The following is a 72089-nucleotide window of genomic DNA, read 5'->3' as shown; positions in this document are numbered from 1 at the left end:
CGAAATCACTCAGGATCCCGAAAAAGGGAAAACCCTTCCTAACTCGTCAAGTTGGCTAAGGGACTCGACGAGTCCCTTCAGTCCTTTTTGTTTTCAAATCTTTTTAAGCCACCCCAAGGCTCTAGAATGCAGATCTAGCCTCCTAAGGCATGGTTTCCACGTAAAGTTGCAAACTTTACGTGCATGAAAGCTCTTAAGTGTCAACACCAAGCTAAGGGAGGGGTTTTTGCCAAGGAAAAAGGTCAATGCTGGATAAATTTAGTGACTTTATGCCTCTAAGGACTCAGAGGAGTCCCGGTCTAAAGTAGAAACTCCAGATCTTACCCCACACCTGAAATGCTTCCCACATATACTAAAAAAATGGCCAAAACCCATGAAGAAGAGGATCTAATGCTAGAACAATCAAGGTAACAGCTTGTTACCTTCAAATGAGAGCCCAAACATTATAGATGCTGGATCTATAATCTCCTCCCCGTTCCGATCTTTTCAACCTTCAAACTCTCTCAACAAAATGCACTAAAAACATTCTCTTAGCCTCTCTAGCACAAGGAGCAACAAAGAACGGCTTATGGTCTCTTCTCTGGGTAGTGAAGTGGTAAGGGAGGCCACAAGAGGCAGATTAAGCCCTTTACATAGGGTGCAAACCCTAAAAATGAGGCTTTTCCTTTACAGCGCCTACTCGTCGAGTCGGGCCTTCTGAATCGTCGAGTAGGGTTGAAATCCAGCGCCCTCCTAAATGAATCTACTCGACGAGTTGGCCTCCCCCAACTTGCCAAGTCCAAGCACAAACCCTAAAAAACTTAGACAATTTATTGATACCTGGAACAGATGTTACAAATCTCTCTCACTTGAATTAGACTTTGTCAACGAAGTCTATTAGCACAAATAAGTACGGGTAGTGTTCCTGCATCTCCTATTTCGGCTCCCATGTCCATTCAGAGCCCCTTCGGTGCTGCCATTTCACCTTACTAGCTTCACTTCGTTGTTCCGAAGAACCTTGGTCTTTCTATCCAGAATCGCAACAGACCTCTCAATGTAGTTCATGGCTTCAGGCTCTTATCTACCTAAATGTCGTCTAGAGAAACGACTGTGGCCTTGTCGGTGACACACTTCCGAAGCAATGAAACATGGAAGGTGTTTTGAATCTAGCTAAGCTCATCCAGCAGATCCAACCGATATGCCACCTTGCCCACCCGAGCCATAATCCTGAACGGTCCAATATATCGGGGGTCCAACTTGACCCTCTTCCGAAACCTGATGACTCCCTTCCATGGCGACACCTTTAGTAACACGAAGTCCCCCACCTGGAACTCAAGATCCGATCATCGTTGGTCGGCATAGATTTTCTGACGGCTCTGCATGACTCGCAGTCGGTCACACACCTGTTGAATCAGCTCAGTCATCTTTAGCACAACTTCAGTGCTCCCCATGGCTTAGTGCCTTACCTCACTCCAACAAACAGGGGTCCTGCACCTCCGCCCATACAGCATCTCGAACGGTGGTCAATCAATACTAGCATGATAAGTATTTTTATATGAAAACTCTGCTAGTGGGAGGTATGTATCCCAACTCCCTCCAAAATCCAACACGCATGCCCGTAGCATATCCTCAAGTGTCTGTATAGTCCTCTCACTATGGCCATCCGTCTGGGGGTGGTATGCCGTGCTGAAAGGCAATTTATTGCCCAACTCCTTATGAAACTTTCTCCAGAATCTAGAGGTGAATCGAACATCCCGATCGGAAACTATTGACACCGACACCCCCGTGCCTAATTACCACCTCTTGCACTTAAATTTCCGCCAATTTCTCAGCGGAGATACTCTTAAAGATCGGAATAAAGTGGGAAGTCTTCATCAACCTATCCACAATTACCTATATGACATCTACACCCCTTGTTGTCCTTGGTAACTTCATGATGAAGTATATAGTAATCTCTTCCCACTTCCACATGGGAATGGGTAGTGGCTGAACCTTTCCATGCGGCCGTTGATGCTCGGCCTTGACCTTCCTGCAGGTCAAGCATTGCTCCACGAACCACGTGATCTCCTTCTTCATGTATAGCCACCGATAACTTAGTCTCAATTCTTTATACATTTATGTAGCCCCTAGATGTATAGAGCACATGGACTTATACGCCTCCTCCAAAATCTTCTGTCTTGCCCCTCCAGATGTTGGAACCCACACTCGGCCACATTGGGTCAATAAACTCCAACCATCTCTGATAAATAAGGGAATCTGACCCCATATCCGCTCTAACTTCCAATTTTCCCACTTCAAACCCTCTACTTGTGCCTCTTTGATCATATCCAACAGTGGAGAGATCATTGTCATCCTCAAACAAACATTCCCAATCAGGGAACCTGTCGTCTTGCGGCTCAAGGCATCGGCCACCACGTTGGCCTTCCCTGGATGGTACAAGATCTCACAATCATAATCCTTCAACACGTCCAACCACCTCCTCTGCTGCATGTTGAGGTTATTTTGATCCATCAAATACTTTAAACTATTATGATTAGTATAAATAGTGCACCGTACTCCATACAAGTAGTGCCTCCAAATCTTGAGGGCAAACACCACTACCCCCAATTCCATGTTGTGAGTGGGGTAATTCGCCTCATGAGGCTTCAACTGCCTCGAGGCATAAGCTATCACATGCCCCCTTTGCATCAGTACTGCGCCTAACCCTGAGATTGATCCATCACAATACACTACCAAATCATCTAACCCCTCAGGTAGTACTAGAATTGGAGCCTCGCATAACCTCCGACTTAGGGTCTCAAAAGCCAGCTACTGATCCGTGCCCAATCGAAATGCCACATTCTTCTTGGTCAAGCGCGTCAAAGGCACAACAATCTTGGAGAAATCCTGGATGAATCTCCGATAATAGCCTGCTAAACCCAAAAAGCTATGACTCTTAGATGTGTTCATCGGTACTTCCCACCGCATCACGGTTGATGATGTGTGCCAAAAACTTCCCTCCTGGTTGATGATGTGTCCCAAAAACTGCACCTCACGCAGCCAAAAATCACACTTTAAGAACTTGGCATAAATCCTTTCCATTCTTAGTGTCTCCAGTACCTCTCTCAAATGCTGCTCATGCTGCTCCTTGGTCTTAGAATAGACCAGGATGTCATCAATAAAAACGATCACCGATTGATCCAACATTGGTCTACACACTCTGTTCATTAGATCCATGAATGTTGTCGGGGTATTGGTGAGCCCGAATGGCCTGACCACAAACTCATAGTGCCCATACCGAATCCTGAAAGTTGTGTTTGGTATATCCTCATCCTGAATCCTCATCTTATGGTATCCCAACCGAAGATCAATCTTGGAAAAAAAGACGCACCCTACAACTGATCGAATAAATCGTCGATCATCGGTAGCGGATAATGGTTTTTCACCGTTAGTTTGTTCAACTCTCTATAATCAATACACATTTTGTGTGACCCGTCCTTATTTTTCACAAATAGGATCGGATTTCCCCACGGGGAACTGCTCGGACGGATAACCCTCGGTCTAGAAGCTCCTGAAGCTGCATAGATAACTCTTGCATCTTAGGTAGAGCTAGCTGGTATGGTGCCTTGGCTATCGGAGCGGCACCCGATACTAAATCAATGCGGAACTCCACTTGCCTCTGCGGGGGCACCCCCGGTAACTCCTCTAGAAAGACATCCTGAAACTCATGAACAACCAGCACACTGCTCACATCTGACATGGTCTCATCCCTCCTATCCGAGATATATGCTAGAAACCCCATACAACTCTGCTGCAAAAATCTCCTCGCCCTTGCAGCTGAATAGAGACCATGTGAGGCCCTCTCCCCATGGATAACCAGTTCTCCCCCACTTGGGCTCTGAACCCTCACCGATTGGCGCTCGCAAGCGATTATGGCCCCATTGGCCCCCAACCAGTCCATCCCAACAATCACCTTCAGTCCTCGCAATAGTATCGGGACTAGATCAACACGAAACCTCTCCCCAAGCACATTCATAACAAAGTCCTGATACACCCTCGCAACACTCATGGTGCGGTCCTCCACAATCTCCACCTCAAGTGGGGAATCCAAAGTTCTTGGTGCATCCTGAAACCTCTTGCTAAGCGCAAGAGACACAAACGATCAAGTAGCTCCTGAATCGAACAAAACATGAGCCGACATACCATTCACCAAAAAGGTCCCTATACACAAGCGTAGTATACACATAAGCAATGTAAATAACTATATAGCAGAGAAGGATAAACACGTACCAGCCACAACGTCTGGTGCTGCCCGAGCCTCCTCGGTGGTTAACTGAAATGCACGTCCCTTCACCATTGGAGCATCCGCCTGGGTAGGGCGGCCATCAGTAATCCTCATTGTGGTGGGCGCAGGCACCGACACTGCTCCTCCCCTGTGACATCCCCAAAATCACGGCCAGAAAAGACCTATTTTGTTTATGCTTTATAAAAATCAGAGTACTTCATTTTATAAAAAGGTTGCGGAATTTGTTCCCAGAAAAACACGATAAATACATTATTAAAACATTTTCGAAGAAACGTATTTTTATTCATCTTAAAACGTTTGGGATGTCATCGTTAATACAGAAACATAAGCATAAACAGAACTTACATTTATTTACACTAGTGATCTACATCTCTTTAAATCTCTCAGTGTAAAGTGACTTCATATCACACCTGTGATATACATAAACTGAGTGGGTCAGGTTGGGAAACCTGGTGAGTACATAGGGTTTTCAACCCACAATAATATAATTGTTATGTTTAATCATCAAACAATTAACCCCATTACCCATCCCCGTTATCTTCTTTACTCTTAAGGATTTAACCTAAGAGTCGTCTATCCTGCATTTGTTTATTCCGAAGTCCCTTACTTCCAGGGTTATAGGACTGGCACTAAATCCATAGCTGCCGATGTTAGTTCGTAAAGCACTAATTCCATAGCTGCTATATCCTACTCATCGGGTACTAAATCCATAGCTACCAGCGTTCAACAGGTACTAAGTCCATAGCTACCAATTCCTACAGGTACTAAATCCATAGCTACCAGCGTCTAACTAATAGGTACTAAGTCCATAGCTACCAATTTCTAACAGGTACTAAATCCATAGCTACCAACGTCTGACATGTACTAAGTCCATAGCTACCGGTGTTTGTCCCATAGGCACTAAGTCTATAGCTGCCAATGTATACTCACGTCATCTTCTATCTCTCATCATCTATCTACCCATCATCATACCCCACATATTCGTATATATAAAATACGTATACAGTTTAAATCCTTTAAAACATGTATAAAACGTTCATCCAACATAGACAGCAAGTATTCAGATAATATGCACACATAGCACGTAGTTTATATTAAATAATTCATATCTATGTGTAAGATGAAAGGGACTATGCACTCACCTGATTAGGTGGTGATTCCGAACTCAGACAGCACTTCGTTATCTCAAAACAATTTTCCTCGACAAAACCTAGTATCAATACCACTAGGGTTTAGTTTTTAACGTTAACCACGACTAATTAATAGTCTAGCTATTATTACTATTATATAAGCGCTAAATAACACTCAATATAACTCATAATAATAGCCCAAATAATTATTTTAAGGTCCTAATAATGTTACTATAATTAAATAAAAGCTATATTAAATATAGTATAGGCATAACTCACTTACAATGGGTTTTTATTAAAAACCGGGCTTCGTTGGAGCAGCGTTTCCGAGCCGAAAGCTTTTCTTCTCGGAGCCGTCGGGCGCTCCGGGGCTTTCTTCTCGTGATAGGGAGGTTCCGTAGACTTGGGAGGGGTTTAGGGAGGCTAGAGAGAAGTTAGAGAGAGAAAGAGAGGCTTATGGTGTGAAGAAAATATGAGGAGTTCACCCTTGAATTTATAGGAGTTTTATAGTAAAGTAGCCTCTAAGCTTCGTCCGTAACTTTTGCATACGAGCTCCGTCTTTGTCTGTCTTTTTACCGTTGAAATCCTATTAATGAGATCTTCAACTTTTGTTTAGACCTCGTTAGCTAATTCTCATTCTATCTCGGATTTACAAAACTGTATCGAATTCGCCGCGCTTGAAAAGTAGGGACTAAGCTTCGTCCATAACTTTCGCATACGAGCTCCATTTTTGTCTGTCTTTTTACCGTTGAGTTCCTATTAATGAGATCTTCAACTCTCATTTAGACCTCGTTGGCTAATTCTCATTCTATTTCGGATTTACAAAACTGTATCGAATTCGCCGCGCTCGAAAAGTAGCGACTAAGCTTCGTCTATATCTATCTCATACTATCTCCGTTTTCGACGTTATTTATATCCATGCGTAGGTAAAAATAATATCTACAACTTTCATTTTGGCTCCGTCGGCTAAATCTCGACCGATCATAAATTTAACAGTAGGAGGAGTTTAGACTGTTAAATGACCGCGAAGAATTCGTAACTCTTTCATACGAACTCCGTTTTCGTCCATCTTTTTACTGTTGAGTTCCTATTATTGAGATCTTTAACTCTCATTTAGGTCGCGTAAGCCAAAAACCGCTTGATCTAAAATTCGAGTTTCGGGTTGTACACTACTAAGCTGAAACTTTGAAAAATCATAACTTCCTCATACGAAGTCAGATTTGGGCGTTCTTTTTACGGATTTTCTCATTTTAACATACTCTACGACTTTGGTTTAGATAACTAAGGCTAAAAAGTCTTCTATCATAAATTCACTTTTTACGCTTCCCGGTGCCGTGCCGGTTTTGCCGTAAAACTTCGACGGGCCATAACTTCTTCGTTATAACTCAGATTTCGGCGTTCTTTATATGTACAGAAACCTTGTGACATATACTATAACTTGGTTAAAATTATTTATTCTAAATAATATTTTGCCGAAAAGTCGTTTTCGACCCATATTGCCTCTAAATTGACTTGCCCGGATCTACGGGCGTTACAATTATCTCCCCCTTAGGATGATTACGTCCCGGAATCATCAACGAAACAGGATTGTATAATGACTCCATACATTATCTCTTCACCCTAGGTAATAACTGTAACTTCTATGTTGCTTCGAACGAGTATCTAACTCTTGGACTCCTTGACTGCAGGCGGTGCTCGGTCTTGCACCTGCTCGTTAGACTTTCAATCATGACCTTCGTGTCACAACCTCATTCTTTATCAGAGACTCCTTCTTCTTCTTAATAAACTTAGGATAAGTTAATTTGATTACTACAATTGACCGATATGTCATATTCTAATGACCTATCATCGTATGTAGCAATGCTTAGACTCAGGTCTCTTAGAGTCAAATTCCGAAATGGAATATGCCTTCCTTCATCGTATAATGTGATATAATCATCTTTTAACATGTAGCATTTCTAGCTACCAATTTATTTAACAACGATCGTGATACTTCTATTGATCGCTTTGACTTCAATCGTTTGGTTTAAGTCGGACGCTACATCAAACTTGGTTCTCTGAACCACGTAACCTACTCATAGTATTCGGACTCAATGTGATATGACCACTAGAGTCGGGATAACAACAATCTTCTTAGTCATTACCGAAACAATGGTAACGACATACATGAATAAAACAAAATCAATTACTAGATTCTTGGTAACCTTGTGACTTTCCCTGATCCAAGTGTGAGTCATGTGCTTCCGGTAGTATAGGCCTCTACTACCATTCACACCTACTCATACTCGTCCCAAGTATCGTCTCGCAGTTTCCCAAGTCACCATGCAGCAAATCACACAACAATTTCACACACCAGATAACAAAACGAAGATTTCATTATTTCTCGAAACTATTACATAGGTGTTCAAGTTCACCCTAGACTATGCCTCTACTAGGCTACATCGTACGAAACTATGGCTACTGCATAATCCGATCTTCGGGTAAGAAGTCATCATTCTTGATTCCTTGCATGGTTCTCTGCCTCGTCAAGGATCATGTGAAATGCCCTCGGCCTTGGTGGCGCTTCTGGTCTTGCTGCTTTATTTTTCCTTGGGCAGTCTCTGGACATGTGCCCCTTGCCTCCACATCCGTAACATACTTTGTCATTATGCGTGCAGTCTTTGGAATAGTGACCAGTCCTCCCACACTTGTAACAAGTCACTTCTTCGTTGCACTTTCCACCATGCTTCTTCTTGCATCTATCACACCATCTTGCTTCACCTCCATCTGCTCCTCCAAGCTTTGAGAATTTGCTTTCCTTGTTCGGCCTCGAAGATCCTTCAAACTTCCGCTTCTCTCCTACCTTATCTTTTTCTAGACCTTTTTCTCTTATCTGGGCCTCTACGTTCTTAGCTGCCCTAATAGCTGCTTTCAAAGTAGTTGCCATTTTGACCATTGGGCCAAAGTCAATGGGCAGTCCGTTAGCAAACCTATCAATCTTGGAGAGTTCAGTAGGCACCAAGTAGGGGAATAGCTTCATCCTTTCGGTGAATGCGGTGGCATACTCGTCAATACTCATCTTCCCTTTCTTCAGGTTCTGAAACTCGTTGTTTAGGTCTATTAGATCTACCTCCGAGCAGTACTGCATTTTCAACTCCTCCAAAAACTCTTCCCATGACATCCTTAAGGCTTCTCCTCGTGGCATCGTATCTGCTAATAGCTTCCACCAGCTCAAGACTCCAGCTTTCAGCTGTCTTACTGCGAAGACAGTCTTCTGTTTCTCATTACAGTTGCAGCTCTCAAACACCATCTCCATCTCAGAGATCCAATCCATAATCTCAACCGGCTTCGGGCTTCCTGAGAGACTTGGGGGTTTCGCACCCAAGAAATTCTTGTATATCCGCCCATCCTTGTTGTTTCTCCCTTCAGGGCCATCCCTTTGCTCACCTTGAGTCCCTACTTGACTCACTTGGCAGCTGTAGTTCCCTTCCTCTGATTGCTCGGGAACTGGCTCTGTCGGTTCAACATGTACGGTAGGTTCGTCCCTATTCAACATTTGTCTCATTTCTTCCCTTTGTTCAGCCAACATAGCCCGAATCATGGATTGAACTCCAGCCATGGTGACTGGATCAGGCGCAACTTCTTCTACAACAGGTATTTGCTGAACCACTAGGGGTTGGTTCCTGTTCCCATTTGCGTTTACGTTTCCGCTACGGGTTCTTGCCATCTTGATCTATACACCGAATAAGGTGAATCTAGATCTTAATTTAGGATTGACGTCTTAAATCATCCTTATCACCCCGAAACGTTTATATGCTAGTTCTAATATCGTAGTTAAATGCTTAGAATCCTAAACATATAAGGCTTCCAGATCCGGTCGGCAACAGACCATAGATCCGAACAAATAACAACAAATCATGCACAAAGCATTTAGCACATAAAAGCAATTTAGGCATCATTCCTAAAATAAGCTAGTGCTCACACCTGACAATCATCGCTTAGCATTCTAAGTTTAAGTCTAGAAATAAATCCATATTCCTAGTTCGCTTAAACTAATGCTCTGATACCAACTGTGACATCCCCAAAATCACGGCCAGAAAAGACCTATTTTGTTTATGCTTTATAAAAATCAGAGTACTTCATTTTATAAAAAGGTTGCGGAATTTGTTCCCAGAAAAACACGATAAATACATTATTAAAACATTTTCGAAGAAACGTATTTTTATTCATCTTAAAACGTTTGGGATGTCATCGTTAATACAGAAACATAAGCATAAACAGAACTTACATTTATTTACACTAGTGATCTACATCTCTTTAAATCTCTCAGTGTAAAGTGACTTCATATCAACACCTGTGATATACATAAACTGAGTGGGTCAGGTTGGGAAACCTGGTGAGTACATAGGGTTTTCAACCCACAATAATATAATTGTTATGTTTAATCATCAAACAATTAACCCCATTACCCATCCCCGTTATCTTCTTTACTCTTAAGGATTTAACCTAAGAGTCGTCTATCCTGCATTTGTTTATTCCGAAGTCCCTTACTTCCAGGGTTATAGGACTGGCACTAAATCCATAGCTGCCGATGTTAGTTCGTAAAGCACTAATTCCATAGCTGCTATATCCTACTCATCGGGTACTAAATCCATAGCTACCAGCGTTCAACAGGTACTAAGTCCATAGCTACCAATTCCTACAGGTACTAAATCCATAGCTACCAACGTCTAACTAATAGGTACTAAGTCCATAGCTACCAATTTCTAACAGGTACTAAATCCATAGCTACCAACGTCTGACATGTACTAAGTCCATAGCTACCGGTGTTTGTCCCATAGGCACTAAGTCTATAGCTGCCAATGTATACTCACGTCATCTTCTATCTCTCATCATCTATCTACCCATCATCATACCCCACATATTCGTATATATAAAATACGTATACAGTTTAAATCCTTTAAAACATGTATAAAACGTTCATCCAACATAGACAGCAAGTATTCAGATAATATGCACACATAGCACGTAGTTTATATTAAATACTTCATATCTATGTGTAAGATGAAAGGGACTATGCACTCACCTGATTAGGTGGTGATTCCGAACTCAGACAACACTTCGTTATCTCAAAACAATTTTCCTCGACAAAACCTAGTATCAATACCACTAGGGTTTAGTTTTTAACGTTAACCACGACTAATTAATAGTCTAGCTATTATTACTATTATATAAGCGCTAAATAACACTCAATATAACTCATAATAATAGCCCAAATAATTATTTTAAGGTCCTAATAATGTTACTATAATTAAATAAAAGCTATATTAAATATAGTATAGGCATAACTCACTTACAATGGGTTTTTATTAAAAACCGGGCTTCGTTGGAGCAGCGTTTCCGAGCCGAAAGCTTTTCTTCTCGGAGCCATCGGGCGCTCCGGGGCTTTCTTCTCGTGATAGGGAGGTTCCGTAGACTTGGGAGGGGTTTAGGGAGGCTAGAGAGAAGTTAGAGAGAGAAATAGAGGCTTATGGTGTGAAGAAAATATGAGGAGTTCACCCTTGTATTTATAGGAGTTTTATAGTAAAGTAGCCTCTAAGCTTCGTCCGTAACTTTTGCATACGAGCTCCGTCTTTGTCTGTCTTTTTACCGTTGAAATCCTATTAATGAGATCTTCAACTTTTGTTTAGACCTCGTTAGCTAATTCTCATTCTATCTCGGATTTACAAAACTGTATCGAATTCGCCGCGCTTGAAAAGTAGGGACTAAGCTTCGTCCATAACTTTCGCATACGAGCTCCATTTTTGTCTGTCTTTTTACCGTTGAGTTCCTATTAATGAGATCTTCAACTCTCATTTAGACCTCGTTGGCTAATTCTCATTCTATTTCGGATTTACAAAACTGTATCGAATTCGTCGCGCTCGAAAAGTAGCGACTAAGCTTCGTCTATATCTATCTCATACTATCTCCGTTTTCGACGTTATTTATATCCATGCGTAGGTAAAAATAATATCTACAACTTTCATTTTGGCTCCGTCGGCTAATTCTCGACCGATCATAAATTTAACAGTAGGAGGCGTTTAGACTGTTAAATGACCGCGAAGAATTCGTAACTCTTTCATACGAACTCCGTTTTCGTCCATCTTTTTACTGTTGAGTTCCTATTATTGAGATCTTTAACTCTCATTTAGGTCGCGTAAGCCAAAAACCGCTCGAACTAAAATTCGAGTTTCGGGCTGTACACTACTAAGTTGAAACTTTGAAAAATCATAACTTCCTCATACGAAGTCAGATTTGGGCGTTCTTTTTACGGATTTTCTCATTTTAACATACTCTACGACTTTGGTTTAGATAACTAAGGCTAAAAAGTCTTCTATCATAAATTCACTTTTTACGCTTCCCGGTGCCGTGCCGGTTTTGCCGTAAAACTTCGACGGGCCATAACTTCTTCGTTATAACTCAGATTTCGGCGTTCTTTATATGTACGGAAACCTTGTGAAATATACTATAACTTGGTTAAAATTATTTATTCTAAATAATATTTTGCCGAAAAGTCGTTTTCGACCCATATTGCCTCTAAATTGACTTGCCCGGATCTACGGGCGTTACATCCCCCTCTCTGCAACCTCATACAATCGGTCTTTTATGGCCAGTCTGGTTACAGTGGAAATAAATCAAGCCCTTCTTAGGGAAATCCATGCTCACGTGGCCCGGCTAACCACACGTATAACACACCGGACCCATCCCCCGACAACCTCCACCATAAGATCTCCCACACTTGGCACACTGGTCACGGCCATGCGGGCCCCTACTGGACGAATCTCATGCCTTAGGCTATTTATCTTGACCTACTGTTGTATGTGCCTGCTCAGGCTTCCGCTTGGTGCGCAAGTCCAACTCCATCTCCCGCCCATAGGCCTTCTCCACCATCTCATTCAACGTTTTGCACCCTGTAAAGCTCACAAACTCCCGGATATCATCCCTCTGTATGGAATGATATATCGTCTTCCTCATGTCCTCATCGGTAACATATGGTGGGATCAACAATGTGATGGGTTTTAGCCATAAGAACTTTCCTATGTGCGCATGCAAAACCCTAATGCTTGGATCTAGGCTTTCTAATAAACATGCTTTGAATCCAAGACTTCTAATTACTAATTAGGTTAAATAACAACATTAAAACAGATCTAGAATCATACCTTTGAGTTCCTTGTTGATCTTGAGGTCTTGGAGCTTCTAGAGTCACAAATGTCACTCCTCTAATGGCTTACAAACACCAAAGCAAGGAGGATGATTTGGGAGAGAGGAGAGGGGAGGAATTTTGACCAGAGGTTCCTTACTTTAGGTTAAGTGTCGAATTCCATCAGCCATAGGGTCTATTTATACTTGTAGACTCCTTAAGGGTTACAACCTAAACCCTAATTGGATAATCTTCTCTTAAGGCTATCCAAATCCATTCCTAGATAACTCTAATGGACGATTTTAGCTATCCTAATCCTCTTAGAATTCGTCCATAGTATATCCAAATGGATTTACAGTCTAAAGCTTAACTATCAAACAATTGACAGTTTATACCCCTTTATTTAATTAATCTCTTTAAGTCACCAAATTAATTCTAATTAATTCTATGACTTATATTAATCAAATAACAATATATATTATTCATTATATTATTCCCATAATATATTAATAATATTTATTCTCTCTTAATAAATCATCCTATCAAGCTGCTATGGTGAAGGCAACCCAAAAGGACCATGCACAACCGGATATAGTTACAGCCTTAGACACTATTCCAACAGTCTCCCACTTGGATAAGTCTAGTAACTATACAAGTACAATTCGGTTTGCAATCGTAGCTCTCAAAGACGCTGTCAACTCTGATCTAATCAATCTTGTCCTTTAGATAAGGGAACGTACAGTCCTCTGTTAGATATCATGCTGACAATCCTATGGAATGGTTAGTCAAGCATTTAGGTTTTTCGATCTCTGATTTATTTGACATAGAACTTAATCGAACACATCAATTCAGTTCTGACCGGGCCCGGCACATAAGTCAAATCAAATCATCGAGCGGCCGAGATATCGCTTTTACCTTCTTAGATAAAAGTTACAGATAAACTTCGACTTATATGCATTTACTTATTCATTTACCAACTATACACAACAATACGTTTTATAACATCAAGTTACTGATGCGTTTTCGTATTATCAATGTACAATCAATTAACAAATAATAAACCATATATCTAGGTTTTAAGACTATATGATATTATCGTCTTGCGATCACCTTTTATATCTTATTCCATAAGGTGATTCCAGCAAGTGCGGGTTTATTCCAATGCTCAAAACTAGTTCATAAGCACTCATGAACGTTACAGCAATCCTTTGCTATGTCTAACACCATTTAGACATTCTACACACCAATTCATGACAATCTTCTTTCATATCTACTTCCAATATATGAATGATTGTGGACCATTTGAACAATTCTATTATTCCTAATAATTTCAATTATTCTGGAAGTCAAAACATGCAAAGTGAAACAATAGCTAAACAATTAACATAAGATAGTAACATTACTCATAAATAAAACTCCTTTATTTAATCATCAAATGTCAATTACATTTATCTATTACACGTTTCTAATACTATCTAATCTATGCTAATATCATCCTTCAGCCCAATACTCCTAGCATGCTGCAAGTGCTTAACCCTACTCAGTCCCTTCGTAAGCGGATCTGCTGGGTTATCTTCTGATGATATCCTCTTAACTACGAGTTGTCCTTCTTCCACACGATGTCTAATAAAGTGATACTTTCTGTCGATATGTCTTGATCTACCATGATCCCTCGGTTCCTTGGTTAAGGCAACCGCACCTTCGTTATCACAGAAAATCTCCATTGGCTCCTTTATGGCGGGTACGACTCCAAGATCACCGATGAAGTTCTTTAGCCATATTGCCTCCTTCGACGCTTCGCTCGCTGCAATGTACTCTGATTCGCACGTTGAATCAGCTACGGTTTCCTGCTTGGAACTTTTCCATGTCACTGCTCCTCCATTTAGGGTAAAGACCCAACCCGACTGTGAACGGTAGTTGTCCCTGTCGGTTTGAAAACTGGCGTCACTATACCCTCGCACCTTCAAGTCATCACTTCCTCCGAGGACTAAGAACCATTCCTTCGTCCTCCGAAGGTACTTAAGGATATTCTTCACCGCAATCCAATGTGCTTTGCCAGGATTCCCTTGATATCTGCTAACCATGCTCAAAGCGAAGGCTACATCAGGTCGAGTACAAGTCATAGCGTACATGATTGAGCCAACTGCGGAAGCGTATGGTACTCGGCTCATTTCTGCTATCTCAGCTTCGGTACTCGGACTTTGAGTCTTACTCAATTTGGCATTACTTTGTATCGGTAGTTCTCCCTTCTTTGAGTTTTCCATACTAAAACGTTTTAGTACCTTCTCTAAGTAAGTATTCTGACTAAGTCCAATTAGTCTCTTACTTCTTTCTCTTACTATCCTTATTCCCAAAATGTAAGAAGCCTCTCCGAGGTCCTTCATAGCGAAGCACTTCCCGAGCCAGGACTTTACCTCCTGCAGAGTCGGGATGTCGTTTCCTATGAGTAATATGTCATCGACATATAGAACGAGGAAGCTTACTATACTCCCACTGGCTTTGACATATACACAAGATTCGTCTTCGCTTCGTATAAATCCAAACTCTTTGACTTTCTCATCGAAACAAAGATTCCATCTGCGAGATGCTTGCTTAAGTCCATAAATGGACTTCTCAAGCTTACACACTCTATCCGGATGCTTCGGATCCACAAACCCCTCTGGTTGAGCCATGTAAACATCCTCAGCCAACTTTCCGTTAAGGAAAGCGGTCTTGACATCCATTTGCCAAATCTCATAATCATGAAATGCGGCAATTGCTAACATCACTCTAATAGATTTAATCTTCGCAACTGGTGAGAAGGTCTCATCATAGTCTACTCCGGGAGTTTGAGTAAAGCCCTTCGCGACCAATCGCGCTTTATATGTGTGTACGTTCCCATCCACGTCGGTCTTCTTCTTGAAGATCCATTTGCACCCAACGGTCTTACGTCCGGGCACGTAATCAACCAAATTCCAAACTTGGTTATCATACATGGATTGGATCTCGCTATCCATTGCCTCTTTCCACTTTAAAGACTCCGGGCCTGCCATGGCTTCCTTGTAGCTATTAGGTTCATCAAGATTTACTAGTGTACCATCACTAATATACGTGTCCCCTTCGGTAGTAATATGAAAGCCATAAAACTGGGGATGAACTCTAACTCTATCGGAACGTCTAAGAGGTAAGGATTCGTCAATTGGTTCAACCGGAGTTTCCTCCTCGGGTTGAGTGCCAGCGGTAGAGGTTCCTTCATCCATCGACTCTTGAATCTCTTCAAGTTCGATTTGCCTCCCACTGTCTCCTTGGCTTATGAGTTCTCGCTCTCGGAAAACTCCTCTCCTCGCAACGAAGACAACATTGTCCTTCGGTCTATAGAAGAGATATCCAAAGGATGTCTGCGGGTAGCCGATGAAAATACATCGCTCACTTCGAGGTTCAAGCTTGTCGTGAGTATCTCGTCTTACGAAAGCCTCGCAACCCCAAACCTTGATATGTGCCAACGAGGGAGCTTTCCCTGTCCACATCTCGTGAGGTGTTTTGGCAACCTTCTTAGTAGGGACTCGGTTAAGGATATGGGCGGCAGTCTCTAAGGCATACCCCCAAAAAGAGATTGGTAGTGAAGCACGACTCATCATAGAGCGAACCATATCCAATAAGGTTCGATTACGCCTTTCTGCCACACCATTCAACTGCGGTGTCCTAGGAGGCGTCAATTGCGAAACTATTCCACACTCCTTGAGATAATCGTGGAATTCAAGACTTAGGTACTCTCCTCCTCGATCGGATCGAAGCATCTTGATTTTCCTGCCCAATTGATTCTCCACTTCATTCTTGAACTCTTTGAACTTTTCAAAGGTGTCTGACTTTTGCTTGATTAAGTAGATATACCCATATCTACTATAGTCATCGGTAAAAGTCACATAGAAGCGGTTCCCATCCTTCGTGGTTGATCTAAACGGTCCACATACATCGGTATGTATTAAGTCCAATAGACCATCGCCCCTTTCACAAGTACTCGTGAAGGGCGACTTAGTCATCTTTCCAAGCAAACAAGACTCGCATGTGTCATCTTCCCTAAGGTCGAATGACTCCAACACTCCATCCTTTTGGAGTTGGGCTATGCGTTTTTTGTTGACATGTCCAAGACGACAATGCCACAAGGATGCTTTATCCATACTAGTGGAAGAATCAATATTCAAAACATCATTTCCAAAGTCATCAACAATCATAACAGTTTCATATATTCCATTACATGGTATAGCTTCAAAGTAAAAGACACCATTTAGATAAGCCAAAATAGAACCATTCTCATTATTAAAAGAAAATCTAAATCCTTGTCTAAATAAACCATGAAATGAAATGATGTTTCTTGCCATTTCTGGCGAATAGCAACAATTGTTCAAATCTAAAACTAAACTATTCCTAAGCACTAAGGAATACACTCCAATCTTGGTTACAGGCGACGATCTTCTGTTCCCCATGATTAGATTGATCCTTCCTTGCTCCACATCCCTACTTCTTCTTAGTCCCTGCAAATTAGAACAAATGTGATAACCACAACCGGTATCAAGAACCCAAGAAATAGCATGATTAGAATCGTTAGATTTGATTGTATATATACCTGCGAAAGATGGCTTGATCTTTCCTTCTTTGATTGCTTGCAGGTAATCCGGGCAGCTTCTCTTCCAATGTCCTATCTTGTGGCAGTGGTGGCACTCTGCCTCCTTCGGGTTAGAGCAGGGCTTGGCGGGATCAACTTTGGTCCCACTAGAAGAGGCACCATCTCGGGCTTTCACCTTGCGATAGTTCTTCGATGAAGCTTTCCTCTTCTTTCCCTTCCCTTGTCCAATAGCCAAGACAGGAGCAGCGGGCGGATTGGGAGTAGGTGCAACAGACTTGTCTTTGAAGTTGCTCTCAGCAACCCTCAAGAGACCTTGGAGCTTGCTTAGGGTGACCTCTTCTTTGTTCATGTGGTAGGTCATCCTAAATTGGTTGTACATCGGAGGTAAAGAGTGAAGCACCATGTCGATCGCCAAATCCTCACCGAAGTCAACATTTAACTTGCGAAGGCGGTCGACATACCTTTGCATCTTTTGCAAGTGCACGGTAAGAGATTCTCCATGACCCATCTTCGCGGAAATCATGTTAGTGAAAATCTCGTACCTCTCTTGTCTCGCGTTTTGGTGGTACCTCTCCAATAGGTCTTGGTGCATCTCGTACGGGTACATGTCCTCGTAGGACTTTTGGAATTCGGAGTTCATGGTGGCGATCATGATGCAATGTACCTTCGTTGCATCTCGCTCATGAGTTTCAAAGGCGGTGATTTCGGCTGGAGTTGCGATTTCGGTATTGATTTTCTCGAGCTTCTCATCAAGGACATACTCTTTGTCCTCATAGCGAGCAATGGTGCGAATGTATCTTATCCATTCGCTAAAGTTCGTTCCATCGAAGGTGACCTTTTGGCAAAGGCTCATCAACGTGAAAGAACTAGCAGCAGCGTTGTTTGCGTTCGACATCTATAATTAGAAAAGGACAAAGATAGATTAGAATAAGAATCCCTAATTGTCACCCAATAAGAAAATTAGGGCTAGGATCCAACAATAACATTTACATACTAGAAAAGGGATGCCGTAATCTAACATGCAAATAAATTGAAGGTAAGTGAATGACGATTCACTAATTCTCCATCACGAAACTTAAACTATTAGTCCTAAGTGTTTTTTGAGAATTCCTAGGTTCGGATGAGATTCATTGAAACTATTCAATGGCATGTTTAAATCTCGATATGCCCCTCTTGTTTGTGACTGGGATGCCGAGGATCACAAAGCGGGTGTGAATTACCATGCAAATTCACATGGCGCCTTCATTGTAACGATCACCTATTCGATGTGCCGGTAAACCACACACGCTCCATCGAACTATGATAAACAACGAATCACCCTTTGCCACCTTCGCTTAGAACCAATTAGTGTGCCGGTAAACCACACACGCTCCACCAACATCTTAGCAAGGTGCAAAGTGTAATTTCATGGGATTGCATCAATTCACTTTTCCTAAAGTAACTAGGATTGGGAAATTTTAAAATATGTGTAGTTACTTTGTATTTCTTATTATACTTTTAATGAGAGGATGAGGTTGCCCTATCCTACCCGTTCGGCTAACGACCCTCCACCAATCAAGCAAGCGGTGGGTGTGAGTGTACACCCATTAAGCGCCATTTTATAGGCCGCAACCTTATACCCACCTTATAGATCGGCTTCGTGAATGAGGCCTACTAACGGTAAGACTAGCATTTAGTTATGCATATATATATTATTCTAGTAATATCATATTAGTATAGGGTTGTATTTTAAAACTTTTAAAATCTAGGGCTTGAAATTTAAGTTGTCTAAATTAAAGCTTTTAATCACAAAAGTAAATTTCAAAACATGAGGGTAGGTTTTAAACATTTAAAACATGGAGGATCAAATAACAAATAATTCCAATTAACAATTAATATCCTAATTATCTATATTTGATTTATTCAAGATTTCTTTTTAAGATAATTACCAAAATAATCAAAATAATCAATTAATTATCATATAAGGAAATTAAATATTTAATTAGTTGATAATTACCTTTAACTAGATCAAGATAATAGTTATATTTATCAGAAATACGAATTAATATTGATCTAATTAGTTTATGGTAAGTTAAGATAAGATAAACACAGAGAAATCCCGAATCTGGCCATTCCTGACGCCTGGACTCGCCGAGTGCACAAAGGGACTCGCCGAGTCAGGCCTACTCGCCGAGTCCACTTTGAGACTCGCCGAGTCCATGACTCAGAAACCAAAAAAATCGAATTTTGCAGGTTTGTTTCAGTTAATCAAGCAACAATTTACAGAAAACCAAGCTAGGCTCTGATACCACTGATGGGTTTTAGCCATAAGAACTTTCCTATGTGCGCATGCAAAACCCTAATGCTTGGATCTAGGCTTTCTAATAAACATGCTTTGAATCCAAGACTTCTAATTACTAATTAGGTTAAATAACAACATTAAAACAGATCTAGAATCATACCTTTGAGTTCCTTGTTGATCTTGAGGTCTTGGAGCTTCTAGAGTCACAAATGTCACTCCTCTAATGGCTTACAAACACCAAAGCAAGGAGGATGATTTGGGAGAGAGGAGAGGGGAGGAATTTCGACCAGAGGTTCCTTACTTTAGGTTAAGTGTCGAATTCCATCAGCCATAGGGTCTATTTATACTTGTAGACTCCTTAAGGGTTACAACCTAAACCCTAATTGGATAATCTTCTCTTAAGGCTATCCAAATCCATTCCTAGATAACTCTAATGGACGATTTTAGCTATCCTAATCCTCTTAGAATTCGTCCATAGTATATCCAAATGGATTTACAGTCTAAAGCTTAACTATCAAACAATTGACAGTTTATACCCCTTTATTTAATTAATCTCTTTAAGTCACCAAATTAATTCTAATTAATTCTATGACTTATATTAATCAAATAACAATATATATTATTCATTATATTATTCCCATAATATATTAATAATATTTATTCTCTCTTAATAAATCATCCTATCAAGCTGCTATGGTGAAGGCAACCCAAAAGGACCATGCACAACCGGATATAGTTACAGCCTTAGACACTATTCCAACACAATGCTCGTTCCCAAAACTTAGCGGTGATCACTACCACAGTCTCGGTGGTCTGCTGGAGCTCCTGGAACTCCCTCACCAACCGCTACACCTTTATGGCTAGTACAAACTCCAAATCAATCCGGGAAAGAACTCATGTGATGGACGCTCTCTATATCCGCCACCCAACATCGGCTAACGATGGCATCCCTGACCCAGAAAAACTCCGGCACTCCGTACGCCTTGAACACCCAGAACGAGGGAGTTCGGGCCCCGACCTAGCCCGTTGCAATCTCGGATATGAATGACCTGAGCCTCTCCTCCATTATCTCCGTCATACCCTCCTTGACCGTCCCAAAGATCACTGGGGTAGCGTCAATGATTCGCTTCGTCACCTCGGCTGCATTGAGCTCGCGCAGCCTCTCATCAATGGGCTCAGTACCGCTGCCTGATCCGGATCTAGATCCCGATCCTGATCCTGAACCACCTACTCCAAATCGTGTCACCACCATGCTGAGCTGAAACGTCATAAATCATAATGATCAGGATATCCTTCTAGGGGATTCTCTCACACCGATCCTCCGTAGAGCTTTCAGATCTAACATTGGTTCAGGTACAGGTCCTGTGTTTTCAGTAGTACGGGTCCAATACTATCTTCCACACCTACATGTACCATCCCCAAGGCGCTACCTAACAACTCCAATTCATCCCAAACTAAATCATACCCTACAGACTACCGTATATCTCAAATCCCAGGCTATCCTAAGATTTGCTCTACCCACATCAATCCAACCAATCATAACAGGTTGCCTTTATGCATGCAAATTATACACAGAAAAGATCAAATAGGCTTTTGAATAATAGATTATACCCTATGACCACAACCATACAAGGAACAGGAAATAAGGCCAAATCAATCATTCTAAGGCTATAAGCTCTTAACTATATACAATTTTAAAGCATATACATAGCAAAATCCTTACGATTATCATATCTCAAATATTATTTTAACATGGCTAAGATATATTGGGTAACTACTTACTTGGCTTGGTCGATCACGCGCGTTGCACTCTCCTATTATCCATTCTTAAAATTTGAACTTTTATTTTATTCTTGAAAACAATTTTACCATTTCCCTAGTTTGAGTCCTGACACACCTGGGAGTATTCCTGAATCCCTCAAACCAAGGCTCTGATACCAACTTGTAACGACCCAAATTTTCAAAAGAAATTTTTTTCATTTTTAATTATCCATAGCACTTTCCATAGCCTTGAAATCCCAAATACAATTGTTTTCAAATTCATAATAACAACAACGTTAATACAATCATCACAGGGTCCCATAAAAACGCCTAAGAGAGAGAGTGCACGCCACGTCATCAAACCTTGCCCCTGCCCTTAGGGTTATATGTACCTGAAACGAATCTACAAACTGTAAGTTAATGCTTAGTGAGTCCCCCAGAGCATACCCCCACACAACCACATAATCACATAATCATATTAGCTATAGAAGCTACATAAACCACATAAGCCATGCATACTACATATAGGGATGCCATGGAAACCCTCCAAGGTCTTATACCCAGTGCCACAGGAACCCCTATGTGGTCTTAACTACCTGTCATGGGAATCCCCACATGGTCTTCACTAACAATCAAATACCGTACAACTAAACATGCAAATACACTAGGATGCAATGGAAAACCTCCAAGGTCTTGCACCAATTGCCATTGGAACCCCAACATGGTCTCAATCTACTACCATGAGAACCTCCTAGGGTCTTCCATGCAAATATTATACTATCATAACGCATAATCAATCGACAATCCACATATCATAAAATGGGTTGGCCTTGGTGCCTTAGATGCGTTGGTATGGTGAGAAGACTCACTTCTCGAATGCTGAACTAACAAGCTAAGATCGGACAATTCCCACACACTGCTTCATCTCAACTGCCTATAATCATCATCTGATCAACTTGTCACAATCCCAAGACATCGTAACATCCCCCAAAGTCAACCCTGGTCAAAGTCAAGGTCAACAGGCCATGTTGACCTCAACTCGTTGAGTGCATCCAACAACTTGTCGAGTTTCCTGAACAACTCGTCGACTCGCCGAGTCATTTGAGTAACTCGTCGAGTTCCTTAATGTCCAAGGGCCGCAAACTCTAACCTGAAATCTCTTGACCGAAATCCCTTGACTAAAATCACTCAGGATCCCAAAAATGGGAAAACCCTTCCCAACTCGTCGAGTTAGCTAAGGGACTCGACGAGTTCCTTCAGTCCTTTTTGTGTTCGAATTTTAAGCCACCTCAAGGCTCCAAAATGTAGATCTGGCCTCCTAAGGCATGGTTTCTACGTAAATTTGCAAACTTTACGTGCATGCAAGCCCTTAAGTGTAAACAGCAAGCTAAGGGAGGGGTTTTTGCCAAGGAAAAAAGCCAATGCTTGATAAGTTCAGTGACTTTATGCCACTAAGGACTCAGAGGAGTCCAGGTCTGAAGTTGCAACTCCAGATCTTACCCCACACCCGAAATACCCCCAAATATACTAAAAAAATGGCCAAAACCCAAGAAGAAGTGGATCTAATGCTAGAACAATCAAGGTAACAGCTTGCTACCTTCAAATGAGAGCCCAAACGTTGTAGATTCTGGATCTACAATCTCATCCCCGTTCCAAGCTTCTCAACCTTCAAACTCTTTAAACAAAATGCACCAAAAACCCTCTCTTAGCCTCTCTAGCACAAGGAACAACAAAGAACGGCTTAAGGTCTCTTCTCTGGGTAGTGAAGTGGTAAGGGAGGCCACAATATGCAGATTAAGCCCTTTATATAGGGTGCAAACCCTAAATATTAGGGTTTTCCTTTAGAGCGCCTACTGGTCGAGTCGGTCCTTCTGACTCGTCGAGTAGGGTCAAAATCTCGCGTCCTCCTAAATGACTCTACTCGACTAGTTGGGCTCCCCAACTCGCTGAGTCCAAGCATAAACCCTAAAAAAACTTAGACAATTTATTGATACCTGGAACAGATGTTACATTGTGATTTTCAATTTGAATTTTAATGGGTGAAAGGGGCACCAAGTATATAAGGGGTGTCTTGGAAGGAGATGAAGAAAATGAAGTAGACAATTTCTATAGTCATGTTGTTGAAAGATATAAGGTAGAGAAGGGCAAGTTGGCCAATAACTATTTAATATGTATGATTATTATGTGGCAGATGATGTTCTATAAAACGATGTGTTGAAAGGTTGTCTTCAGTTGGTGCCTTGAAGATTTGAAGAAGTGTCAATCCTCAAATTGAAGACACAAAAAGATGCCACTTATACTCGATCATACAAAGTCAAGATATAATGAGAAATCACCAAAATATAACATAAAATTAAATGAAGACTAAGTATAACATTTCTTCACATAAAGCATTTTATTAAATATTTTTATTTTAATTTCTTAGGGGTTCCAACTACAATCAATTTATTAATACTTTTGGATTTAAACGAAATGGTTATCGGTCAAAATGTCTATTTTGATTCCATGCTTTTATTAATTATTGAAATTTTATAAGGTTTTACAAAACAAATTTTGGACACTTTTGTAGTTGGGTTTCTGGGTTTCTGCACAAGGACTTAACTAATATTTCTTTATACCTCCAGGATATGTGCGATATGTGCGGCACAGATGCAAAACCCTAGGTAGGTAGATTAATCATTCTTGATTAGTTGACCCAAATAAGTTTTTTTATCTATTACTTGCTACAACCCAAATTGTTTTTTCAAATTACATTATCATAATAAAATGAAATGAAGTTGTTCTAACCTTTAAAAACAAAAGTATATTGCTATTTGTTGCTTTCAATCCATAAAAGCTTTTATATATATATATATATATATATATATATATAGAATTAGGTTCTTTGGAAAATAAATATTTACGGCATCAAGTTAGGAGCCAATTAGCAATTGACACTTGTCCAACTATAGAAGTTATTGAAATTACCAAACTCGTTATTATTATTGGGTTAAATTTACAAATTTAGTCCATGTTTCTTAAAATTATATGTTTAGTCCAACTATATTTGTTTAGATCTGACGACCAACCCATTTTCTTCCTTCCCGTTTCATTTTCTCTTTTCAGTTCACCATCCTCATCCATGAAGAAGAAACCCAGAAAAAAAATCTATACGATTAACAAATTTCATAAAATCAAAATACATTGAGGGAAAAGATTAGGTCCCACCACAACCTTTTACTAGAAACAACATCTAAATGTAAAGCTAGAAACCATTTCATCTTCACTGTGAATCACCATATCGAAGTTCCAAATTCAAATCACATATCTCAAATCCAACTCCCACCCATTACACTGAGTTCCATGTACATTTCTATATTCATCTTTCATTTTCATTTTCATCAATGATTTCTGAAAGAAGACACATACACACTAGAATTTCAAATTTTGATCTTCAAGAAAACACATGAAAATACACATACATCAGATGAAGAAAACTTATAAATCGTGAAAATGCTCATACATCAGATGAAGAAAACCTATAAATCGTGTTCATCTTTCAGAAATTCCAATGAATAAAAAACCTTGAAATCGATATTTGTACCAAACTAACAAAAACGAAGCCCTAATTGATGTTTTGTATTTATTATGATTTTTCAGAGTAAGGATTTTAGATCTAGCGTTTTGTGGTAAAACACAGGTGTAAGGAGATTAAAGGCAGTTGTGTGTGGTGGTGCAGGTGTGTGAACATAGAGATATGGGGAGAGATGGTTGAGTATTTGGCGGTGCTGCATAACACGGTGGAGGTTCCGATGACCGTGTCCGGTGATCCGGTGTTTGTCTTCAAAGATTTGAAATGAAGAGAGTGGGGAGAAATATCAATATGGAATGTTTTGGGTGGGGGTGAATCCATTCTGTTTTAATTATTTTTATGATTTTGGAATCAATAAAGGTTCATGGACGGTGGTTTTCATGGATGGTGGTTTTAATGCCTGATTCAAATTGTGCCCACCGTTAATTCATATCATTTTGATTTAATTTTTTTATTTGATTTGATTGGTTTTCATGGACGGTGGCTTTAATGCCTTTTCGTTCTATTAATGGTATGTTGAAAGAATCAAAATAAGTTTTGAATTAGAGATGATTTCCATTTATTAAATCAAGATTAAAATTTAACTATTCTAATTTTAAGTTTTCGTTAAGATTGATAAAATATTAAGGACTGGTAGATTTGGAGAAATATTATAAACCACTACGACTATTGTGTAATTGTAACACCCCATTTCTGGTATGATATTTATATTGTTAATTATTGTTATTTTACTTCAAGTGTACAGAGGAACTCGACGAGTCAGTAGCTGGACTCGTCGAGTAGGGTCGCGATTTCGAGCACGTTTAAGTTGGCGAGTTGGCGAGTCCGCCAGTCTGGATGAAACCCTAATTTCAAGGGTTTGCACCCTATATAAACAACTTTTGGGGGCCTCAAGTCAGCCCCCATCACCCCTCAGAGCTTCATTCTCGAAACCATAGATCCCTTTTTTCATTTTGTGTGATTTTGGTGTATTCTTTGAAGATTTTGAGAGATAAAGAAAGGTAGATCAAGAGGAGAAGAAGGAGATCCTAGATCTTTGAGGAATTTCAGAAGAAAGTAAGGTATATCTTGGCCCTTTTATGTTTCTATGCTTAAATCTCCTTTGTGAAGCCATTCTTAAACCATTTCTTAGCTTAGTAGTAGCATAGAGGACTCATGGAGTTGATTAACCTTCAGATCTAGCTAGATTTGATTTCCAAGAGCTTAGATCTAGCACCTTTATGGATCCATTTTGCATGAAAGCTCTAGATCTACTATTATACTGTGCTTTTAACCTTAAAAGCTCCATTTGATGTTATTTACACGTAAAGTTGGAAACTTTACGTGTAAATCGAGTCCCAAGAATCCAGATCTATTAATGGCATGGATTAGTTTCACGCAGAATCGAATGTATAGTATTTGCATGCATACGACTCGGCGATTTGTTCTTCTGACTCGGCGAGTCGAGTCGCGAGTCCCCTGTGTTTCCTTTTTCGAGTTATGCCGAGTGGAACTAGTGAGTGAGAAGTGAACTCGGTGAGCTAGAGGGTTAGACTCATTCGTGGAAGAACTCAGTGAGTCAATGCCCTGGCTCGGCGAGTTCAAGGCCATTTTCATATTTCAAGAACAGACTTGACGAGTTGTTCATACAACTCGGCAAGTCACAGCTAGAATAATCATCTGAGGAAGGAGAACTCGATGAGTTGTTCATACAACTTGGCGAGTCGGATGCAGATCGTCAGAGTGTTAGTAGCAAATAGGAACTCTCCGAGTTGGCGGCCCAACTCGACTAGTCAGGTCAACTGAATGTTGACATTGATAGTTAGGTTGACTTGGACCAGGGGTAGGAGAGTCATTTTATCCTCAGTATTATTATTATCAGTATTTGATTGATGGTGCTCATGAATATTGTAGCCGGGGTGAAACCGGAGACGCAGCAGACAGATTCCGGAGCAGTCCTTTCAGCAGCTAGGCTACGAGGTGAGTTTCCTTCCAGTAGGAACGGGTCTAAGGCCACAATGCCGGCCCGTTTAGTTAGCAGTAGTTTCCGGATTTCGGTCCGATGCAGTTGTTAGTGTGTTTGATGCCTTCGTGGCTCAGACATGATTTATGAGTTAGGTGTTATGGGCTACGACCTGATGTAGTATGCAGTATATGAGTTTATGATAATGTGTGTTATGCTAGTTGATATGTGTTTATGCTATGCTATGCTATGCTCAGTTAGTTTCCGGACTTCAGTCCGATGCAGTTAGTTCCGGACTTCGGTTCGATGCAGGGGACAAGGTCCCAGTCAGCTCCGGACATCGGTCCGATGCAGTTAGTTCCGAACTTCAGTCTGATGCAGGGGACAAGGTCCCAGTCAGTTCCGGACTTCAGTCCGATTCAGTTCCCGGGCTCGGGCCGATGCAGTGGGCAAGGCCCAGTACGTTTTTATATGTTATTGTATGGTATGTGGTAGTTTGTGGGAGCTCACTAAGCTTCGTGCTTATAGTTTTAGTTTTGGTTTCAGGTACTTCTGCAAGTAAGGGGAAGAGCTCGGGATGATGGCATCGCAGACACCACAACTTCAGTCTTTATCCTGGGAGTTTGTTTTGATTCATAGTTTGATTTAATACAGTTGTTTCACGACATTTTATTATGAGTTGAGATATTTGACATATGGTTTTTATGATATGACGATCAGTATATGATTTTTATTACTATTTTAACAAAAAAAAATTGGGTCGTATTTTGGGATGTTACAAGTTGGTATCAGAGCCTTGGTTTGAGGGATTCGCGCACACTTCTGGGTGTGTCTGAACTCAAACTAAGGAAATGGTAAAATGTTTTTCAAAAGAAGAGAGTTTTAGAAAAGTAAAAAGAATTTTTTTTTTGAAAGATAAAAACTTTGAAAAGAGAAAAGGGGTGTGGTGCATGCGATCAGCCGAGCTCAAGTAAGTACTCCCAAATTACCCATACAAGTTATATTATGAATATCAGCTTCAGTTTCAGTATCAGTAGAACAACATGCTAGTATAGAACTAAGGATCTAGGAGGATGCCTTATATGTCTGCTTTATGTGTTTCAGCCTTATAAGAATTGCATGCTAGCATAGAATAGTCAGCAGTAGGATAGCCTGTTTAGGTTATGCCTGATAATGTGAGCTTAACATTGTATGATAGTACAGTTTCCCATTATGAGGATAGAATTGCTTGAGTAGTCTCCTATGTCTGAATGCTGCTTGCTTTGTGCTTTGTGGGACTCTAAGTGATGAGAGTTAGCCATTAGGTGAATGCGTCACGTCACATGTGGACAGGGTTGAATAATCTCAGAGTGCTAGACTTGGCCCTATTGCGCAACTCTTGTTTGAGTCTAACCGTCGTAGGGACGAGTCTTTTACTTGAAGGATTATCTGAGCCTCGCCGCATGTGATGGTATTCAGTTGCTGGCTAATTGGCATCACAAGGAGCCTTTTAGCACCTGAGGACTGGATCGGGTATATTCAGAGAATTCCCTAGGGCAAGCCTAGGATGAGAGTAGCAGAGATCATTAGCAGTAATAGTGACGTGGTGGAGTCAAGGCAGTACTTGAGGAAAGTACAGATAGATGTGGAAGGTAGTATGGGCCCGTACTACTGGAAGCAGAGGATCCGTACTCGAATCAAGGAAAGCTGAGATGAGACCGGGAAACTTGTGGTAGTAGTGATTCCTCGAGATATATCAGTGATCCTGACATTTATTATGTTGTGTTTCAGAATGGTGGAATTATGCCCTAGACCAGCAGTCGGTAGTTCAGGTGCCGGAGGGGGATCAGGATCAGGCCCGGAGGCTGGGCAGTTGGATGAATAGACTAGGGCGTTTCTCTCTTCAGAGATTACTCGCACCATACTTGAGCAGACTCCTGTGATCTTCGGTTCGATCAAGGAGGGTACCTTAGAGATGATGGACGAGAGGCTGAGTACTATCCGTGTTGAGGTGGCGGCCATGATGGGGTTGCGCACGCTTACCTTCAAGGAGTTCTGTGCATGTGGAGCTCCAGATTACCACGGAGCACGGGACCCCATAGCGAGCACCAGATGGTAGGCAGATGTGGCCAACGCCTTCCGCACTAGCAGATGTCCCGAGGGGGAAAAGGTCAGATTGGCGTCCTGTCTTCTGAAGGACAGGGCACGGGATTAGTGGGAGGAGATTGGTCATGCCATCGGGGATGACGCAGCCTTGGATGCCATGACCTGGGCAGACTTTACTACCAGATTCAGAGCCGAGTTCGCACCGGTTATTGAGGTGCAACAGTTAGCCCGCGAGTTTCAGTATCTTACCCAGACTACTGAGACGGTGGCGGAAATTACCGCCAAGTTCAGGGAGAGGGCACTTCTCGTTCCTCAGTACGCGGATGATGAGGAAATGAAGAAGGCTCGTTATCATGAGATGTTGCGGAGTGATATCCACCAGTTCGTGTGTCGGTCCAGCTGCAAAACATTGGATGACATGCTTGCTAGGGCTTGAGAGAGAGAGAGAGATTGACCTTGAGATGGAGAGGAAGAGGAAGCCGGAGGCGGCTCCAGGTACAGGGAATGCGGGCAAAAAGCCCAAGGGTTCAGATCACAAAGCTAGGAGTCAGCAGAGCCACACTCGGTGTGGCAAGTGTGGGAGATTACACGATGGGGCGTGCAAGGCAGGGAGTGCCGGCTGCTACAAGTGCGGTCGGACTGGGCATATGAGCAAATATTGTACAGCCACTACTGCCGCCGTTGCAGCATCAGATCTGATTTGCTTCCATTGCAATCAGAGGGGACATAAAAAGTCCCAGTGTCCAAGTTTAGCTGCTGCAGAAAAGGTGGTAGCACCTGCTCCTGCTACTTTGAGGATTACAGATGGCCGTCAGGGCCGAGCCGAGACGTCGGTGACAAAGAGTAGGGCTTTTCAGCTGACAACAGAGGAGGCGCGAGCGACTCCTGACGTGGTGACGGGTATGTATTTTTCCCTTATCTCTGCATTTATTATTGAGTGTTTCTTATGGTTATATGTTTTCTATAGGGTCGTTCTCAGTGAACGGCATTTCAGCTACGATATTGTTTGATTCGGGAGCTACCCGATCATTCGTCTCTCTTGCACTTAGCAAGAGGTTTAGCAGAGCTCCAGGGGAGCTAGATTGTCCACTTGAGGTTGAGATTGCAGTTGATAGGACCGTTAGGGTGGCAAGGGTGCACAGAGGTTGTTCTCTGCAGTTGTTCGATGAGTAGTTTCCGGTGGACTTGGTCCTTATTCCCCTACGAGGGAATAAAGTCATAGTAGGCATGGATTGACTGAGTCCCAATGGGGCGGTGATAGATTGCGAGCTACAGTTAGTGAGGGTACGTACTCCCAGTGGGGGAGAGTTATTGATTCGGGGAGAGAAGCCACAGCGCGGGTCAGTTCTGTGTTCAGCAGCGAGGGCAAGACGCTACTTTCAGCAGGGTTGTGTCAGCTATATTGCCTATGTTTCAGATGCCCGGGAGAAGGGCAAGATGACAGTTGATGATGTTCCGATAGTGCGAGATTACTCGGATGTATTTTCGGAGGAATTGTCGGGGGTACCTCCTAAGAGACAGGTTGAGTTCAGGATCGATCTAGTCCCTGGTGCGGCTCCGATACCCAGGGCACCGTATCGGTTGACTCCCCCAGAGATGCAGAAGTTGTCTACGCAGCTGCAAGAGCTGCTGGACAAGGGATTTATCAGGCCGAGCAGTTCGCCCTGGGGTGCATCGATTTTATTCGTAAAGAAAAAGGACGGGTCGCACCGTATGTGTATAGATTACCGGGAGCTGAATAAGGTAACGGTGAAGAACCGTTACCCACTTCCGAGGATAGATGATTTGTTTGATCAGCTTCAGGGAGCGTCTTGGTTCTCCAAGATTGATTTATGCTCCGAATATCACCAGATGCGGGTCAGAGATGAGGATGTGCAGAAGACTGCCTTCAGGACCACGTATGGTCATTATGAGTTTGTGGTGATGCCGTTTGGGCTCACCAACGCTCCGGTCGCGTTCATGGACCTCATGAACCGCGTGTGTAGGCCGATGCTGGATCGGTATGTGATAGTATTCATAGACGATATCTTGGTGTATTCCAAGACTCAGGAGCAGCATGAGGAACACCTGAGAGAGGTGCTAGATGTTTTGAGGAGGGAGAAACTTTTCGCGAAATTCTCCAAGTGTGAGTTTTGGTTGCGCGAGGTGCAGTTCCTTGGTCACCTCGTCAACCAGAAGGGTATTTTGGTAGATCCGGCCAAGATTGAGGCCGTGATGCAGTGGGAGGTTCCGAGGTCTCCATCCGAGATTCGGAGTTTCCTAGGGTTGGCAAGGTATTATAGGAGATTCATCTAGGATTTCTCCAAGATAGCAGTACCGCTCACCCGACTGACCAAGAAGTCGGTAGCGTTTCGTTGGGGGCCTGAGCAGCAGGTAGCGTTTGAGACCCTCAGGCAGAGATTGTGCGAGGCACCGATTCTTACCCTACCAGAGGGAGTGGAGGATTTTGTAGTCTATTGTGATGCCTCGATCATAGGTATGGGAGAAGTGTTGATGCAGCGAGGCCGTGTGATAGCTTATGCCTCGAGACAGTTGAAGCCTCACGAAGCTAATTATCCTACGCATGATTTAGAGCTGGGGGCAGTGGTGTTTGCCCTCAAGATTTGGAGACATTACCTTTATGGGGTCCGTTGTACCATTTACACGGATCACAAGAGTTTGAAGTACCTCATGGATCAGCCGAATCTGAATATGAGGCAGAGGCGATGGTTGGATGTGTTGAAGGATTACGATTGTAAGATCCTTTATCACCCGGGGAAAGCCAACGTAGTGGCTGACGCCTTGAGCCGCAAGGCGGTAGTGGCCCTGATCAGGGACATTTTTTTGAGGATGACGGTGATTGCTCCATTATTGGAGCAAATTAAGGAGGCACAGGGAGAAGGCCTCAAAGAGGAGAGACAGAAGTGTGAGAGAATCGTGGGCCGAGTAGCTTCTTTTGACTATGATAGTAGAGGATTGTTGACCCTTCACGGGAGAGTTTAGGTGCCGTACTGGGGCGGAGTACGGCAAGTGTTGATGGATGAGGCCCATAAGTCTCGATTTTCCATTCATTCGGGGGCTACAGAGATGTATAGAGATCTTCGACCCTATTATTGGTGGCCCTGCATGAAGTGGGATGTCGCCTGGTATGTGGAGAGGTGCATGACCTGCAGGAAGGTTAAGACAGAACACCAGAGACCTCACGGCAATATGCAGCCGTTAGACATTCCGGTGTGGAAATGGGAAGACATTACCATGGATTTCATCACAAAGCATCCCAGGACTGCGCGTGGAGTGGATTCTATATGGGTTATTGTGGATCGGTTGACGAAGAGTGCACATTTTATACCGATTCAGGAGAGCATATCAGCATAAAAGTTAGCTGATATTTATGTGAGGAAGGTAGTGGCACGTCATGGAGTGCCTGTTTCGGTGGTGTCAGACCGAGATGTCCGTTTCACTTCCAGATTTTGGAAGCGGTTTCACGACGAGATGGGTACTCGTCTCCATTTTAGCACCGCTTTCCATCCTCAGACGGATGGACAGAGCGAGAGGACGATTCAGACCCTCGAGGACATGCTGCGGGCATGTGTTCTACATTTCGGTGGCAGTTGGGATACGTATCTTCCGTTAGCGGAATTTTCGTATAACAACAGTTACCATGCGAGTATCGATCGACCTCCTTTCGAAATGCTCTATGGGAGGAAGTGCATGACCCTAATTTGTTGGGGCGAGGTCGGTCAGCGAGTCATTGGGAGCACCGAGGTGGTGCTCAAGAAGACATAATTGTTCCAGCAGATTCGTGGCAGACTGCAGACTGCTCAGAGTCGGCGGAAGAGTTACGCCGATAGGAGGCGTTCAGATTTGGAGTTTCAGGTGGGCGATATGGTCCTCCTGAAGGATTCGCCGTGGAAGGGTGTTATCAGATTTCGGAAGAGGGGCAAGCTGGGCCCCAGGTTCATTGGTCCTTTTAGGGTTTTGGCCCGTGTGGGTCGGGTTGCTTATCGATTGGATCTTCCATCAGAGCTTAGCTAGATCCACAACACTTTCCATGTTTCTCAGCTGAGGAAGTGTTTGGTGGACGAGTCAGCAATAGTTCCCATTGAGGATATTCAGGTTGATAACAACCTCAATTATGTCGAGAAGCCAGTTGCGATCTTGGATCGGAAGGTGAAGACCTTGAGGAACAAGGTAATTCAGTTGGTAAAGGTACAGTGGCAGCACCGGAAGGGATCTAAGTGGACGTGGGAGTCCGAGGAGGAGATGCGGGGGCATTACCCTGAGTTGTTCTTAGATTCAGTAGCAGCAGACTTCGAGGAGGAAGTCTAAGACAAGTGGGGGAGGATTGTAACACCCCATTTTTGGTATGATATTTATATTGTTAATTATTGTTATTTTTCTTCAAGTGTAAAGGGGAACTCGACGAGTCAGTAGCCGGACTCGTCGAGTAGGGTCGCGATTTCGAGCACGTTTAAGTTGGCGAGTTGGCGAGTCCGCCAGTCTGGATGAAACCCTAATTTCAAGGGTTTGCACCCTATATAAACAACTTTTGGGGGCCTCAAGTCAGCCCCCATCACCCCTCAGAGCTTCATTCTCGAAACCATAGATCCCTTTTTTCATTTTGTGTGATTTTGGTGTATTCTTTGAAGATTTTGAGAGATAAAGAAAGGTAGATCAAGAGGAGAAGAAGGAGATCCTAGATCTTTGAGGAATTTCAGAAGAAAGTAAGGTATATCTTGGCCCTTTTATGTTTCTATGCTTAAATCTCCTTTGTGAAGCCATTCTTAAACCATTTCTTAGCTTAGTAGTAGCATAGAGGACTCATGGAGTTGATTAACCTTCAGATCTAGCTAGATTTGATTTCCAAGAGCTTAGATCTAGCACCTTTATGGATCCATTTTGCATGAAAGCTCTAGATCTACTATTATACTGTGCTTTTAACCTTAAAAGCTCCATTTGATGTTATTTACACGTAAAGTTGGAAACTTTACGTGTAAATCGAGTCCCAAGAATCCAGATCTATTAATGACATGGATTAGTTTCACGCAGAATCGAGTGTATAGTATTTGAATGCATACGACTCGGCGATTTGTTCTTCTGACTCGGCGAGTCGAGTCGCGAGTCCCCTGTGTTTCCTTTTCCGAGTTATGTCGAGTGGAACCAGTGAGTGAGAAGTGAACTCGGTGAGCTAGAGGGTTAGACTCATTCGTGGAAGAACTCAGCGAGTCAATGCCCTGGCTCGGCGAGTTCAAGGCCATCTTCATATTTCAAGAACAGACTCGACGAGTTGTTCATACAACTCAGCAAGTCATAGCTAGAATAATCATCTGAGGAAGGAGAACTCGACGAGTTGTTCATACAACTCGGCGAGTCGGATGCAGATCGTCAGAGTGTTAGTAGCAAAGAGGAACTCTCCAAGTTTGCGCCAAAACTCGACGAGTAGTAGCGAGTGGAATCAAGGAAGTAAGAGTAAGGACTCGACGAGTTGGCGGCCCAACTCGACGAGTCAGGTCAACTGAATGTTGACATTGATAGTTAGGTTGACTTGGACCAGGGGTAGGAGAGTCATTTTATCCTCAGTATTATTATTATCAGTATTTGATTGATGGTGCTCATTAATATTATAGCCGGGGTGAAACCGGAGACGCAACAGACAGATTCCGGAGCAGTCCTTTCAGCAGCTAGGCTACGAGGTGAGTTTCCTTCCAGTAGGAACGGGTCTAAGGCCACAATGTCGGCCCGTTTAGTTAGCAGTAGTTTCCGGATTTCGGTCCAATGTAGTTGTTAGTGTGTTTGATGCCTTCGTGGCTCAGACAGGATTTATGAGTTAGGTGTTATGGGCTACGGCCTGACGTAGTATGCAATATATGAGTTTATGATCATGTGTGTTATGCTAGTTGATATGTGTTTATGCTATGCTATGTTATGCTCAGTTAGTTTTCGGACTTCGGTCCGATGCAGTTAGTTCCGGACTTCGGTTCGATGCAGGGGACAAGGTCCCAGTCAGCTACGAACATCGGTCCGATGCAGTTAGTTCCAAAATTCGGTCCGATGCAGGGGACAAGGTCCCAGTCAGTTCCGAACTTCGGTCCGATGCAGTGGGCAAGGCCCAGTACGTGTTTATATGTTCTTGTATGGTATGTGGTAGTATGGGGGAGCTCACTAAACTTCGTGCTTACAGTTTTAGTTTTGGTTTCAGGTACTTCCGCAAGTAAGGGGAAGAGCTCGGGATGATGGCATCGCACACACCACAACTTCAGTCTTTATCCTGGGAGTTTGTTTTGATACATAGTTTGATTTGATACAGTTGTTTCACGACATTTTATTATGAGTTGAGATATTTAACATATGGTTTTTATGATATATATATATATATATATATATATATATATATATATATATATATATATATATATAGGTTCAGGTTCATTTGAAACCATTCTAATTTTGTGAGACCGTGAGACCAAATCTAAAAATAATTTTAAATTGCAAAATAAATGGAAAAATCCAAAAATTCTTTTTTTTAATATTATTTTTGGAACTTGAATTAACTAAAAATAAAATAAAATAAAATAAAATAAAATCCTGTTTTTTTTTTAAATACGTGAAATATTCTAATAGAATATTACACTGACATATTCAAAAAAATAATTTTAAAATGCAAAATAAATGGAAAAATCTAAAAATTCTTTTTTTAAATATTATTTTCGGAACTTGAATTAACTAAAAAAAATAAAAAAAATTCTCGTTTTTTTTTTTTTTTTTTGAAAAATACTTGAAATATTCAAATAGAATATTACATTGTACATATTCTAAAAAATAATTTTAAAATGCAAAATAAATGGGAAAATCCAAAAAAAAGTTATATATATATATATATATATATATATATATATATATATATATATATACACTATAATATTAAGCATATTGCCCATTTCTTGAAAATTAAGAGGTATACATGTTACAACATCGTGTACAATCTGATTAAGCATAATGAAAACGCCTGAACATGCTCCTTTGGGTGTGACTGACGATAATACCTTCTCTTTATATCTAAACGTTGAAAACCCTAATTTTATCTACATACCATCAATCATCGTTTCTCCCAAATCTCTTATGTCTCTCTAATTGCTCACCTCCATCTCTCCAGTCTCTTTATGCTCTCTTCTATCTCTCTATATATCATCTCTTATCTCAGTCGATTAACAGGCATTGCTTGTGGAAGAACTCTTAGTCATCTCTTCTCTCAAACTCTCTGATAAGAACCCTAATCCATATCCCTCCTATTTCATTTATGGTTCATGTATCCACATTTGCCTCCTCCGACAGTATCTCCTGCAATCCTTACTTCAAATTGGTGTTCCCTTCTCCTCTCTACCCCACCACCGTTGCACCACCAGTGAACCATCGCCCATATGAAAATCCTAGAGACCACCGTCTCCAACACCACTCAACCCTCTATGAAATCCATAGACACAACATTTATTATCGTCTGCTCTAACAGCTCCCAAAAAAGTTATGAAGTCATTAGCATACCAACATACCTTGATGGTGTCGCGTCTTACTGCTCCTCTACAACCACAACCACTGTTCACCACTGACAGATGAACGTTACCACCATACCCTTACACCGTCATCGACCATCACCTATTTCGTATCCCTCTCTAAAATCGTCCACCATCGTTTTCGATTCTATATGTCGAAACCTAATCTACCCATCGAAATCCATGCTGTCACTCAACATTCTCTGTTAAAACCATAGAACTTGGGTTACCACCATCATCAAGGTATGTTGGTATGCTAATGAGTTCATAATTTGTTAGTGTCGTAACTATTTCTGACCAAGAAAGGTTATAAAAGATAATATTTAGGATTTCTATTAAAATATTTGTCTTAGAAATGTCATGAGTTGTGTCTGATTCATGTTTTGATTCAGATTTTTGGTTATAGCTATCATACTTTTACAACAAACTGATTTTTTTTCAGGTTACTGCCATCGAATTCACATACTAAGGTTCATATGCTTTTTAATTTTTCTATAGGTTAAAACAATATCTCTTCATCCCTTGACTCTTTTTTTACTTTACCAATTGCAGGTCTTCCACAATTAGTTGATTCATTGAGATGATGAGGGAGACAAATAACCAGATTGAATGTGGCTTCTTAACTCTATTATCATCTCTATTTCTTGCATTTATAAAATCTAGGTAAACTTTCTCTCTCTTTCTCTCTCTTTCTCTCTCTCTCTCTCTCTCTATATATATATATATATATATATATATATATATATATATATATATATATATATATATATATATCCTTTTGTTGTTTAGAGAATTGTACTGAGAGGTTCACCACATGGTCTCCGTGGGGAGGCTGTAATGGGTTATGATTTTCAGTGGTGGAGGATAGTGGTTGGTGGTGATTAAGATAGGTTGTAATGGTGGTGGTATAAGGTTGTTTTGGTGGTGGGTATGATGGCAACAACCATGGCACCAACACTCTTCCTAAATAAGCCATAATTCCTTGTTAAGAGAAGAAATAAATCAGGTATATGTTTCCTTTTTGTTTTCATCTGTTCATTGTACATAAATATTAGGTGTGTGTATACCGGATTTGTTTACTGTGTGTTTGTGTTTAACAACTAAATTTCAAAAAGAAGGAACTAAAAGCTTAATTTTGTGGCATGGCTTTGGAAGAAAACAAAGTTTTCTGTAATGCTATAGTTAGTTTGTGTGTGTGTGTGTGTGTTGGTATAGCAGGGGGAATGGGGCATCTATGTGAGAGATCTGATCTCTTGGGGGGGGGGGGGGGAGGGGCGGGGGGGAGGGAAAGGACAAGACAGATTCAAAGCCCACCAGGTTTCACTTTTAGGCAAGCAATTCTATTTTTTTTGCTTTCTAACGAATCATATTTGTAATACAGGGATGTACATTTTTGGTACTCAAGTTTAATTATATGTTTTCGGTTTTGGTCCCTAAAGGAACCGGGTTACATATCAGCCCTTTTTTGAAGTTTTTCAATGACCGTGTTGCCCTTTAATTGGTTTTTTATAAATACTTCTTATCATATAATGTTTAACTCATAATAAGTTCTATTCCAGAACTTGAAGCTTTGTGAGGAGTGTTTGCATAGAGTATAACAACATGATGTGATAAAAGTTCATCATAAGGAATCAACACAAGGTTTAGCATAATATGGTGTTAGAGGGTAATATTGGGAAACTATTGGTTTCTTAGTTTGCAGTAAGTCACTCACTTGTAGATGGATTACATGCACACAAGGATTTTGCTTATGATATCCATAGGTTGAGTGAAAGTTCATTTTTTTATACCAATTATACCCTCAACATCTTTATAAAACAATATACTTTTCATAAAAGGATTTAATGGTATTTTTAAGTAGTTTTTTAAGTTTATTTATATTTATATATTTACATTTATTGTAAATATATATAGTTGAAGCGACAAGACCCAAATACCGCTAAGAGAAAAAAGGATCAAAGGTGGTGAAACTTTATCTTAGGTACACTTTGCACAAAGAAAAAAAAACAATTCTTCAACCTCTAAGGCTCACATGTTTGTTAATTATTTACTAAAAAGAGATAATTGGATCTTATAATATTAATCTACTGTTTTAAATACATTCTTTTGGGTTGCAACAAATCAATGATGCATACATCAAATCTCTGGAAATACTATGTCCTTTTTGAACATGCTAATCTCTGTTGACATAATTAATAGACAAATTTGTAAGTGTAATTTTCCCTGTTTCGGGTGGCAAGAGGCAATAACATATATATTATTATTTGTTTATTTTAACATTTTCATTCATTTTGTTTCCATTAAATCATTACAATAACGTACATTATATATTTTGCTCAACTAAAAGGATGTCATCTAAATACAAATTAGTTTTGAGCTGACATTGACTTGAAATAAGTTACATATATGAGTTTTTTTTTTTTTTAAATTAATGGTTGTATCGTCATGCAGGTTAATGTTGCGAGATGACTGCACCTCTGAATTTAGTAGAATTTTCAATTTATTACATTGATAAAAGAAATGGGAATGGGAGGTGTGTTGTTGCTAACTAACTACTTTCAAATGGTTGGAGATTAGTTGATAATTTATACAAATTAAACATTTTTATATATTATATTTTTAATATGGTAAAACATTTTTTTTATATGCAACATATTTATTATTTTGAATTTAAACTTATTTATAATTTTTTGAAAAATGGATATCCTTTGAAATCAGAAACATGCAGTGCAAATGGAGAAATCTTAGTTGGAATCTCCTATTTACCCTATGTCATGAAATTGTCACATAACCATTTCTATTAGCTTCAAACAGTAAAATTCTTTACACATGACAATTTAATTATATTATAAATGTGCAGAGATTTATGTTATTGATTTGAGCTCATCTCCATCAAATGAGAGCATCAAACTACCACATTTGATGGAAGTTGTCTATACAAAGGATAATATTACGTGATTATCTATACAAAGGATAATATTACGTGATTATACATTATAGCGTTGTTCACTTCAAAAATGGTCCATTATAATGTTCACTTCAAAAATAGGTGTTTATTAATGGTGTAAATTGATAATGGATCTTTGATAATTGGATAATAAAACTTTTTTTTTAATTGTATTCTTATATAAGCTTATCAAGATTTGTTTAGTTCATTGTTTTACGTTCTTATTGTCCTTGCGTTTATATATATATATATATATATATATATATATATATATATATATATATATATATATATATATAATTGTCATTCTAAAGAAATTTTTAATTGTTGTAAAGATAGTCTTTATTCAAAAGTATTTGAATCTTGGTTTTGCGGATAAATGTACCTTATTCAAAGGATTTAAGAATTCAAAATTGTTTTAAAGTTGCCTATTGATATTCTGCTGATAATTTCTTATGCAAATATTTTGAGATGACATTGAACTTAACATAGTTCTTATTTGGATGTTTGATCAATCATGTGTTTCAACAGTAAACTATTTGCACAAAAGAATAATCGCTTCTAGAAACTAAATTTTAAAAAAACTATTCGCCCGTCGCTGGGCGTGGATAAACGGCTTGTGTGTGTGTGTGTGTGTGTATATATATATATATATATATATATATATATATATATATATATATATATATATATATGACAAAATTTCACGATTGGTCCCTGTGGTTTACACAATATCGCACTTTGAGGACTTTCTAGCAAAAAGTCACGCGAATGGTCCTTAAGGTTTCATTTAATTGCGCGATTGGTCCTTGACCCTAACCCCGTCATTTTTGAGCCGTTAGTGAAGGGGTAAATTTGTCTTTTCATCTTGTTGTGCATCAGATTATATAATTTAAGGTCCGCCTTTATATCCTTCTACTTCTCGTTCCTTGCTTCTGTTCTTCCCTCCCTACTCACATTCTATTCCAAAATTGAAGAAGATGGTGATATGCCACTGTGGAAGGCCGGCGATTTTGGTGACATCGTGGACTGACTTGAACCCAGGTCGTCGATTTTGGTCATGCTCAAGGTTAGGAGGAACATGCAGCTTTTTTGGATGGTTCGACCCTCCCATGTGCCCTAGGTCAACTGTTGTGATTCCGGGGTTGTTGCGTGGAAGAAACAATCTCGAAGCAAGATTGATGATGGTGGAATGGCTACTTTGTCTGAGTTGGTTGTTTTTCATGGTGTGTTACCTTTTCAAGTAAAAAATCAAGAAGCATTTGGGGGGGGGGGGGGGAATCTATAACTTGGAATCTGTGTTTTGGTCCCATTTTTTTCATAGCTTTTGAAGGATTTTCCCTATGATTGTATGTAATGTTGGGACAAGAAAATGTAACAGATATAATATGTAATGTAAGTTTGATGTTTTGTTTTAATGTGATGGATATTATATTAGCAAGGAAGGAAATTGTCAATTTGATTGCATGTAAGTGTAATGTTGATTATCAAAGTGCAGTAACGTAGCCAAAAAACTAATTACCAAAGTAGCATTACCATTAACCATAATGCATGTAAGTGTAATATCATGTTACAAACATAGAATACCCAAAAGACCTATCAAAAGTAGTTGTTTTGATTGACATACCATAACCAAACTTAGTAAACATGTTCTAACTTTAATTAGACATAATAGCAAAAGATTACTTAGAAATACAAACTAAGCTACAACATGTTTTCCCTTCTTTTGTCCACCCCCTATCCAGCTTCACTAGGACTTCCCTGCCCCTTGCAAGTCCTAGCATTGTGACCTTTGTTGTGGTATTTGCTACAAGTGACTGTCAAGTGTTTCCTACTTAACTTGGTACTTTGAATTGGCTCATCAACTGCCCTCTTCCTTTTTTTCTTTGGCCTACCAACCTATAAACAAATTCATATGGTTACATATTAACAAGTTTATTAAATAGTTTCAAGTTAAATTAAACAAAACATGTATGACAACAAACCTGTTTGTGATGTTTGGGTGGGAGAAGGGTTGTTGGACAATCAGATGTAGGCCACATGCTCCTTCCATTTATTGGGTCAATTGTGTGTTGGTACATAGCATTCCATGTACTGAGCCAGTAACATTTGCTCACCCAAGCCTCAGGATCTCCACATTCTGACCCATTCTGCATCTTATCATACATTGCAGCAATAGCATGCTGGCATGGAATACCTGTAATGTCCCATTTCCTGCAAGTGCAACTCCTCTCTTTCAAATTCACAACATACTGCTCCATCCATAGACCAGTCACTTGATATTTATCAGCTCCATTAAATAGAACCCTCATCTTACTTGCCTCTGTCTTATTGTTTTCTAAGATTGTTGTTGCAGTTGTACTTAGAGAACCTTTGCATTTGTCTAGCACCTTATGAACATTTACTATTCTCTTTGTGAGGTATTCTCTAATATATTCCAAACAAGTGATTATAGGCTTGTCCCTTGCCTCATCTAGCTTGGAGTTAAATACCTCACACAAGTTATTTGTTAAACTATCAGTCAATGCCCTTCCTATATATAAAACCAAACAATTAATTACTAAAATCAGTTATGAAATATGTTAGTGAAAAGAGTATGATACTTACCAGAGAAATGGGATCTTGCCCAGTGTTTTGCAGGAATTTTACTTAACCACTCATGTGCTTCTGGGTTAAGCTTTTTCAGTTTCTCCATAGCCCTATTAAATTTTGGTATGTTGTATACTTTTCCACAACACCATACTGCTTCCCTCAATTCATCTCCTTTGTGTTTCAATTTCATGTTGTCATACACATGTCTTAAACAGAACCTTTGCTCAGCTGATGGAAATAACTTCTCTATTGCAGCCAAGATTCCCTGTGAGTACAATTAAAATAAGTTAGTAAATGAAATAATGAAAAAAAGTAAAAGTGAATAAAAAGTTAGAGGGTACCTTTTGCCGATCTGAAATGAAAGTGAAGTTAGATGAATAATTCAAATCTAAGTCATCACCCAAGTGTTCCAAAAACCATGTCCAAGAGTTAATATTTTCAGTCTCTACAATGGCATATGCAACTGGGTAAATGCCATTGTTCGAATCAAGCCCAACTGCAGTAAGAATTTGTCCTGGAAAGGGACCCTTCAAAAACATACCATCAAATCCAAGAAAATCCCTCAAACCTTTTTTAAATCCCTCCTTCAATGGACCTAAGCATATATATATCCGTTTGAAGATCCTTGTCTCAAAAGACACATTGGGTTTAGTTTCGACATCTATCTTCACAGTTGTTCCTGGATTCTTTGACTTCAATTCCATGGCATATTCTCTCAAAACACCGTACTGCTTTTCATAATCACCATAAACATATTGTTTTGCCATAGCTTTGGCCCGAAATACTTTCATCTTTGATATTGAAAGTGAATACCTCTGTACTAACTCATCTTGTAAAGCACGTGTAGGGATCTTGGGGTTACTTTCAACTTGATGCAATATGTTGTTAGCTAGAAACTTAGATGAACAAGCCCTCACTGACCTTGTTTGCAAACAAGAATGGGAATCTTCGTATGTTTTGACAGTCCAAAGTTGTTTCTCATCTGCCCTAAATATAAAAAGAACCCATGGACAAGTTGTTTTCTTGGAAAGTACTAAATTGCCCCTATCTTTATTACTGTCACCAGTCAATTCAGGAACAATACCCCTACACTTTACCCTAACTCTTGTCTTGTCATTCTTTACATAATGTAGATCCCTCCTTTCTTTTACAGAGTAGTTGGCAATAACTTCTCTTATTTTTTCCTTTCCTTGAACGTCTGACCAATCTTAAAAGCTTTAGTGTGAACCTCACCAGATGAACAAGCAACTAGTTTTAGAATGGACCTTAACAATTTCTTCCTAGGCTCTTTTTCACTAGCAAATGACTCAACTACATCATTGTCTAAGACTTCTAAAGGTTCATCTTCAATGTCTTCATGTTCCTTAGTATTATTGTTTATCGGATCAAGCTGGCCCAAGTCCATGTCTTCATCAAGTACACTACAGAAGTTGATCATGTTCACCTCCACATCATCTATCAAAGGTTCCTCATCAAACACTGTTTTTTTTGCATCATGCTGACTATCAAAATCACTTTCATCTGCACTATCCTCACAATCATATTCATCATCTACAACTGGATCATTATTCATAACTGGCTCATCATATTGGTCATCTATGATTGGCACATCATTCATAACAGGTACATCATTCATAACTGGTTCATCATTCAAATCTGGTTCATCATTCACAACTGGTTCATCATTCAAAACCGGCTCATCAGTCATAACTGGCTCATCATCCATAACTGGCTCACTATCCTGTATCACTTGTGAAGGTCCATCAAATGTTCCATATGGCACAATGGACTGGGAGTAGTCTAATTTTATACTAGAAGACCCAACAACTTTTCCCTTCTTTTGGTTCCTATCTAGTTCAGGGGATACATCAGTAACCAACTCCTCAATAATAACCTTGGTGGGGGACAAAAAATAACTGTTAACCCTTGTATGCCCATGCTCTATGTAGATACTTAAAAGGTTATTTTTTTCCACATAATTTGACAATACATGCACATCCCCATCATTTCCTAGAGGTAACAGACCAAAGTCCAACTCTACTTCTGGAATAAGAAAATGATAATACAAAGTTTGCCCTTCTACGTACCCTATTTCTCGAACCATTGTATCCAACTCATGCACAGAGAAAACGTCAATATCTACGAAGTCAACATAGTCTATTGTTCCATCTACGTACCTTCTCCCAGGGCTTTTCGTGAATATCCCACCATGATGGATTTTCAGAGTGAAATAGTTGCTTATTCCCTCTGAAATAAAGAATAACAAAAAAAATTTCAACAATTTGGGCATAATATCAAATCGAGAAAATCAAAGATCACTTTAGTAAGTCACTTACGGTATATCCTTTCCAAATCATACTTTGATGCTTTAGTGTGTTTGGAACGAAGTGACCATAACGTTAACACCATTATCGTTTTCAATCGACAGATGATCCTCTGCCTTGTGTTCTGTTGGAGAAGAAGATGAATGCGAAAGGGTAATGGGTAGCTGAGGAAGATGATCTTTGTACTTAATTACAGAGTTCATGCGTATATGTGCATAATGATCGATTATTAGAGTGACTGCAAGATGAAAAGACAAATTTACCCCTTCACTAACGGCTCAAAAATGACGGGGTTAGGGTCAAGGACCAATCGCGCAATTAAATGAAACCTTAAGGACCATTCGCGTGACTTTTTGCTAGAAAGTCCTCAAAATGCGATATTGTGTAAACCACAGGGACCAATCGTGAAATTTTGTCTATATATATATATATATATATATATATATATATATATATATATATATATATATATATATATATATATATATATAAAATTTGCTATGTGTATCCAAACTATGATATAACAAATTCAGCTATTACAGTCACATACACACATACAAAAAAAAAAAAAAAAAAAAGGAAGATATTAGAGCTAGAAGCAGTTGTAAAGGCACTCAGCAACCAGCGGAAAGCAACTCAAATATAAAATGCAGCAATCCAAGAAGACATTGAGTATCAGCACGCAACCAAACAAGTAAACAACAGATGTTGCAAGAAACTCCGACTATGCCAAGGTACATAAACTATGTCATAGGCATTCAACGCATCATGAGCACAAAACAAGATGCAACATCAATGGTTGATTTTTCTCAGGCCTTGCAAAGGAAAATCAAAACAACTCTGAAGAAGTACATAAAATTTCTGAAGAACCTTCCAGATGATTAACCAATAGAGTGCTCTCTTTTGCTATCGTAGGAATAACTCTTTCTTTTACCAGTATTCTTGTTTGTAGTTGCATTTTGAATTTTTTTTTCTTGACATATTTGGTCGAAAGGCACGAAGGGGCGAGGGGGCTTCCGCTGTTTTTTAATTAATGGAGAAGAATATGGGTAGGTACGAAATTGCATAAGAATATAAAATTATATGGATAAAATGATCATTTCAATAAAATAAGCAATTGTGAGGTGTTTAATCGCACGAGCCGGAGACCATAAAGATGTACGAGAACGAACTATATCTAAAACTCTAAAAGTGATAAATTACTTGGACAATTTGTGTAGTGTAATCCAAGTAAATTTATTTTGGATGTTAACGGCATTTGATTAATCTATCAATATTAAATTCCTGATGTTCAAACCTTCAAAAAGTACGATGAACACCATGAAGTTTTTGACTTTTAGTCAAACTCAGACATTCCACAATTATTTTGACTTTTTTTTTTTTTTTATCTTCAAGTCAAAACGTTGCTCACTGACTTCCATAAGCATCATATACGATTTACGAAGCATGGTTAGATTTAAATCGGATATAACTGTAGGTTTGGCTCAAAATTCAACCACTTTTCGTTCGATGATTTTAACCCTAATCAACGAGTGTTAGAACTTTAATAAATTCATCCAAAGTATCATTACATTCAGATCTATACAAGAATCTTTCACATAGTTTGACTTTGTGGAAAAATCAGCTGTGTGTGGTTATTTGAAACTTAATCCCATTTGAACACACTTAAAAATTCTTATACTTCCTTACTAATTACCAACTGAATTTGCTCATGTTCTTTCTCTCGATCTCTACGTTTGACGAGATTAGGAGAAAAGGAAACAGCTTTAGAAACTTTGGAGAAACAAGACATATGGGGAAGATACATCAACAAAACACATACTACAACAACTTCAATCAAGATTACATCATGAATTTCAGATGAAGAAGTTACAACAATTTAATTTCTGTTACCATGAATCAAACCTCCGGCAGACGGCGGCGCCTTAGTAGTTGTTCCGTCAAGAACTTTCAGATGTTCAGCAGCTGAAGTAGATTGATGAGGATTGACAGCATTATGGGAAGGAGGGTTAGCAGCGAGATCTTGTATTTCGAGGTTTTGTATCAAAGACGGAGGTCTTGGAGCCACATGTTGAAACGACAGTGGTTTGTCGTTGATATTATCGGAACCACCACGGTTTTGGCCGTCTTCTACCTGAGAAGGCACAAGCTTCCTAACCCCTGAACGCGATGGTGCTCGAGACATCGGAGGAAGAGATGTTGAATTGCCGATTGTGGTTCCAAAGAGGGCTACTTATAGTAGGAGTAGGAGAGGAATACATTTATACATACGAAGTTACAAATCTACGTATTATGACGACCAATATGATGACGTAAGACGTTGCTTCTGACCTCTTTCCTATGGAAAACGCGTATTGCCAAAATTTAGAAAAATGTATTACCAAAAAAGTCAATGAATATATTAAAGAAAAAGAATGCTAAATGTTTTTGAATGCTCTGATAAAAGATCTATATAATAAAAGTATAAAACGATGTATAATTCTTAGCTTATTTCCTCACCCTTCCAACTTCTTTCCACTTTTGGTCCTTCCAACTCACATGTTTTTGAATGCTCTGATACAACAATCTTTTTTTCTTTTTTCAAGTCCCTACAAATAACAGACTATACAACTATTAAGTTCTACTTCACTTCAACTACAGGATTGAAATTTGATTATTATCTACAACAACTTGCAAAACTATTCGGATTAGCCAATAGATGTAATATTAATTAGAGTTTCCTGAAATCTTTAACAAGATCAATATGTATGTCCATTTTACAATTCACCTTAATCTGTTTCTTCTCAACAGTGGAGTTCAATCTTACTGCAGTAACGATCAAGAGTTTCTTCAATTGATTAAGAATTCAATACTCAACTTGTTAATTGAATTAACAATGACTAATCTAATTTTACAAAAACTATATATATAGAACTGATTTAACAAACAACTTCACACATATACACTCTTACGTTGGCCGAAACTCAAGGCCACATACAATAAGGCCAGACAAAGTCCCTTCATAACAAATTAACTTCAAATTCACACGAAAACAATCATTTTTTGTGAGTTCATGATTTAATTTGAATTTCCAGACGTTAACCTCCATCTATCCATCTGCTCTCTGTTCTGGAGCTTGATCGGTATCATGTAAATTCCATGGGGTTGGGGATCTTAAATAAACAATTCCAACCTCTTTGTTGTTCCTGTGGAGTAGATTCCGTACTTTCACAGGACAATGCAGCCCGTGGCATTTCTCTGAAAGCTTGAAGACAAGGTGACACGCATACTCTGTATCTTGTGATAACATTTCACTTTTAATGGTGCAATTGATACGAAATACTTGTTGTGGTAGAAGCTCAATCACCTCTGCAAATCTGCATATACATACATATATCATGTGATTGTATACTTATTAGAGGAAGCTTTTTTTTGGGGGGGTATTGTACTATTCAATACACAAGAAGTTATGAAATCTGGTTTAATTTGAGAAAGTTTCAAATACATGGGGAATATACAAGGAAATCTTTCATGGTTATAATTAGTTCAAAAGCAAACCTGGTTTGAGTTGATGGTTTTGTTTTGAAAAGCTTCACATCAGAATAGTTGTAAGCAGCCGCCTTTGCTGAAAGCATAAGATGTGTCTTTCCGTTCACTTCATTGAGGGAAAACAACTGTTCATCATAGGTTCAGATAGAATTTATCATAAAACCACGAGGAGAATTTTCGTCCTACAGATAAATTTTGTTAGTAGTAAAAAAAATGACCTTTTCACCATTGTCTCCATTTTCGGATACCTTGTATACTTCTTCAGGGTTCATTGGCAGTTGTTGCATGATGAGATCCATGTTTGAGTCTGATTTCAATACTTGTTGGACTTCCTTTATCTCATTGATTTCTTCATTTTTCACCTGTATAAAGATTATAAAAAAGAATGTGATAATGTTGTCCATGCAATGCATCCTTCTCTGTTCCAAAATATATAAACAAAGAATCTAGAATATATGGGAACCAAAGTGTAATTTCAAACTTGCATTTTCAATGGGTAGAAATTCAATGCCTTCAACATAAATGGTATTATCTCGACAGTGGTATCGTGAAAAGCTCTCTAGGACAAACTTAAAATCGATATTTTCCTTGTCATTCAAGAATCTGCACAGCTCAATCATCATCCAATCGTTGTCTCTCCATTTTGCAAAATATGCATGTGAGGTTTTTCTCCCATTTTTATACTTGAGATTCACATACAAAGGTTTACTTGAAACTTTTCTTGGATCACAAAACTTGAAGACTAAGGGCTCGTTTGTTTTTTGTCAAAAAGACTTTTTAGGGTATTACATCTGCTGGCGGGTAGATATTTAATAAAAAGATTGTTTGATTTTTGGAAGACAAAAGAAGTTAAAAAGACTTTTTCATCTCTTTTCCAGAAAGACCTAACAGCACCTCTTCTAATTGCTGAATACGTTTATCGCTTTCTCATCGCCTCCATACGATTTTCCCCTTTCACTTGAAATTACTCCCACCGGCGATCTCTACGCACCATCCATACCTCCGGCCAACGCCCTCCGCCTACGACGCTCCTCGCTCGTCCTTCGTTGCTCCAAGTCGTCATCGCCGCCGCCGACTCATCAGGTTCGTTCTGTCCCTTTTCGTTCTCCTCTCTCGTTTATCTTATCTCCCTTTCAGCTTGTATTTTTAGTTTAGGCTCCATTAATGGTGAAATCCCATCTATGATTTTGTCAATTAAAAACCATCTGTGTTGTTAATTTCTCAGATACCATCTATTTATCTCTTTGATTTTGTTCGGTTTGGTACTAGAATCAAACTATTCCTGTTCATCTAAGCTTTATCTGTTCCTCTCTTGTGATTTTGTTTAGTTTAAGATGTAACTCAGCTCTTCATTTTTCCTGTGTTTGGTTCTGTTTTCTGACAGTGGGTGTAGATTTGTAACATTATTTCTTGGGAATTTTGTACATGCTTGAGTTTAATCTGTTTAGTCACTCCTCATTCTCGTTTCTCTTTTCTTATCTCCCTCTCAACTTGTATTGTTACTTTAAACTCCATTATTGGTGAAACCCATCAACCATTTTGTCAAATAACTTCCTGTTGTTGATTTCTCAAATAACTTCTTGTTAATCTGTTTGATTTTGTTTTGTTTTCTACCTGATCTAATTGATTATGCTTTGCTTAAGATGTAAATTTCATGTAGTTTACTTCTCTTATACCAGAAAATTATTAGTTGTTTCTTGTTTGAATAAGTAATTTTCATGTTTCTTGTTTGAAATCCTTTTGGCACCGAATCTGGCCATTAGGGGTATTGTTGTCCAAAAATATGTAGTGTCTGTTTTGTAATTCAGTTGATGATTTATGTTTGATTCTTTTTTGATTTTGATGAAACGGGTTATACCATCATAAATGGTTTTTACTTTCATTGAATAATTTGTTATATATTTTTTTTGGATTCATTGTTTATAGCAACACTTCCTAGAGGATATAAACAATAATTGAAAAAGTAATTTGCAAGAACTCAAAAGGGTAACTTTATGTTTTTTGAAAAGTTAATGTGATTGGGAGAAAACTTGCATTTTTTTGAAATTGAAGGAAAAACTCACAAACTTTAGAGTTTCTCTTTAAACTGTTTAGTTTCAAACTACATGCTTCTAGTTTCAAACTCTTTAGTATAATGCTTTTATTCACTTGAATCAAATGTTTCTATTTTATGTTGTTTGTCTAACATGTTGTAATCTATAGATATGAATCGTTAAGTTTTTAGTTTTTTAAGTCGATTCTTTCATGGACTTAATTTATAAAGTTATTATATATAGCTTGTCTAAATGGGAGACAAACTAAAATGGTCGAACGAGCAAGTAAAATGTTTATTAGATACGTGTATCGATGAGGTCAACAGAATTGGTAGAAAAGGAGGTAGCATGCACAAGGAGTCTTGGGTTACGTTAGGGAAAGCTCTAAAAGAAAAGTTTGACATGGATACTTCACAAAAACAATTGAAAAATGCTTTTGATAATCTAAAAGCTAAATACGTAGGGTGGAAATATTCGAGAAACAAGTCAGAGAATTTATACAAGGCTCAAACAAATTCATTTGCCTTAGTGAACACAGAATGGGAAGAATTCAAGAAGGTGTGTCTATATAATTTAATTTTTTTAGTTTATGTCCAATTTTAATAACGATGTCAAAATACTTATAATTACTATTAATATTGGTTTAGGGTCATCCAAAGGCAGGATCATTGAGGACACACCCATTGCCTTATCCCAACCTTTGTGCATCTTTGTTTGATGGAAGTAGTGCCAGCGGTAGCATCAAATGGACCTCTACTCAAACTGCACCCGCAGATACATCATCTTCTTCTCATCGTGTGCAAAGACTTCTAATTGATGACAACCCTTTTAATGGCCTAGAAGATGATGATGATGATGATGACGCTTCCAATGACACTAGTGCTCGAGCTCCTAGTGATAAAGCTCATGGTGGTTCTACTGAGAGGCCTGATAAAAGGAGTAAAACCAATGATGCTTCTACTGAGAGGCCTGATAAAAGGAGTAAAACCACTAATGCTTCTACTGAGAGGCCCGATAAAAGGGCTAAAACTAGTGATGCTTCTACTGATAGGACCGATAGGATCGATATGGATAAAGCCTCTAAAACCTCTGTTAGTCTTGATGATTTGTGTCTTGATATGCAAAAAGCTCTGCAACATATGGTGAATAGCAAGGAAGGACCAACAGTAGAAAGATATGTTATGAAAAGTTGAAGCTAGTTGAATTAGACCCAATGGATCCTCTATTTTTGGCAGCCTTTCACCTTTTTGGAATGTCCATGAATATGAGAGAGGCATGGATGACATTGCCACCGATACCTGGGGTCTTAAAAGGGTGGATAAAGATGACTGGCACCACATTAGGGATGTTTAAGTAGTTTTTATGCTTATGTTTTTTCTTTCATTTTGAACAATTATGTGTTTCTTGAACTTATGTTTTTTCTTTCATTTTGAACAATTATGTGTTTCTTGAACTTATGTTTGACATTATGTTTTTTTGCTGTCATTTGAATGATTGTGTACTTATTTGACACAAATATTGCTAGTATTGGGATTATATACTTATTTTAAACAAAATGTATGCTTTGAATATGATACAAATGTTTATGTTTTTTGATTTAGCATATTAGGGTTTAACAAGTGTTGATGGTTTAACAGGTTCACAATGGATTACGATAAAAAGTTGCGCCTCCTAATTGTTATGTATTTGTATCTTCGCTTTTTTTGGAGAAGAGGTTTGAAAAGAATGCGAGATAATACCTCAAAAACTTCTGGGCATCAATTCACATTAGAGTTATTACAAGGAACTAATAATCAATGCATTGAACTCTTACGTATGTCACGTGATTCTTATGTTCGGCTTTGCACACATTTTAGAGTAAAAAGTTGGTTAAAGGATAGTAAACATATATCGGTTGAAGAGAAAATGGCGATGTTTTTGATGATGATTGGTCACAATCAACGTTATGTAATCATCAAACGTAGATTTCAACACTCAAAACAAACGATTCATAAGTATTTTTATGAAGTATTGGATAAAATGATGGTGTTTGCAAAAGATATAATAGTACCAACTTCCTTTAATCCAAATCCAAACATCCCGGGACATAATAGGAGGTTACGAAGGATTTTCAGAGGAGCGGTTGGTGCGCTTGATGGAACTTTGGTACATGCTATTGTCCCTCTCGACAAACAACATTTGTATAGAGGAAGGGGAAAAGGCGACTGCTATCAAAATGTATTGGCAATATGCGACTTCAATATGATTTTTACATTTGTCGTGGCTGGATGGGAAGGGATAGCACATGATTCAAGAATATTATCTGAAGCTTTAACAGATCGAGATGCACCATTTCCATTTCCACCACCAGGTTTGTTTACATTTTCAATTTAATATTTCTACTTTTTTTTAAATTAATTATTTCCTTATATTTACAGATAAGTATTACCTCTGTGATGCCGCGTATACACACACTCGAGGATTTATGGCTCCTTATCGTAATGTGCGGTATTGGCTTGGAGATTTCCATCGAAGACGTGCATTAACCAACAAAGAAAAATTTAATCAATCACATGCAAAACTTCGAAATGTCGTTGAACGTGCTTTTGGTCTCTTGAAAGCACGTTTCCCTATATTGAAGAGAATGGCTCCATTTCCATTGGTTACACAAAGAAACATCGTCATTGCATGTTTTGCGCTTCATAATTATATAATAAAAGAGGGATTAAGTGATGAGTATTTTTCTCAATATAATCAAGTCGATATATCACTTCAAAGCAACAATGTACAAGATGATGATGATGAGGAGGAGGATGACGTGGATGAGGTACAACCACACGGAAGTGCAAGAGACCGGGAATATATGGTTCATCTACGAGATCAAATTGCTGACCAGTTAATGCGTGTAGAATGAATGATTTCATAAAAATATGTTAGTTTTGTGAATTTAGTTTTAATATTGTAAGACAATCATCAAAACAATCCTTTATGTTTTTAAAAATATCAACTTTAATAAGTAAGCGGCCTTCCGGTTTGAGTCGAAATATATATAGTTTATCTAATGTTTTAAAAAATATTATATGTTTGAAATTGTATGAAATTTTTATTGGCAAAGTTTAAGTCAAATATAAATTTTAATATATTAGTAATGTATGAGATGCTGAGTTTTTAGCATTTGAGCTTTGGTTGTTTCAACATTAATTTCAAAGATTGGTTTTGTTTTTGAACAATGAAAATTAATGCAAATCGGGTGGCAACGTGTAAGTATACAATTCTTATTAAGAAAAAATCTAATGTGTATTTTTACGTTGCTTTTTTATATTATCTAATATTTTCTTACAAAATACTATAAATCTATTAAATTGTTCGTAAATATTATTAAATGGATAGGTTTTTCAATTTATTAAAAACCAACGTGAATTATTCGTATTTTAATATGAGAAAAAAATATGGTTAATTAATCTCCTTTTTTACAAGATCTCTTAAGTTTTAGTTCATTCTAATTAAAAAACAAACAATCTTTTTGCATTAAGACTTTTTGTATGAATACATAAAAAAAGACTTTTAGTCCACGTCTTCTTCCGCAGACATGGAAAAAGACAAAAGACATTTGATCACTTCCAAAACAAACACCACCTAAATAAACCCCATAAATGACATATGGAGATAAAAGTTGAGTTCTTGTCTTGATTTTGATCTTTAGATTCGAAATATCTAACATCTCTGCTACCACTTCACACCTGCACATGTAGAAGTGGATACAAAATTTAATACTTCTTTCTGCCCAAAATAAATGAATAATTCTGAATTTTGGTACATGAGTTTAAAAATCTAATTACTTTTTATTCTATTGTCAAACATTCAAATTATTGAAGCTGCCAAACCCCACACTGAATTATAAAATTTCTCTATTTTCTTATCGATGAGTGGTTTTGATATTTAAGTCGTCAAACACCACAGCGGATGATTTGCGAATTGTCAGGTTAGACAATCTACTAGTTATTGTGGTATGATTATAAACTAGAAGTCTGAAATGAACAACCAAGAACTGATAAGCCATGGTTGCCCTGATGGGAAGATGGATAATTCTTTAAAAAAAAAATCTTGGATCAAGATTTCGATGGTAATGATGGTCACTGATTGTGTTAACAGGTAACCAATTTCCGTGAAGTAGTAAATATGTAAACATGTAAACATGTCCTTTTTAGTCATTTTACATGTAAAAGTTAAACCAAACACTTTAACTTTTGACTTTTTACCTTCAAAAGTTAATCCAAACACTTTTTTAAAAATAACTTTTGTAAAAAGTTCTTTTACAAAAATTCCTTTTACAAAAAGGACTTTTGCCCCACAAAAGTTAATCCAAACACCCCCTTAGATTCGACTAAAACGATTCTGATTATGGAAATAACATTTTTACTTTTTTGGTCTTTTTTTTTAATGGCATGAAAAAAGAACGCATTGTCGAATGTCAGGTAGTGTATGTTTTAAAAGAAACTAACCAAGATACTAAAATACATAGCTATGTAATGCATGTATAAAAAAGAAAAAAAAATGCATTGTATTTTTAATAGCTTTTTTCACAAATTTCTTTGAAACAACCTAAATAACAAAATAAACAACAATGATCGTAAAGATCGGATTCCAACACGTTGTGAGCCATTAAAATAGAACCCGATCAAGTTGAGATGAACAAACATCTGGGACAAAAACAATCAAAATTAGCATGTAATTCAAACGTAAAAACAATCAAAATTGGCTCCGTTTTTTATGCATTGCTGAAAACAAAGAGATCAAGAAACTCACATGTTCCTAATACATGGTCGGTTGAAGATGAAGCTACCAATGAGTACTCTCCGGTCTATATTTGTAACGCCTGTGTTTCCGGGCTTGTCATTTTTAACAATGTAATCGTCTAGGTTAACCTTTGTAACCCGTTTTGAAATAATAAGAGTGTATTATTTGAGTATTATGTGTTTTGTGCTTAGTTGCTTAATTATGTGGTTTGATTAATTAAGAATAAAAATAAGCGTCAAAATTTAAGTGTAAAATAAACTTAATATCTTTGGATAATGTTGTAGTAGTTGAAACGAGGTTTCCGAATATATATAGAACGCCCAAATCTGACTTCGTATGAGGAAGTTATGATTTATCGAAGTTTCGACTTAGCGGTATGCAGCCTGAAATACTCGATTTGAGATCGAACGGTTTTTAACCGAAACAATCTAAACGAGAATCGAAGATCTCGTTGTTGGCATCGAAGCGATAAAAAGTTAGGCGAGAACGGACGTCAAACGAAGAAGTTATGAATTTATAACGAAAGTTTCTGTCCCGGCCTATTAAAAATAAATAATAAAATAAAGTCAAAATTAGCCGACGAAGTCTAAATGAAAGTTGTAGAGCGTAGTCTCACCTTCGCGTGGATATAAAGAACGTCGAAAACGGAGTTCGTATGAAGAAGATATGAATTTCCGAAGTTTATTAAATAATTTGTATTTAAATTTAATTGGAAAATCCGGCATTATCCGAAGGGGAGTCACCGACCTGATCCGAAGTACGCCCCGCGTACACCGAGGTATGTCGACACTCGCACTCGAGCACTTCGGATGCGTAAGCAGTGACGTTTCTGAGGCAGTACGCCCAGCGTACTGCAGTACGCCCCGCGTACTCCGAGGCTCCAGCGTCCTATAAATAGGATGGGAGGGCCGCCAAGTTCTTTTGCTCTTTTCTCTCTTCTCTCTCCCGTTTTACCTCGATTTGCGTGCCAGAAATACCCTAAAGCCCCGGTATTATTCTCGAGCCCCGAAGCAAGTCCCGAGATCCCGAGAAGTGCGATTCCCGAGCCGAAGCTCTGCCCGCGAGAAGTTCGATTTTTGTAGAGATCTTCCATATCTGCTGAGGATTACTACTTCTGCAAGCTGTAGTGCTGTCTGATCATCTTCTGATCAAGTGAGTGTATACTACCTTTCATAAACACGATAATAATACAAGTATGGTTTGAGTGTATTAAGTATATTATGGTTTATATGTGTGAGTGTGTAGTTACTTTCTTCTAACGCATAATTATGAAGTATTTTATACGTAATACATGTTATGTGTATAACTTTGTTGTCATGTGTGTGAATGTATATTCACTCTCTTCTATCTCATAGATCTGGTTTGTTTTCTATGAAATACGTGTTATGTGGTATGCCTAATCTGTTATGTGGAATATATATTGAATGAAAATGCGATACAGGTTTTAAACTATGTATGAAAATATATATTTTTATCTACTAATATGTTAGGTAGAACATGGGTAGATAGTTGGTGTGTAATAAACAGATGAGAGGCCTCGATGTTGTTGTTGTTGTTGATCTAGTTATTTAGCGGAGTATGGATAACGACCACAGACTCTTTCTAGACAGTCTTGTGGAACGCTAGCAGGTTCATAACCTATAGGTGTTGTGAACGATGTGTTCACCGGTGTACTCTATCCCCCTCATGGTTGCCTTTAGGATATCTATTGTTGAGGAAACCCCTTAGCAGTAATGTCCGTCCCGATGAAAATCCTAGGTTAGGTCCCTTGAGATAGATGTTGTTTTAGGGACGTAAAGTGAGGATAACGGGAATGGGTAATCGGGATAGTGATTGGTTGGTGAAATTAAATATAATTTATTTATTGTGGGTTGAAAACCCTATATGCTCACCAGGCTCCCAAGCCTGACCCACTCAGTTTTATTTGTATTACAGGAAGTGGCGCAAGGGCATAAGATGGATGAATCATCGAGTTGTTTTGTTTACAAGTCTGTATATGTATATATTTGTTGAATGACTTGTAATGTTATCGTTTATGCTTTATGGTCTGTATCGGAACATGACATCCTGAGTTTCGATTATATAATGAAAATGCATCTTTTGATGAAATGCCTTGGTAAACATTGTTTTATCATGTTTTGTTTTGGGAACAAATTCCGCAACACTTTTAAATCAAAAGGATTACTCTGAAATTATTTTAAAAAGCATAAATGAAATCGGTCTTTTCTGGCCGAGATTTTGGGGATGTCACAACATTGCACCTGAAACCGATTCTTCGACTAAACCATGGGTTTTATGGCCAGATGGAGGTACTTTTCCAAAAGACAACAATCAAGCACTTCCAATCCAACAAAAGCATCAACTGGAGTCAGCAATCCTTCAATTGAAAAGAAATCGATTTTTTGTGAGAAAGTATAGCCATCGCAGTTTCAAATTGATAGAATCAGAAGAAAACAACAAGCAATGGATTGATCAGACATAATTTTTCGAAACATATATCTAATTTCACTAAACATACATTTGATTTCAAAGAAAAAAAGTCATTGTTGGAGCAGGAGAAGGGGTGGCCGATGTTTGAGGAAGAATCGATTGAGTTGTAGCTTGCGTTCATCTATCAACTTGGCGACGGGGAAGAAAGAAGTGAAGAGCGGACATGTTTTGGGATAAGGGTAAACGAGGGAAATCAAGAAAAAGGACCGAGTCAGCTTCTTTTTTGTAGTGGACCAAGTTAGGAGGTGGGTCACTAGCTTCTTATCAGGCCAGACAAATTTACTTTGTATCAAACAAGCTTACCGGACCGAGTCAACAAAAAAGTGATGACTGAACCCAGTCAGCAAGTTATCAAAAAGGCCCTTATTTATTTAAGCGTTAATAAAATGGTCTTTTTACCCAAGTATAGATTGTTGGTCATGGTTTGAGACCCAAATGTTAAATGGGTGTTATTTTATATTGATAGTTCGGGGATTTTTCGGACCAACAACCAGAGATTTTTTAGTGAGATCCAGCAGTCGAGGTGAGTTTCCTCACCATGTATAGTGGGTCGAAGGTACCAATACCAACCTATGATTAGATATGTTAGAATGCTCATCGTATGTGTGACACTAGTATGTGTATATACTTATATGCTTACTGGGCGGGGCCGATGGTTATCCTATATGCTATTAATTGTTATGTAGTATGAATTATATGTGGGCGGGGCCCGTTATGCGAGTTAGGGTGGGGGCCCGTTATACTCATTAGGTGGGGACCGTTATACTCTTTGGGCGGGGCCCATTATGTGTTTTATGTTTGGTATACGGTATCTTGGGGAACTCACTGAGCTTTGTGCTTACGGTTTTCAGTTTATGTTTCAGGTACTTCTAGTTCCAAGGGGAAGAGCTTGGGATGACGGCATTGCACACACCACATGGTTTCCACTTTTGGGATATTACTTTGATTGATATGATGTTTGATGCACTTATTTTCATTTGGGTTGTACAGATAATGTTTTTGAATACTGTTTTAATTAAATTAAAAATGAAATTTTTGAGATCATATTTTTGAGATTTTACAAGTTAGTATCAGAGTCTTGGTTTGAGGGATTTGGGCACACTCTCAGGTGTGTCAGAACTCAAATTGAGGATTTGGTAAAGTTTTTCAAAAAGGTATATATTTTTAAGAAAATGATTTTTTCTAAAATAAGAAAGGGTGTGTTGCATGCAATCAGTCGAACTCAAGTAAGTTTTCCCAAAATACTACATACATGTTATCTGATATGCTTTGACCTATGAATCTGTGAATCATATGCTAGTTAGGGCTAAGGATCTGCTCAGTTTTGCATAATAGAATTCTAGGAGAGATGTATTTGTATGTCTATTGTATGAGCTTGTAGACTTTCATGCTAGTACTGATCAGTCAGTGATATGATGGCCTGGTTAGGTGATGTTTGGTTCTGATTACTTGATGTCTGAATGTTGCTTGCTTTGTGCTTTTAGGAGTTCTAACTAGCTTCAGCTAACTAGTAAGCGAATATGCTTGGTTACATATTATGGAAACTAAATAATTTTAGAAGGTTATGTTTTAACTCTATTGCACAGCTCTTGTTTGAGTCTAACCGTTGTATTGTGAGACCTCTCATTTAAAGAATTACTTGGTTTTAGAGATATTTAATTGTATTCTTAGGCTAGTTAGAGGGAGTTAGCGGGAGTTCATTATGCGATTGATGGCGAAGAGTAGTATGTAGTTTGCCTTAGGAAAACCTAGGATGAGATCTAGTGTTGGGAGCCTTATTTGTGAGGGAAAGTGTTAGGGCTAAAATGTTGTAATAGTCGAAGGGTTAGTTTGATTGTTACGAAGTATCTATTGTCTTCGTATATATAGGTCTTCGGATGTATTGTTATTTTACTAAGGCATTATAAAGTCAAGTCTTAACACTTAGTCCTTAGTACTGTTATGCTTTTGTTCTCCTATAAATAGGGGTATGTACTAGTGATCTAGAATTACTTTTAACACAGTCTTTACAGTTTAATCTTTGTATTCTGTAAACACAAAAGTCATAATACGAGCTGAACTAATATTCTATTTACTCTTGTGTTCATCGTTAATACTTTACTCAATTCATACTAGAATTACATTTAAACTCGATTCCAAATCTCATCAATTGGTATCAGAGCAGGAATCCTTTCTGTGATCTGATTTTCATACGTTCAAAAAGATTTTTGAATCTACTGTTTGATTCAAAAAGTTTCCGTTCTTTTTGTGTGTGAAAAATTCTTCTTGATCTAGGTCTAGGATTTGATTCTACGAATATTTTAGTGAATCGTTTGTTCGTAGTGTGATTCTAATATGAAATATATAATTTGATTTCAAATTCTCAAAGTTTTCATATTATTCTTGAAGTTTTGTTGCGTACAACAATGATGTCATTCAATCTTAACTCCATGACATCATTTTCTCATTTACTTGGATCATCCACAAAGATTTCGATGCTAATTCCAGAATATTACGATCAGTGGGCAGATCGTATGCAAGATTACTTGAACGGATTGGATGAGGAATTATGGAATTGCATTTCAGGAGAAATCAATCAACCTGCAACAGTTCAGCCAATCGGTGTATCTTCAAGCAGTTCAGAGATTGACAATCAATCCAATCGTTTAAAACAAATGGAGAAGAAATGCATGAGGGAATTAAGAGGTTCTTTGCCTCATGTTGTGTACAATTATGCCAGGACATGTAAAACAGCTAAAGAAATCTGGAACAATCTCAAAGACAAATTTCAAGGCAGTGAAAAGACAAAGATCACATCTGTGAAACAATGTCTTGTGGAACTCAAGGATTTCAAACAGAAGGAATCTGAATCCATTGAAGTTTACTATGATCGATTCAACGAGTTAATCTACCGTTGTAATCGTTATGGTATCACAAGGTCATCAATGGAGTTCAACTTGATTTTTGTAATGGGACTTCGAAAGGAATGGAGGAGTGTAAGTATGATGGTGAAAAATCAGCGGAGTTTTGACAATTCGACATTAAATGACTTGTACAATCAGTTGAAATCTCATGAAAATGAGGTTAATGAAATAGGTAAGGAGGCAATGGAAAGTCTTGGTGGACCATTGGCACTCATTTCGAAGGTTTCAGAAAAAGAGAGTGAAAAATCGAAGTCTGATGAAGAAGAAGGTTTTCTGATGAATTCTGATGATGAGGCTGTTGCATTTTCCTCAAACAATCGAGTAAAGAAATTTTTTAAGAAACCTTTTAATACAAAGAACAAGTCATCAGATTCGAAGGGTAATTTTGAGAACAAAAATAGAGTGGATGAAAAGCTAAAAGAAGTGAAGAAGGATTCAAAGAGTGAAATGGAGAAAATGGAAAAGATGTTGAAAGGTGATACTGGGATTAATTGCTATTATTGCAATGGTGCAAATCACTTGGCAGTAGATTGTTTGTTGAGAAAGAAGGAGGAAAAGAAAAATAAAACAAAAGATGAAGCTTATTATACTGAGAAGTTGGAGGAAGTGAAGTCGAAGGCAAAGAATTTGTCTCTGGTGGCACATGGTGAAACTGAATCGGATGGTACATATCAAATATGGTCTTCAGGCTCAGACGATGAAGAGATGAAGAATCCATCACATGGAGCCATGTTTGCAAAGGTTGAAGAGGATTCAGACGAAGAACAGACTTACGAAGTGCGTGGGCAATGCTTCGTATCAAAGTCTACTGAAAGGTCACCTATGACAACGAAGGTACGTAATATTCTTGAATCCTTTAATATTCCAGTTTCTGCATATAATTCTGAATTAATATCTTTTGATGAAACTGTTACTTACTTTGATTCAATTGTCGTGTCTGCTAGCAATGAAGCGAAAAAGTTAAGTGATCAATTACTAGAGACAAGAAAGAAGTTAGATTCAAAAGTCACTAGGATTGATTACTTAGAATTGCAAGTATCGAATATTATGGCAGATAGGGAGAATTTATCGAAAGAAATAAATTTGTTATTAGCACAGAGAAATATTTTTTGTAATTCTGCAAAAAGACTATATGGAAAATTAACTGAATTACATCATTCAAGTGAGATAAGTAAGGAACAACATAGAAAGTTGCTACCATTTTTAGCTTATGACAGAGATAAGGTAGATAGTATTTCATATGATTGTGAAAAAGAAATTTTTGATTTTAACAAAGTTCCAGATGATAGGTTTAGATATGGAATTGCTAAAGTCGAAGATTGTCTTGATGCTAATGATTTAGTAAACATTGTGAATGAGACCTTAGTGATTTAGAGGATGTAGATTATTCTCAATTGTCTGTAATAAATGTAGCAAATTCTTTTAAAGGGAAAGAAAAATGTGAAGATTTGTTGGTAAAAATTGACACTGATCAACCTTCAACTTCGAAAGTTTGTGATATGGAATTTGTGGAAATACATGATAGTCAAACAGATGATAGTGATAATGAGGAAGAAAATACAAATTCGAAGACAAATAAAAGTTCGAAAGAAGTTGAAATTCCTCGAGTGGTTGTTGATCAAGTTTATATGGATTCACAAGAGTTTGAGAAAATTCTTAGTGAAAAAGGTGCTCATTATCTTGAAACAAATACTGTGGTTTATCCAACCTTCAAATGCACTGATGATATTGTATTCCCAAACCAAATCTTCGTAACAACAGGTAATGTTGAAAATATAAAGCCTGAATTCAAAAAGTTGGTAGAGGAAGACAATAAGAAAACTTCTGATGAGGGTTTCTTTTCGAATCAAAGCACAGTTGAAAACAATCTAACAAAGAATTCATATATCTTTCAACGTCAAAAACCAAAAAGAATATGGGTTGAAAAGTCGAAAGTTGAAAAGAAGATAGTTAACACAATTGAAAATGTGTTCACAAAGCATGACGATGTTAAACTAGAAATTAAAGAAGTCAACAAAGCAATAAAATTGAATTCAAAAGAGTTTAAAGCTCAAGTTGAAAAATTCTCAAAAGAAAATAATATTTCAAAACGTCAAGCAAGAACAACAATTTTTTGGCAAACTATTGAGTCATTAAATAAGAAATCAATAAATTTTTCAAAAGAAGGAAAAGTTTTTAGAGGAAAATCAAAGACTCAAATTTTTGAAAAGAAAAATGCTTCATTTTCAAATATTCAAACAAAATTTTCTAAAGAAACAAAAACAACACTTCCAAGAAAAAGTTTTCAGAAAAAGGTTGAAAAACAGATTTCAAAATCACAAATCAATACGTCTTATCATGAATCATATCTTTCAAAACCAAAAGTGGATTATGTTCCAAGTTCAGCAAAATGTTATAATCCTTCGAAGAAACAAGCTGACAAAGTCTCATATGTGAAGGTTATAACAACTAAAATAAATATTGATCATTGGTTGGAAGGAAAGGGAAAAATGTATCAATCAAGTAAGTTTTCGAAAGAACAGATACATGAGGCATATGACAAGTATGCAAATCCTTCAATGAATGGCAGTTCATCATCCAAGGAATCCAACATTACAATTAAAGCTTGGAAACCGGTCACAAAAGCGAAAAGTGACATATCGCAAACTCAACATGCAAAGGGTATTATCAGTGAAAATTTGAGAACAATAAATGCTCATATATCTGACCCTTTGAATGAAAATGTTAAATTTGTTGACAGTTTCAAAACAAGAGTTTGTGATTGGGTTAATGGTTGTACTTTACAATTGAAAAAGACATCTAATATGAATGGACCCAACAAGTTTTGGGTACCTAAATTTTTTCAATAATCGCAGGTACTTTGTGACGAGCAATATGATAACAAGTGGTATATTGATAGTGGTTGCTCACGTCACATGACTGGGAAGAAGGAAAACTTACATGATTTTCGAAGTCTAGAGAATGGAGGAGTGGTTAAGTTTGGCAATAATCACAAGTGCAAAGTCAAGGGTTATGGAAAGATAACGAATGGAACATTCACTGTCAATCGAGTCGTATTTGTCGAAGGCTTACAACATAATCTGATAAGTGTTTCACAACTTGTTGTGGGCACTGGAAATCAAGTTCTTTTTAATGAAAAAGGCAGTGTCATTTCGAATGTTGAGACAAATGAAGTTTTACTCAAGTCAAAACGGAAAGGTGATATGTTTACATTGGATATAGTTCCCATTGTTGGCAAACCTGCTGTGTGTTTACTTTCGAAGGCTGCTGCCGATACTAGCTGGTTATGGCATAGGAGGTTATCACATCTCAATTTTCGAAACATCAACAAACTTGTCGTACAAGATCTGATCAAGCAATTGATGCAGAGAGAAATGCACCAGATAATCAACAATCAGAAAATTCGAAGCTTGATAATGACCCAATTTCGTTTTCGAATCAAAACACAAATATACTATCTGATGGTCAAGTGGAGAGGGAGCACTTGGATTCGAACAGTTTTGTTGAAGGGGAGCATTCTTACAAAGCAGATGTTATGTTAACCAATGTTGATGTTGAGGGGGAGCCAATCATCGAAGCGGAGCCAATACACGAAGAAGAGCCAATACTCGAAGAGGAGCCAATACTCGAGGGGGAGCCAATACTTGAGAAGGATCCAATTCTTGAAGAAGAACATTTCGATGATGCTGAGGATGCATGTTCAATAAATGGATCAGAAAAAGATGCTATGTTCGAAGACACACCTTTGGATTTTGATCCTGATTATCCACCATTAGATAAATGGACAAGAAATCATCCAAAAAGAACAAATTCTTGGAGATCCACAAGCGGGAGTATTGACAAGGGCTCAACTTCATGCAAGAAATGAGGTATTGAATACTCACCAAGAGTTATTCATGTTTAATATTTTTATTTCCAAAATCGAACCAAAGACAGTTAAGGTTGCAATGGAACACTCTGATTGGGTTGTTGCTATGCAAGCTGAATTGTCTGAATTCGAAAGAAACAAGGTTTGGAGATTAATTCCTAAACATGTTGATGTTTCAATTGTTGGACTTAAATGGATTTTTAAAAAACAAAACTGATAAAGATGTAAACATTATTCGAAATAAGGCCAGACTTGTTGTAAAAGGATATTCTCAACAAGAAGGAATTGATTATGAAGAAACATTTGCCCCTGTCGCAAGACTCGAGGCTGTTCGTATTTTTCTGGCTTATGCAGCTCATAAAGATTTCGACGTTTATCAAATGGATGTAAAATGTGCATTCCTAAACGGCAAACTTGAAGAAACGGTTTATGTTGAACAACCACCAGGTTTTATAAATAACGAACATCCTGATCATGTTTATATTTTAGATAAAGCTGTGTATGGGTTGAAACAAGCACCCAAAGCATGGTATGCAACATTAACATCATTTTTGAAACAATCTAAATTTAAACAAGGATCAGTTGATCCCACTTTATTTCGAAAGAAAGTTGGGAATCACCTGATGCTTGTTCAAATTTATGTTGATGATATAATTTTTGGCTCTACTGACCCTGCTTTATCTAAAGAATTCGAAGACTTGATGAAAAGCAAATTCGAAATGAGTATGGTGGGAAAAATTAATAATTTTTTAGGTTTGAATATTCGTCAAAGTAGAGAAGGCATCTTCATTAATCAGGAGAAATATACGAAGAATTTGTTAGAAAAGTTTGGAATGACGAATAGCACAAGGTTACGAATACCAATGGCAACGGGCATAAAGCTAACTCCTTCGTTAGATAAATCTGCTGTTGATATCACTCTATATAGAAGCATGATAGAGTCATTATTGTACTTAACTGCAAGTCGACCTGATATTATGTTTTATGTTTGTAATTGTGCAAGGTATCAATCGAATCCACGTGAACCACATCTAACAGCGGTGAAGAATATTTTTCGATATTTGAAAGGCACTACTTCGTTAGGTTTGTGGTATCCTTCGAAAACAGGGTTCTTTGTACAAGCTTATTCGGATGCGGATCTTGGAGGATGCAGTCTTGATCGAAAAAGCACAACTGGTGGATGTCAATTACTAGATGGAAAGTTGGTCAGTTGGCAATCGAAGAAGCAAACGTGTGTTTCGATATCTACGGCCGAGGTTGAATATGTTGCTGCAGCTGCGTGTACCTCACAAATTATTTGGATTCAAAGTCAATTACGTAATTATGCTATATATATGGAAAAGATTCCTTTATATTGTGATTCACAAAGTGCAATAAGAATTTGTCATAATCCTGTGCAGCATTCGAAGACTAAGCACATTGATCTCAGATATCATTTCATAAATGATCATGTGGAAGAAGGAAATATTGAAGTTCATTTTGTGAAAAAAACGGAACAATTGGCAGATATTTTCACAAAGGCATTGGATGAAAAATCATTTCTTCGTATTTTAGAAGGATTGGGTATGATTGATGGAAATGCACTTACATGTGATAAAAGTGAAGAGTGATGGGTTCGAATGATTTGGTGAACTGACGGACAGGGTGCTTAAAACATGTTAAGTGTTCAGAGGTTACTATTCATGGTCAACGCTTCGAATGGTTCGCATTCGTATGGTTTATTCCTTGTTGCAGTTCATATTCAGAGACTACTATTCCAAGTCAACGGTTCGATTGCTTCATGTTCGTATGTTTAGAAGATATTCTTATTTACTTTCTTTGCATTCATACACATCTCAACTAAGGTTAGAATTCTCATTTTTTTATTCTTTTTCTCTTTCGAAAAACCTGAAAAATCAAAAATATTTTCTTTTGATTCATTTTTTTTTGAAAAATTAAAAATCCAAACAGATTTTATTTTGTTTTGTTATTTTTTTTGAAAAATTAAAAATCCAAAAAGATTTTATTTTTTTTTGTTATTTTTTAAAAAAATTAAAAATCCAAAAAGATTTTATTTTGTTTTGTTATTTTTTTGAAAAATTCAAAAATCTCAAAAATATATTTTTTTCTTCGGTTTTAAAATGTTGTGTATTGTGAGTTTTATCAAGACTTAAATGCGAAGAGCTCATGTTTGTGTCTTCTATGGGAAGGTATGATCTCAATAAACTTTGTATTAGTTAGGATGTCCCTAGAAGCATGGTGCTGCATGTTGACTCAAGCCTCATATGACTATATGTGTGAGAAATGAAAGCCTTGATGAAATTATCTCATGAAAATCTCTTCCCAACAAGGCTTGTATTCGCATAAGTCAACAGAGCTACCTTATTCTTCTCAAATGAGTTAAGAGTTTTCTGTTTGGACGATAAATAACAGAGGTACATTCAATTCGAACACCAATCTTTTTCATCCTAAACTTCTTTACACTATTCACACACAATGATGTATGTCCAAGAGATTTTTGATCAAACCAATCGAAATCTAGACATACAAATACTCTGTGTTTATGATCTGAAATCATGAGTCCGTGATGGAAGAGAAACCCTAAAATCCAGCAAATCAAGGAATTGACGGGGAACTATGTTCCAGAACTTACGAAACATTTGTTTCAGTACCTTCTATACTCAAAATCGTATTCATTTTTTTGAGTGGTCTTAATCAAGCATTCGAAACCTACGATGTTTGTTCCCAACAAGATCCAGCATAATATTTTTTTTCATGAATATGATTTCTGTGTGAGTATATTTCGAAAATCCTAGATACTTTGAATATCATTTGAAACCAATTTGTCACTGACTACATTGGTCACACAAATAATTTCGGTTACAATTCATCACCTTATGTTAAGGTTGATATGTAACGAAGTTTTCGAAGCCACCCTTTTGCCTTATAAAAGAAACCCTTCGAAACTTTTCTACAAGTTATCGATTGTAATTTACGGGTAACCAAGCAAGCTGTCAATTATCTCTTTTGATAATTTTCGAAGAAATCTTTGCCCGTGATTCAATTGTTTTTGTGTCAAATTAAATTTTTGACATCACAGGTTTCCAAATTTTTTTACATTCGTTTCTTATCTAATTTTTTGGAACACAACACACACGAAATCCTTGAGGTTTGAGTGTTACGAACTCAAACTGATGATTTCGAATCTCTGGCATATGACTTCGCTTTTTAAACCCAAAAGCGAAAGAGCCTTACCTCTATTCAAAGGAATCTGACGGTTACACTTATCTTGGGGAATACCAAACAGTCTTGTCTCTTGGTGACGTATGGTATACGATACGAGTTTGAGGCGTGCTGACAGTTATGTTTGTTACTTTTTGATGAGTGAGGCCCGTATTTCAAGGTGCCATGTCAGCAAGCACTTAATGCATCCCGCTTCAAATTCAAAATTCTAGGGTTACATATAAAAAGGGAACTCAGAGGTCCATAACACTTTATGTGATGAACCATTCTCTGTCATACAAATTCTCTCTGCAATTCATCTCTTAAACAGTCATCTTCTTCAAACATCTTCTTTTCATACTCATTAATGGCGACTCACGTGCAAGACTCTGTTACATCATCACCAACAACTAAAGAAGTCGTTAGTGTTCCTATTTTGAAGATCCAGGGTTCCAATTACCAAGTGGAGTCTGATTTATCGAAATATCCAGATGAACTCAAAATGCTGGTGGTTGCTTTACATAATTTGATTCTGTCCAAAGCTATGTTTGATTCCTTCGCCGTTCCAATGTTGTGGTTATCAAAGGCTGGTTCTACTGCATCGTACAACAAGAAGACTGGTTGTGTGGAATTTACAATGGTGAATGATACCCGTATTAGGGTGTCCAAGAGGTTATTTTGCAAAATTTTGGGGATTCCGAATACTGGTCCGTATGACGAAATTTCATCTTCCCAAGTGGTGTTCATGTTTAACGAAATGGGCCATCAACCTCAATTGACGTGTATCAGTGACTTTAAGAAGTCTGGATTACCTACGGTATGGAATTTCTTATTCGACATTTTTCTTAGATGTCTTACTGGAAGAACCGTGGGTCTCGACAAAGGACGAATGGAAGTTTACGCAATGGTGGTTGGGATATATTATGATCTGAAAATTGGTTACTCTGAACAGTTGTGGACAAAGTTCTTAACAAGTATTTCCAAGACGAATGCTAAGCAGGGAATCTCATGTGCCCGATATTGGAGTCTGATTATTCAATATGTTTACAACAAGGAGAGGATCGAAGTTCCAGATTTTGAAGAAAAAGCAGTGTTTCAAATGTATGGCAGTCCGAAGAAAGTTGCTGATGATCCTGAGGTCTTTACATCCATAGCTCGCATTCCGGATGCGATGCTCAAGAAGGTGGATCCAACAAATGACGTTTTGGTGTCATATCTGCAATCAATTGACACAACAGCTGTTACAGGAGTGTTACAAGAAGAAGAGAAGAAGAAATCCAAGAAATCGATGAAGACAGATGTTGGGTCTTCAGAAAAAGTTGTGAAGGATGAGAAGAAGAAATCTCCAATGACTAAAACTGCTATAATCGAAGACGTTTCTCCAATTTTAACAACAGTTGCTGAGACACCCATTATTGAAGCGTCTCCTTCGAAAGAAACTATTCCATCGAAGACGGGGGTTTTTCGCCGAATCAAAATCAAACGAAAGTCTTCGTCTCAGCTTGTTAAGAAAACCCAAGTTACACATCAGGGTGTAACTGTTAGGGAAATTCCAGCTCCGGTGTCTCCATCATCCAAAAAGCGAAGGGCTGAAGATCTTGCAAAGTTTTTGAAGAAGAATCAAAGAACAGAAGAAGTAGAGCAAGTTCCTGAAACACTAGAGATTCGAATTCACGAAGAAGCGAAGACAAGTGCACCTGTTGGTCTTTCGAAGCCTACTGAACAAAGTCCTGTTGTTTCATTACCTCAGGTTACATCGACTACTGATTCTCCTACTTTTCAATCTATCATGGATCAACCATTCACTACCATATTTTCAACTCAATCAACTGATCCACCGAACCCATCATCACCAATTGATGAAACTATGGCTACTGATGCTGAAACTGATACTGAAGGCTTTGGAGGCACATTCGAAGCTCTTCATTTTGATCATGCCGAAGAAGATTTTCCAGACCACATACTGATGACAATGAAGCAATTCAAGATTTTGAATTCAAAAATTCAATCTTGCAATCACAAGCAGATGTGGGTAGTGGTGGGCTTACAAGTTTGGAAGTTGATTCCTTAATAAAGATGATGGAAGGGCGTGTGATTTCGAAGGCATCTGGGCTGATTCGGGATTCAGAGAGTCGTGTTCTCGAAAAAGTTGACCAGCATGATATTTCGACTAAGAATCGTATTAATTCTAAGAGATCTGATTTTGTAAGAGAGTTGAAAGATCTAAAAATGGTTACGAAGGAGCGTCATGTGCTCTTCGTATAGGAAGTCAAGAAGGTATGCGAGGATGTTAATTTACAGATCAGAGAACTTCGCGAAGACATGCAAAAGGAAGTTCAGATTGTTCAACAGGATTACGCTTCAGCAAATCAGAAAATTGACATTATTTGTGATGCTGTTGTCAAATGTGTCAAACTGTTTTAGCAGATGAATCCACAACTGACAACTCTTTCTGCCAAAGAAGAACAAAATTTTGGAGAGTTGGTCAGGTTGTTGAAAGAATTACAAGACTTATCTTCGAAGTTTGTCTCTCAGATTATTTCCCAAGAGTTTCTGTCTCAAAAATTTTCTCACTTCGAAGCCATCCTACACATGAATTTAGCTCCACTACTTCGCATTTCAAGCCTTTTACCGAACCTTTCAGATGCCCCACCTGCTTTCACAGGGGTGCAAGGGGGAGAAAAGATTGATCAAACAAAGGCTGGGGAACAAATGAAGACATCAGAAGATGCGAAGGTAGTTGGAAAAGTATATCCTACGAAGGTGGTGGCAAAGCCAACTGTTGTTTCGGCTGGTCCAGTCACTTCGACTGTGATTACAACAGTTCCAATTCCAAAACCTATCTCAAAAGGTGTTGTAATTGAGAAGCAAATTGATGTCTCTTCTTCGGAAAAAATGGCTTTGTCAAATATCAAAGATAAGGGAAAAGGAATTATAATTGAGAAGTCAAATAAAGAGAAGAAAGTTGAGGTGGCAGCTGAGGTTGAAAGAATGAGACATGTTCAGAGCATAATGAGACAAAGAGCTTTGGATAATTCGAAAGTTGACAAGGGTGATCCTTTGAAAGTTTATAACTAAGAAACCATAGAGTCCAGGGTGATGTTTGATCACATATATTCTTTTGAGAAGGTCCCGAAAAAGAGCTATGGGGTTACAAACACAAATTTTGGTCAACTTGATTTTCCGGTCAATGAAATGATGTTTGTTATGCCACAGTTCAAAGCTGAAATAAAATCATTGGAAACCGAAGAGGGAAAGAAGATGAAAATAAGATTTCATGTAGTTTTGTCTACGGCTCAGGAAGAAGTGTGGTTTTCAGAGAAGATTAAAAAGGTGATATCCATCAAAAGGGATGTCATATTCGAAGGGAAGTTTGAAAATCTCAAGTACACTGTGGCAAGAGCAAGTGGAAAGCTACAAGAATTTACAGTGGCAGACTTTCCTTTGATAAATACGTGTGATCTCATCAATATCGCCTTGATGCTTAAAGACAAATCATTTTCTTTTCTCCAAGACACTGAGCCAGATGTTTTTAACCTTGGGTGCAAGCACATCAAAATATTTTTGGAGAATTACTTCGAGTGTTTGGCTCAAACAGATGTCGAACTTGCTATTATCAAAGGCATCGACGTAACTGCACCAATGGCACCAACGAAGAAGCAGAATGAGCTGAACAAGTACGAAGATGGTGAAATTTGTTTAAAGCCATTGGGGATTGTTTTTGCAGGAAACGATAAAGCTGGAAGAGCTAAACGGTTTTTATTTCAAACTTGTGAAGTGGAGAGATACACCAACTCGCAATATACGAACTTTATTGTTCGTATGAACCACTACAAGAAAAACTATGAAGGAGATAAGAAAGAGATAAAGAAAGTCATCTCTTGGTATATGGAGATCCGAAGAGTGCTGATGTATGCCGTTCAATCACTGACGACTTGAAGACTTCGACCTTGATTCCAAAGGGGGAGATTGTTAGGGCTAAAATGTTGTAATAGTTGAAGGGTCAGTTTGATTGTTACGAAGTATCTGTTGTCTTCGTATATATAGGTCTTTGGATGTATTGTTATTTTACTAAGGCATTATAAAGTCAAGTCTTAACACTTAGTCCTTAGTACTGTTATGCTTTTGTTCTCTTATAAATAGGGGTCTGTACTAGTGATCTAGAATTACCTTTAACACAGTCTTTACAGTTTAATCTTTGTATTCTGTAAACACAAAAGTCATAATACGAGCTGAACTAATATTCTATTTACTCTTGTGTTCATCGTTAATACTTTACTCAATTCATACTAGAATTACATTTAAACTCGATTCCAAATCTCATCAGAAAGTTATATGGATATAAAGTGACTTGGTATGCAATCCTTGAGGAAAGTGTGGATAGATATGGAAGGTAGTATGGGCCCGTACTACTGGAAGCAGAGGATCCATACTCGATTCAAGGAGGGTCGCGGTGAAACTAGGGAGCTTGTGGAGTTGTGATTCCCCGATATATATATATATATATATATATATATATATATATATATATATATATATATATATATATATATATATATATTGATGTGCATTTTGATGGTTTGTCTTGTCTATTTTCAGTATGGTGACTTTGTGAGGCAGATGTAACGGCCCAAATTTTCAAAAGAAAATTTTCATTTTTAAATAGTCAAAAACATTTCCAATAAACCATAAAATCTCAAATACATTTGTTTTTCAAATTCAGAACTGTTGGATAAGGTGTCTAAGTCCATAACTATATTTGGTATATACTTGACCCGAGAGTAGCATGATCCATTTGGGTTGCACTTCACCGGAACAATTTGTAAGGATGGACTTTTGAGAAGAGGTTATTTATGATTTATTAATATATTATAAGTTCTAATATATTAATATGAAACCATATTATTTAATTAGTATCGATCAAGAATTAGTTTGGAATTAAATTATTGATTAAAATAAACTAATTAAATATATGGGGATTGATTGTGTAAATCAATCATTCTTATAAAGTGGGCTAGTGATCCATGATTCCTTATGCTGGGCTAAAACCTTGTGGTAACCCATGGAGGTTAAAACCCATGGGTCATGAGGAATGTGGAAAGTCA

At 38.3% G+C, this 72089-nt stretch overlaps 4 protein-coding genes and 1 long non-coding RNA gene across 5 annotated transcripts; 2 read left to right on the top strand and 3 right to left on the bottom strand.

The window, feature by feature from the left end:
• Positions 1-3463: 3463 nt before the first annotated feature.
• On the bottom strand, positions 3464-4027 carry LOC145055004 (uncharacterized). Its single transcript, XM_079003285.1, has one exon. It carries the CDS (start codon positions 4025-4027, stop codon positions 3464-3466), a length of 564 nt encoding a protein of 187 aa, XP_078859411.1.
• Positions 4028-24294: 20267 nt separating this feature from the next.
• LOC145068665 (uncharacterized) lies at positions 24295-25199 on the top strand. The gene is made up of 2 exons (XR_013689041.1): positions 24295-24542; positions 24917-25199. It is a non-coding gene; the product is annotated as an uncharacterized LOC145068665 (long non-coding RNA).
• Positions 25200-40817: 15618 nt separating this feature from the next.
• LOC145068656 (uncharacterized) lies at positions 40818-42652 on the bottom strand. The gene is made up of 4 exons (XM_079015661.1): positions 42203-42652; positions 41877-42126; positions 41255-41802; positions 40818-41168 (listed from the first exon to the last, which is right to left on the bottom strand). Exons 1-4 carry the CDS (start codon positions 42650-42652, stop codon positions 41007-41009), a joined length of 1410 nt encoding a protein of 469 aa, XP_078871787.1. The 3' UTR covers positions 40818-41006.
• Positions 42653-46881: 4229 nt separating this feature from the next.
• On the bottom strand, positions 46882-53490 carry LOC145068646 (F-box protein PP2-B15-like). Its single transcript, XM_079015651.1, has 4 exons — positions 53362-53490; positions 47932-48455; positions 47723-47838; positions 46882-47541 (listed from the first exon to the last, which is right to left on the bottom strand). Exons 2-4 carry the CDS (start codon positions 48124-48126, stop codon positions 47274-47276), a joined length of 579 nt encoding a protein of 192 aa, XP_078871777.1. The 5' UTR covers positions 48127-48455; positions 53362-53490; the 3' UTR covers positions 46882-47273.
• Positions 51391-52639, top strand: LOC145054993 (uncharacterized). The gene is made up of 2 exons (XM_079003277.1): positions 51391-52096; positions 52164-52639. The coding sequence occupies exons 1-2, from the start codon at positions 51391-51393 to the stop codon at positions 52637-52639; spliced, it is 1182 nt and encodes a 393-aa protein (XP_078859403.1).
• Positions 53491-72089: the final 18599 nt, after the last annotated feature.

Source organism: Lactuca serriola, chromosome 1 (assembly GCF_051521515.1).
Source record: "Lactuca serriola cultivar US96UC23 chromosome 1, Lser_US96UC23_V15, whole genome shotgun sequence".
In the NCBI taxonomy this organism is placed as follows: domain Eukaryota; kingdom Viridiplantae; phylum Streptophyta; class Magnoliopsida; order Asterales; family Asteraceae; genus Lactuca; species Lactuca serriola.
This window is presented reverse-complemented; position numbering and strand designations above follow the sequence as displayed.

What these genes read in the sequence shown, in the direction of transcription:
- LOC145055004 (XM_079003285.1), bottom strand. Translation starts at nt 4,027, where the DNA reads ATGAGTGTTGCGAGGGTGTATCAGGACTTTGTTATGAATGTGCTTGGG.
- LOC145068656 (XM_079015661.1), bottom strand. Translation starts at nt 42,652, where the DNA reads ATGAAAGTATTTCGGGCCAAAGCTATGGCAAAACAATATGTTTATGGT. An exon ending in GGCAAGATCCCATTTCTCTG is followed by an intron (nt 41,803 to 41,876) that starts GTAAGTATCATA and finishes TTTTATATATAG; the next exon opens with GAAGGGCATTGACTGATAGT. An exon ending in CACCCAAACATCACAAACAG is followed by an intron (nt 41,169 to 41,254) that starts GTTTGTTGTCAT and finishes ATTTGTTTATAG; the next exon opens with GTTGGTAGGCCAAAGAAAAA.
- LOC145068646 (XM_079015651.1), bottom strand. Translation starts at nt 48,126, where the DNA reads ATGCATTGCATGGACAACATTATCACATTCTTTTTTATAATCTTTATA. An exon ending in ATGGAGACAATGGTGAAAAG is followed by an intron (nt 47,839 to 47,931) that starts GTCATTTTTTTT and finishes TATGATGAACAG; the next exon opens with TTGTTTTCCCTCAATGAAGT. An exon ending in AAACCATCAACTCAAACCAG is followed by an intron (nt 47,542 to 47,722) that starts GTTTGCTTTTGA and finishes ATGTATATGCAG; the next exon opens with ATTTGCAGAGGTGATTGAGC.
- LOC145054993 (XM_079003277.1), top strand. Translation starts at nt 51,391, where the DNA reads ATGGATTACGATAAAAAGTTGCGCCTCCTAATTGTTATGTATTTGTAT. An exon ending in ATTTCCATTTCCACCACCAG is followed by an intron (nt 52,097 to 52,163) that starts GTTTGTTTACAT and finishes TTATATTTACAG; the next exon opens with ATAAGTATTACCTCTGTGAT.